Source organism: Thunnus maccoyii, chromosome 10 (assembly GCF_910596095.1).
Source record: "Thunnus maccoyii chromosome 10, fThuMac1.1, whole genome shotgun sequence".
Lineage (NCBI taxonomy): Eukaryota > Metazoa > Chordata > Actinopteri > Scombriformes > Scombridae > Thunnus > Thunnus maccoyii.
The window spans coordinates 12,424,348-12,494,997 of NC_056542.1; the positions used below are offsets into that span (position 1 = coordinate 12,424,348).

At 41.2% G+C, this 70,650-nt stretch overlaps 1 protein-coding gene across 1 annotated transcript; it reads left to right on the plus strand.

Annotated features, from left to right (window-relative positions):
- The first annotated feature begins 6,995 nt into the window (after positions 1 to 6,995).
- Positions 6,996 to 59,206, plus strand: bcam (basal cell adhesion molecule (Lutheran blood group)). The gene is made up of 16 exons (XM_042424427.1): positions 6,996 to 7,238; positions 42,488 to 42,615; positions 42,774 to 42,990; positions 44,835 to 44,908; positions 45,034 to 45,130; positions 45,341 to 45,523; positions 46,648 to 46,769; positions 46,920 to 47,061; positions 47,552 to 47,667; positions 49,078 to 49,219; positions 49,752 to 49,876; positions 50,655 to 50,796; positions 51,140 to 51,163; positions 54,297 to 54,438; positions 55,638 to 55,737; positions 57,054 to 59,206. Exons 1-16 carry the CDS (start codon positions 7,175 to 7,177, stop codon positions 57,054 to 57,056), a joined length of 1,821 nt encoding a protein of 606 aa, XP_042280361.1. The 5' UTR covers positions 6,996 to 7,174; the 3' UTR covers positions 57,057 to 59,206.
- Positions 59,207 to 70,650: the final 11,444 nt, after the last annotated feature.

Sequence of the window (70,650 nt, forward strand, 5' to 3'; positions counted from 1 at the left end):
CAGGGGAGGCTTGGGAGCATCTCTATGACATTGCATTAGTGACTGATATGAGGGAATCAATTTCTGTTTGAGATATTACATGAGTTGTATTTGAATGCACGGCTTACAGCTGTGAATCAAAAAATATCCCCATATCCCAGTATAATCACTGTGACTTTTGTCATAATATTGTAGGTGTTGTTTCATTATGTCTATGAAGCAGCTTCAGGATTTGCCTGTAGATTACATTATCACTACAATCCACCTCTCTTTGCTGTTCAGTTATGGAGAGACTAGTTCAAACTGAGCTGTAGACTACTATAGAAAGACTCTGTGTATATTTGCTGGATTCCCCCTTTAAAACCATGAAAACTGAAGTGAATGAATGACATTTCCTTCCTGTTGTGTTTGATTCAGATCCTGTAAACTTTGCTGCCAGCAGTTGACCACACAGATGACCTTTATGACGCAGTGACCCGCTCTATAGGCACAGAGGCGAGTATATGACTCTCATATTGTTCGGCACCATTTCCTGTAGCTTGGCCCTGTCCATAGCGAGCATGACAGACTTCCCTCCCACGGAGCTACTGTCCGAGTGGGTGGTATTGTGCCTGGCATCCAGTGAGGCAGAATCCACTGTGATAGACACACATACAACATTTCAGAAACACTTGAGGGGCTATAAACAAAGAGCTGCAGCTCATTTGATTCTGTTATATCTAACTTTGCAAATACATAGCTCCTGGAGAACACAAATCTTTATGCCAACTACTATCTTGTGTGATACTGCATCATAAATCTCTAAAACAAGTCAAAATCGATAGAAAAACAGAAAGTTAAAGGATAGGTTCACAATTTTTCAAATATGACTTAAAACAATAGTCAGGTGCCCAGATAAACATTGGAACAGGTTTTGCTGGCTGTAATCATTCCTCCTGTTCATACTGGTCATTAGAAGATTCCCTCTAAATGCGCTAACAATGTAAGCAATGGGAGACTAAATCCACAGTCCTTGTGTTGTGCAAAAATGTATTTAAAAGTTTATCTGAAGCTAGCATGAGGCTTCTGCAGTCTGAGTTAGTCAAATAAAGTGGATAGCTTCCAGGGTTACAGTCTTTTTGGTGAGAATTTCCTTCTTTGTGTCTCAATAGACAGTGTTTTCCTGTACAGCTGCAGTGGAAGGATAGTAACAATAAAAGGGAATCTGGCACAAAAATGACTAACTGAAAGATATTTAGTTGATTTGACTAATTTGGTCAGCTGAAGCCTCATATTAGCTTCAAATTAACTTTTAAATAAATTTTGGCACAGAAGGAGGACTGTAGATTCACTTACATTGAAAGTGCATTATGAATATTAATGGTCAGTATGAGCAGGAGGAATGATTATAGCGAGAAAAATGTGTCAGTGTTCATTTAGGCACCTGTCTAATGTTTTAGGACAGACTTGAAAAATTGTGAAGCTGCCCTTTAAAATGAATCATGGTGACTTATTCATTCTCGTGACACAATTGTTGGGTCTATTGATCATCACGGCCAATTGGCAGAAACTGCAAGTGATCTACATTACATACAGCTGTGTTGAATTACCGGATAATTGCTACATCACTGCACAAATTCTGCACTGTGACTCAGAATCCACTCTGTATCACTGCCTGGAAAACAGCTGTGTGATTGTCTGTCTAGCCTGGCCAAAAAGATAGAGGCAAAGTAAGAGAAGGAGACAGAATGAGAGCTGGAGGGGAGAGGAAAGAGGGGGGTAATAAAGATATATGGAGAGATTAGAGTGGACAGAGATGGAGGGTGCACATAGAAAGAAAGACTAAAAGAGTGGAACAAAGGGATGGATCAAAGAATCATGGGCGGAAGTGAAGGATGAAGCCTCAGCACATCTTTCATTCATTCTTCCTTGCAATGCTGAGACGAGACATGTGAATTCATACCAGATTACAGCTACCTTCACTCTCTACCTCTCCCCCCCCCACCTCTTTTTTCTTTTGCCTATACTTTGCTATTATTCCCTGGGGCTATATGTTACCCATCCCCTGACTTTGGAATTAAAGTTCTCCCCTCCTCCTCCACTTCTAATCTGTTCTCTTCATTATTCTTTCATTACACATCTCTGTTGCCTTTGTAGTGCCTCTGTGTCTCTGTTTCTCTTTATCCCCATGCTTTAGGCTGACGTGTCAAATATTCTCCTTGTCACGTAGCCTTATTTTTGATATGGAGTGGGGGCTGTGAAACACATAAAACAAGGGACTATAAAATAAATCCGGATGATTCATATTTTGCAAGGTGTGACAATTTGCCTGTATGGACCTTAACAAGTGTCATGTAGCTGCATGATCTTATTTCCCTTGATCTAAAAATGCTGACAAGTCTCTACAGAAGCGATTAGCTTTGTTCACATCTTGTGACATTTATATTGTTTTAGCATCATGTTTTTGTGTAGAAAGTGAATAGACATGCTCCTATGACACACATAGCCCAATCTACACATCCCAGCATTCATTTCTGTTGCAAATTGAGATATCCACCAATTGAAGCTATCATGAAAACCTTACATAATTCATATCAGCACCTGGCTAATGAACACTTACCTTTGCTTCTATATATATCAGGCTTGGTTGTCTCAGAGGATTCTTGAATCAGCAGACATGTTTTGGTAGGCAGAAGAGAAAGCAGCTTCTGTGGTTGTAGAATAGAAAAGAAGCTGAAGGACTTTTGGTTGGTCTTAAAGATGTTCTGGCAAACTATTGAAGAGGTAGTCAAAAATGTAGAAAAGGCAGATAGTGTCTATGTACTGACAGATGGGGGTTATTGCTCTTATTAACAACAGGGGGGGCAGAGAGTGGGCACCAATTGGTGCTTATTCCAGGGTGCTGGAAAGGTGTATCTGGCTGACTGTCAAACCTCAGAGAGAGGAGAAATAATAGAGATTCTATCTTGGTCATGGAACAGTGGACCTGTCTAATACTCTGACAAGGATACTCTGGGTTCATAGGAGTTCAACCATTCAGTCTTCATGTGTTTTGTGGACTAGGAGAAGGCTTATGACTGTCCCCCCCAGAGTTACTTGTGTGTGTGTGTGTGTTTGGGGGGGGGGGGGGGGGGGGGGGGGGGGGGGGTACTGCAGGGATGTGGGTTGCTTATAAAACTGGCATGAAGTTGTATCCATAAGCGTGTTCTTGGCAGGCTTTGATCTCTTTTTTTGAACAGAAAAATGAAGCAGGTGAGGAGTTGAGAGTGTATGAATCTTTAGATTGCCTGTCTGCTATTTTGTTGAAGATATATTGTTCTCTGGGTATCTGTGGGTCTTAATCCACAATGCAAACAGGTGCAGCATCTGCACTGATGAATTGTACCTGACTGTTGTGTTGAAGAAGCTTTACGTGGAACCTCTTAATATATCACTTGATCTCTGATCGACATGTGGAGTTCGAACATCTGGAGGAAGTTCATAGCACAACTGCTGAATTGCCATGTTAAAAGGAGACAGTTCAATTGGTTTGGGCATTAGACTCAAGATGACTTCCTGTGCAGGTATTCCAGGCACATCCATTTATGAGAGCCTGAGGCACACCTAGAACACATGAGAGAGGTTAAATATCCCACCTTAGCAAGGAATTCACTGGAGGATGAAATGAAATACAATTCAGGAAGGCCATTTTGAGTAACAGATCAATGAGTTAGAAGGGTTTTCATACACCAGAACACTTCACTCTGAGGCAGGATTTCAAAACCCTTAAAGGTTATTATGGGGACCATCATTTTTTCCTTTTAATTGTGAGCAAAACAGTAGAATTACACTGTTCACATTACAAAGTAATATACCAGGGATGTGCACTTAAACATTTGATTGACTAAAACAGTGGGTTGCTGGATGACTTTGCATTGTATTGCAGCCAAAGTTGAACCGAGTTCAACTGTTTAGCAGGATGACCCTGCGTCAGCACCTCTGCTATGCAGTGCTAATGTTGGTCGGAACATGACTTCAGCCAACTGTCACAGTGGCCAGGATATATGGCAGAAAATAGAATAGAAACCATACAATACATAGACAAAATAATAATCTCATGTTCATAAAATACTGGAATGGAATGAAGCTATGGCTTGTTTATGTTCTTGTTCATGGCGTATGACAATTTGCATAATATGCACCATGTGATCATAACAGTATGATTACTGTTTTTGTTTATACAAAGTGAGTACACAATTGAACACATAATCTTTACAGCAAGTATGGGGAACATGGTTTGAAAATAACAACGTTTGAACAATGATCCGCACAGGGTGGATTATGTCAAAGTACATAAAATACAGTCTGTCTAAAGAGGGGTGACTACCCTGTAATTTTGTCAAACACAACTTTTACAAAACGGTTGCAGGGCTATTCTCTCTTCATGATGTTCAAGCGTTTGCTCACCTGTGCTGACTAAACAAGCTGAACTCTGATAGGAAATACTTGTGAGTCTTCACTCTTTCTTGCTCTTTATTCTTCGCCCCTTACTGCTACGCTTCCCTTACTCCTTCCCTTTCTTTATATTTTCCCTTCACATCTCCTCTCCCATAACGCTTACTATTCTCCTCTGTTTTCTTCTTTGTCCTCTTCCAACCTCTTCTCTTCCGCAGCTCCATTAGATAATGAGCCAATACAGTAAAACACAGCCACTACTACTGTAAGTATGACTAAAGGCCTTACGTAAGACTGCCCCATGCTCAGCTAAATCAGCAACAGCCACAGCTATGCGGCATGATATAGGCCTTATGTAAGGCAGTGAGAAGGTTATATCGAGCTAAGTCCTTCCCCACAGGACAGAGGACTCGTTAGTGGATCTCATGTCACTACAGCATGGAGAGATGATTATGACTGGGTCGATATCAGGGATGAGTGGCTGTATTGATGTTAGATAGTCAGTGGGAAGGCTCTTTCCCCTCCTGCTGTCATAGCCGGGAATAGAAAGAGATATTCGGAGAGTGAGAGGGCGTGAGGGTAAACTAGCTGCCTCAGTGCCATCAAACTGTCAGTAGCCTATACAAACTCCTGCCACTGTTCTCTGTATGTATAGAACAGCTGTGTGTGTTTGTACTCCAGGCAGCTCAACTATCAGCTCACATCCATAGGGGCGACTCCTCTGTATGTATGCTGCAGCGGAGCAGGTTGCGAGTATCACTCTTCTCCTCTTCTCTTCGAACAGGGCTGAAAAAATATCAACCAGCTGTTTTGGACCAACTATGTTTGGAATTTGTGTCTTTGAATGCAACTGCTCTGCAAGGGACTATTATTACCTGCAGGGTGTGTTCGCCAACCAGCCTCCAGTAGAGAAAAAAAGCTACAAGGAGATAGATGTTCATATTGTGCACTTAAATGGACAACAGGCTACCATTAAGCCACCTTATACAGGACTGACATCTGTTTATGCTTTCCAACTCCTAGCTTATGGGATTTGGCCTAAATCAACTCTATAGGTCACACAATACCCACTCAGACTGGTATTATAGTATTGTGAATAAGCCACTTAGCCTCTCATGATAACTGTATATCTGAACCATAAATACTCAAATAGTCTGCACCATACCCTGCTAATACCCAAACAGATTCTGAAAAGATTGTATGTCTAGGAATGAATGGTATGTCTGTCAGTGACAGACAGCTTAGCCCACTCCCAAGAAATGGCCTCCAGTTGCTTTGAAAATGAAAATCATTATTTCAGACATATGTAAGTTGGGGAGAGTCCATGTTAAATGTCTACATAGGATAGGGACAGGTCTATGGAACAAAGTGACTTGGGTGAGATGAAGACCTGGTGATTAGAAACCTTCCAATTTAAAGGTTCACAATTTTTCAAGTCTGTCCTTAAACAATAGTCAGGTGCCCAATTGAACATTTAAACATGTTTTTCTTAATCATTAAGAGATCCCTTCATAATGCACTTTCAATGTAAGTGATGGGGGACAAAATCCACAGTCCTCCTTCTGTGCAAAAATGTATTTAAAAGTTAATTTGAAACTAATATGAAGTTTCAGCCATCCAAATTAGTCAAATCAAGTCAATATCTTTCAAAGTTATCCAGACACAGAGGGATTTTTTTTTATTAAAAAGACAATAACACTGGAAGATATCCACTTGCTTATTTGATTAACACAGATGGCTGAAGCCTCATATTGTCTTCAGATAAATCTTTAAATACGTTTTTGCTCAAAATGAAGACTGTGGATTTTGTCCCCCATCACTTACATTGTAAGCAAGTATGTAGGGGATCTTCTAACGGTCAGTATGGACAGGAGGAATGATTGACCTTCATTTGGGCATCTGGCTATTGTTTTAAGACTGACTTGAAAAATTGTGGGCCTATCCTTTAATTTACCAGCCTTTAGCTATAGAGGATGATGTTAATTTCCCATGTCTACACACATTGCTAAATTGTGTCTTTTCCTATTTCCAGTTTATTTATTATGAATTTTTACACCATACCATTACCCACCTAATTTTCAAATAATAACAAAAATGATTTAAAGCTGCTGGGGCGCTATGTTTATGATACTTTAATACTTTAAACTTAATTAAATAAGTAAAAAAAACAACTTAAATTCGAAACCAATAGTAGCTACTTAGGAACCACTGTTGGCATATGGACTTTAATGTAAGTTTATGCATTTCTGTACTTGTTTTGCTGTGAATTTTATAAATCATCCTGATAAATTTTTAGTTATTTTGACTAAAGGGTACGGGTTTGGAGTTACTGCGAGTCAGACAGCCTCATGATAAAATCACTTTTAAGTTCCTTTAAAGAAACTATCCTGCGGGCCCCAGTAGATACACGATTAGTCAAGCAGGTCTTTTCTCTGCAAGTGGAGTGGAGAGAGAGAGAGAGAGAGAGAGAGAGAGAGCGAGAGAGAGAGAGAGGGGAGGGGGTTGTATTGGGAGGAGGGAGGGGGGGGTCACCTTTTGTGCAAATATATCAACCAAGAAGACTGCCACCAGCATCAGATTTCTGTGTATGTGTGTGAGGGAGAGAGGCACTCCTTTTGCTGAGAGAGAGAGAGAGAGAGAGAGAAAGAAGGAGAGAGAGAGAGAGAGAGAGAGAGCTTTGGAGCATTGAAAGAAGACAGAAGACTTGCTGCTGCCACATTTCCACACTCTACAAGCAAAAACCAAGTGAATACTTTTACTTGAAAAAGTTACAAAAGCGGCAATGGACGGGATAACATTTGGACGCGCGTCGCTCCTGTGCACCCTGCTGCTCTTGGCACTGCAAGGTAGGTTAAGTCTCTTTGATACTTTCCGCTACATTTTTTAAATTATACCCCCTTGTAGTAACTTTATAATGCTTTGGACACGGTGCTAGTTAGTTTTTCATGGCTTCAGGCTGTAGATTTATACTTTCCTCTTCAGCACACTCCGAGTTTCAGAGGTCCGCTGCTTAAAGCGCGGACCTGCCTGAGCATGCCGCAGTCAGAAGCGGCTCATTAAGTTGTCCTACTTAATCAAACATCTTGTAAGTAGGTTATGTTTGCTACATATTGTTGCATTGTGTTCAACCTGTTACCGCCTGTGCACTAAAGCCAGAGGATGCCGACAGCAGGTGGAAAACCGGATTTATCGCGAAACCGACATGTAGCCTACTTATCGAACTAGTCAATTTGTTTTGCCAGTTAAATATCATTAACAAATCTGCAGCAGCTGTCAAGTTAGCCAGCAGTGATGTACAAGATATCTACACTAATCTACACTAATGGTTAATGCTGACTCTTTGTAGTTTTCTTCACTTGAGTGCACTTCTTGGCGCACAGGACTGCGGTGCACTGCGACTTTCCTCTGGACTCCGCTGCCAATCCAGGATAGTCTGATAAGACCATACTTCAACAATACAACCAGCTGCCATAATAAAACCCAAACAAACACAGTGTTCATGTATAGAACAGTATAATTAATTAAAAGAAATCTACAAAAGAGCTTTCCAAAGCCTTGAAACAACCAATTATTTCCTCCCCATCAGTGAGCTTTTATTTGAAGACCATGCTCCATCTCGTTCATGCTGCTGCCTGGCTCCTGTGCTGCAGTTTCTAGTGCTTTGATGTTTCATCTGTGGGATTTGCGTATCCATTGCTGGCAGTGCGCCTCACCCTCAGCACCCCTGGGTGCTGCAGGAGAGACTTAAACCAAATTGAACTTAACATTTGCCTTATGTAATCTAAAAGTTTGTGATTACTGACCAAAACCAAGTAGCTTACGTTGATTTAAGGAGTAGCTGTGGTACTTAACAAGTGGTTTATCATTGACCTTATTGTGCTAGACATTTATTTCCTCTTACTCAGCAATAGACCACAGTACCCACAGCCCATTATGGTTGTACTGTACTCTATATGTTTTTTTAAAATTAAAATTTTTAGTGTCCCTGTAAAATTGTAGTTGTTTAATGTCCTTCTAAAATGTATAATAGATGACTTGATTGAGTGCGTGTTAAAATCAAATTTGCGAGAGTGCTTTGCGGGCATTTTTTGAAAGTTATTTGTAATGGCTTGCTGCTGCAGGCAGGCTGTGGTGGTTTGAGGCTGAGCCGCAGGGCGGGGCTGGAGTACTGGGTGACTCCCCTCTCTCTTGTGTTCTCTATCTCCTCCTTTTCCTCTCACTGTGTTCACTGAGTCATTCTACATTTCTCATCATTTATGTAGCCCATTATTGTGTTCCAATTTCTTTTTTATTTTATGAAAAACTGAGGTTCCTCAACCGTGAGTTTACGTGGTTTAGCTTTTCTTCTTCTCTCGTTCTCCTCCTGCCACATTTCCCAGACTTCTTTTTATGACTGCTCCCTCCCTCCTTTTAGGCCTCAGAGACAGTTGTTGCGCTTTGCTGTCTGTCTGCCCTTCATGGAGCCTTTTAACAGGTGCCTACTAAAAAGTGTCCTGTAATTGATGGATGCTGTGTAGATCACACATCCCTCTGTACAGCTGTGGTGCATTGATTTAGAGGCAGGGCCCCAGGTGCTGAACTCACCCATCCACCCCATGCCTCTCTGAAGTCGGTCTGAGGGAAGGAAAGTGATCTTTTCACTTTGCTACAAACATTGCTTTCATCAAAAAAAACATTTGGCGAATCCCTGTGTTTCCTCTCTCTCTCTCTCTCTCTCTCTCTCTCTCTCTCTCTCTCTCTCTCTCGTTCTGTGTGTGTATGTGTGTGTTTGTGTGTGTGTCTTACATAGTTTTGTCTAATAATAGCAGCTCTTGTAGGATCTCAGTGGGATTCTGTCACACAGACCCACATTCTTACAATTACTGGTCACACACTTTCAACTTCCAAGTATGTCAGTAGTGAGAGCACTAAATAGAACCACGAGACACAGAACACCCAGATGTGTGTGTATTTTTGTGTCCTGCAAGTTTGTCTACATGTTTGTAAGCATGTATGCGTGTATTAATGTATGGAGTTCTGGCACAGGGATATGTGGTGCATGGCAACCCACAGCGCCCCGAGGTGCTCTGCATGCCAGTGCCCAGGATCACGCTGACCCTTTGACCCACTCACCCAGACATGTTGGCAAATGGCTCCTGTCTGACGCTTTTGAGATGCCATTGCCTTTCCCATCGCAGTACAGGCATCAACAGGCTGCAGAAACAGGCTGGGCTTTTACTTCATTTTCTGGTGAAAAACGGTGAAAGACAGCCTGCCTCCATTAAGTAGTTGGAAAGAATATGTCCAACCAATGTGTTCTGGGGGTACTTTTTTTGAAGCAATAACTTCACATAAACTCTTTCCAACATTTTTCCTTGTCTGGGGGATAAAAAGAACAAAGCGACATTAAAGAGGAGAGACAGAGGGAGAGAGAGATGGTCAGATGAGTTTGAGCTAAACTGTAGAGACTCCAAAGTGGTCAGAAACAGGTGGAAAGAATCGCTGTGACAAGCATCAGCTGAGTTCAAGGTGCTAGCCTCTAACATGCAGCGTCAGCCTCTTTGTCTATCGCCGCCTTAATTCCCACAGTCATTTCCTCGCTTTTAATTTCTGTCCCCCCTGCCAGTGCAGCATCAAAAGTGCACCCCTGCAGCCGTGTGTAATTATTATGGTATTAGGCCAGAAAAAGAGCCATTTAGCCATGAGGAGATAAAAGCCAGTGGGACCTCCTCCTGAACTGTCTTGGGGCAGTAGTCTTGGTTTTGTGCAAGCATACAGACTTGTGTGTACTTAAAATGCATGAATACACAATTATTAATAACAGGCCTGCACAGATAGCATATATTCACTGACCAGTAAGTATGCACACCTCATACGTAAGCAACATTTACACACAGATGCTGGCATAATGTATACTGTGCATGTAAGTAGAGCGCCTAACTGCAGGATTATGGCATTACGCAACAGTGAAAACCTTAGCTCATCTAACAGTGAGTGACAGGTTGATAGTGGCTGCTTTGGAAGAGCAAGTCTGTGTTTGCCCCCTTGTCATTTAGACCTTTGGGGGAGAAGGCCTTGGAATGGTGTGGCTGTAATTATTGGGGTGATTCATTCTCATCTGTGGGTTTGTGAATGTGTGCGGGTGTGGAATGAGTGGCATTCCTCTGGACATGTTGGAGCTTGGTCTGTAATGTGTAAGTTTGTTTGTCATCACTTCAAATTCTATGGAAAAAGGCTTCCATTTCTCACTTTAAAATCCCCTCTCACCACAAGTCAGTGAGTAATCCGCGTACAAACAAGCGGCCACAATGTGGCTTCTATCCTACCACCAAGAGGCAGTGTTATTGGTGCGAAGCTGGAGTCTGTTTACAGTCAGGGTGCATTCTTGTGGCTTCCATTGTTTGCTCCATGTTTGTTTGATCTGAACATCCAGGAGACACCAAAACATTAGTCAGTTAAAGAAAGGATGCGCTCCGGTTGATTTGTGTGGGGAAGTAGGGCTGGGTGATAAAATTCTCGATATGGGATCACAATAAATGTTATGTCGATAACAATGATAAACTTCTGACATTTTTTGCTCGATATGGATAGATTTAACAGCCTATCGCACATTATTGTTTGCGCTACCAGTGAAGAAAGTGGATGTTCTCTGGAAAAGAGGAAAAAAATGAGTGGAACCGACAGTCACAAAAGCAGCACAATCAGATTAGCTTCTATGTCAGAATTTGTTCCCGGGCAAGTGAACCCAGGCTGGCGAAGAGGGACAAACATCGGTTTTTGCCGACGAGGCTACGCTAGTGCTAACATTAGTAGAGCTACAGCTGGAGTGCCTGTGACGTCTAACTCACAGACACCTCTCTAGTAGAGACATTCTGTCTGCAACTGCGGAATAGTCATCACTCATCATCGTTTTAATGAGGCTGCTTTGACTGTTGGTTCACAAAGCTAACTGCTAAGCTAGGCTAAGCACAAAGCTAAGTAAAAAGAGTAGCAACGAAAGGCTACCTACTAACACTAGTGTCATTTCATAAAGAAAACTAGCAAAGCTAATGATATGTGAACTAAATACAGAAAATAATGTAGTCAGTAAGAGTAATGACATATATATATATATATTAAGATGTAGTATAATGGCTGGATTACAGTTTTGCACTTTTTACTCAGATTTCTACCTTTAAAACAGAGATGGCTGAAGGAATTTGATGTGACAGTAGTCACAGCTTTTAATTTTATTTACAGGGAAGCTAACTTGTATTGTTTTTTTTTAGCATGTTTTTATTGTTAAATGTTTACAACATGTTATTCTATTTTTTATGTTAAACCATTCTAAAGTTTAACTGATGAACCCTCTGGTTTCTTCAGGCTTCAGTCATTATCAGGATGCTCTTAAAACTGGCAGCATTATCAAATTATATAGAGTGATAAATATCGATATTGATCAATATGGAAAAAATTATCTTGATCATATTTTTAGCCATATCACCCAGCCCTATGGAGAAGTTGATTGAGTCATTACTGAGCTCAGAGATGGTTATCCTTTTACATACCCTCAAATGTTGTTTTGCAGTGAATGACACATGAAACTTAATCGCAGCAGTTTGTTAAAGTGCAACGTGATGTTCGTTGGTGAGTGGGCAGTCAGTACCAGTAGGCATGGCATGCACATGATAAATCCTGGTTTGAAGTCAGTTATCAAGAATTATGTGGTTTAAAGCGAAGACGGGAAAAGTTGATTCCTCACAAGAGCTTCAAAAGAGCTACGGTTAAAGCTGTGATTAAACACACTTCCACAGGTATTCATAAATACACTAGGGGTGTGTTTCTCCTGATTATCCTTGTCTATGTTCCCATCTCACTCACCTCCTGTTTGTCTTTGATTCCTTCCCTCCTTATCTCTGTCTGTCTGCCTGTCTCACTGTCTTGGTCTGTCTCTATTTAACCCTACCTTCTCTCTCTTTTTTGTCCTTTAAAAGACACTTTAGGGTAGGTCATTTGGTGTCCAGGCGTATTTGTGCATGTGTTTGTTTGCTGTGATTTACCATGTTGTCTTTGGCTGTGTTGACCTCTGTGCTTTTATGCATGGTTTACAGTTTATGACCCTGCATAGCATCAGGAAGATTGCCCACTGTGTTTTAGTGGGAGAGGGCTCTTTTTGCTTTTACGCCCATCCCTAGAGCCGTTCCACAGCAGATTTATGGCCACTATTGATGATTTTAAAATAAGAATGAAATCTTCTCCCATTTGAAGAGAAAGGTGAAAAAGAAGCTGGCTAAAAGTTTTTTTTTTCTTGATTTGGTTAAAGGCTGTTGCTTTGAGGCTTCGCTATTTTGTTATTAGTGGGAGTTGAAGGGAGGGAAGGAAGGAAGCAGAGAGGATGGGATGGACAGAGCAAGGTAAGAGATGAGAGATGATTACAGCTGACTATTGTGTTGCCACCGTGCAGTCTTGTTATTCCTGTCTCGAGGGAGGAAGATGATGGTGATGGGTAATTCCAAATGCAGCCTTGAAAAGAGGCTTCATGTGTCTGTATGTGTGTCCTTGTCTCTACATTTGTGTATTTCATAGCGGTGGTGGGGTGGTGGTGGCTGGGCGACGGGGGGTTGGGTGGGTTGCAATTCAGGGTTGTAGCAAAATTGAAAATTCACAAAGCTCTTTCAGGAGACGAGGTTAAGTGCTGCCAATCCATTTAGCAGGAGAGTGCTGTAGCAAGATGTGGATAAGAGAATCTGTTTCTCATTGTGTTTGCCACTGGAATAAACTAAGCACCAGGATTGGCTTGAGCTCTTTGAACCACACAATGTACAAATCTGTATCAGCATGGAAATATGATGACCACAGAAAATGATGGCTACAATACTCGTCTTGTGTCTTGTCCAGTTGTTTTGATCAATCAAATAGCGTGGCATGCAAGGGAGGATGAAACGAACAAAAGTGGTAGATAAAGGCAGAGATAGCAGCAGCGAAGAACAGACAGGCGGTGTATATCAGGATTCAGGAATACCAATTAGGAATGGGGAATCTCACGGAAAAGCCTGGATCTGTGGCCAAGGAGATCATTTTCCTGGCAGCAGAGAAGAAATCCTAACCCCTGCGCCCCTCCAACCCTAAACCCTCCATCTGACTGTTGGCTGGCAGTGGGTCCTCTGGGAGCCCCGCAAGCTGTTGCTTTTCAGACATCAACAGTTGCCTCAGCAGCAGTTGTTGAATGCACCCCTCCAAAAAGCCATCTCGCCCCCCCCTCTTCCTTCACACACACACTTGGGTTCCATTACCACCTCATGTCTTTCCACACCACTGGCTGGGCCCATTGTGGGGGAAGGAGATAGTAAAACTATATGTTTGGTGCTGTGAACACACCCCTAAATTAACTTATTTATTTGACATTTCAGGAAATGATTCTGCAAAATTACAGTACATAGTTTTGATCACTTCCCATGCCACCAAGGAATAATTTTAAGACTCTGGACAGATATTTGAATGCACCTCTGACCCAGTAAATCTTAAGTCTGAAGGAGTGGTTTCTGAAATACGACAGTGGAGCCCCAAGGGATTCTTTTCCTCCCTTATCTCGATCGCATAATGATAACCAGGAGATGAGGGTGACTTAAAGTTCACTGTGCTACAGAATGTTATATGTTTACATATGTGTATATATGTGTGCATGTGAGCAAATTTACCCAAACCACTGCCACAAAGGTAGGCCGAAACCACTGGGATTACTCTCCTCTCTTTTAAACCACTTTTTATGTCCAATCTCCCTTTTCCATCTGTCATAGAACATTCCTTTGCCCCTCCCAACTTTAATCTAGTTAATGGTTAAGCAGCGGTGGTTAACCTCTCCAGTGAGGCTGGTCACTGTTTTACAATGAGATCTTATTGCTTTAACAGGACCGGGGGGACCTGGGAGACAGGAGTGGGAACATTAATCCTCCACGGTGGGAAGGAAGAGGAGGAGCAGAAGGTGGAGGAGGGGAAGGGTGGTTGTGGATTTGTTTGTGTGTGAGATTCAGAGGTGGTGTTCGTATTACAACACCTTCACACACTTTGAGCCTACGTTAGTGTTTGGTTCTGTGTGCTGGTAGTTAGGTATGACTTCATGTCTATATGTGTGACAAAAGGGGGCTCCCCACGTTACCTGAGAGTTAGACCAGAGTAGCATCACTGAGCAGATCGAGTGTCAGTTTTTCATGGCTTCCGAGTCAAGCAACTGCCTTAAGGACATAAGTGGTCTTTGTTTTATTGAGGTTTCACTTACCAGTGCCCCTCTGAAACGACGACCACAGCACTAAATTCCCCTTTGCTCTTCTCTGCCTGTGTGAACTTGACTTTGAAAAGAGAAGAGTAAAGGGGTAAAGTTACCATGCTCTGACTGTTAATGTTCTCCTCAAGTCACGTCCTGTTCTTTAACTTAGTGTGAATCTCTTCTCTGTTCTCTGTCGGTCTCTTTACCACACCCTAGTTTAGGCCCAGCTCTGTAAATCATTACTTTTATCACTGTGTTATCCGAATCTTTACATCTCTCTCAGTTATCTCTCTCCTCCTCTAATTTTGTCTTACCCTCCATCAGCCATCTTTCTCTCATCCCTGCTGGGGCCTGATGGAAAATACATGCATCCTGCTGACCATGTGTTGTGTAATCATCACAATAGCCTGAACAGAAGGAGCCAATAGACGGGGGGGTCTATCAAATCCCTAGTGAATCTTAGCAGTGGGGAAGGTAATTTTTTTGACTGACAGTTCAACTAATGACAATAATCAAGCCAGAAGGGGTTTGACTGTAACAGTATTTGTAAATATGCATCAGTTTGGTGCAGCAGTGGTTGAAAGCACTTGAGTTGCTTTTTCCAGATCAATTAAGGCGAGTGCTTTTTCTAGATTTGTTTTCATTGTCAATTTCAAAGCCTTATGTCCTGTGTTGTTCATCAGCTGTGTCCATATTCCAGTAATGCAATGAGACTCAAGTTTCAAACCTTCGTTCTGATTCAGTCTAGCAGGAAAAAGTACAAGCTTGCCCCTGGTCCATATGAATATTTAATCCAAAATCAATAGCATTCAATTGGGTTATGACTCCATCAGGCTAAATGATTTCCAATTACATGTCTGTATGATCTGCAGAACAACAAACGTGATGGATAGTTATTGTTGGGATAATGTTAGACTTACAGAGTGGATAACTGATTTAGCGTCATGTTATTAAGGGCTAAAGTAATTATAACCCCAATGTTTTGCTTAGAGAGCATCTTGCGTTCTGTCCTAGCAGACATTTTGCAGCAGTTAGTCTGAATTTAGTTAACAATTATTCGTACTGAATGATTATCAAGCAGAAGTCTGCTGATCATATTGAATCTTTATGCTGTAGTACTTGTGAGTGATGAGAACAATAGATATTTGGCCTTTTCATAGCTGCCCTTTGGAGTCTTGAGAGAGGCACAGAGGTCTTGGACAGACAGCTTGGAGGACCCCCTTTGATCCCGTTCGCCACTCACATCACCCTAACATACACACACACACACACACACACACAACAACACACACACACTCACACACACATACTTCAAGATTTGTCTCTGTGGAAAATGATGAAAGATGCACCGACTCCCCATGTCAATTAGCAGTTCGGGAGTGTGCGCTGCGCATTGTGTGTGTGTGTGTGTGTGCCTGTCCATTGAAAGCAGTGTGTGAGGGAGGGGTTGGTTAATGGCAGGGGCAGAAGAGGACACATGTTTAATAATAAGGCCTGACAAAGGAGGACAGGCAGAGGGAGGGATGGGGGAGGATGGGAGGATGATGGAGCAGCTTTTCATTAACTCTCATCTACTCGTATACAGTATATATCACAATATGGCAAAACACATTTAGAATAATAAAATGTATGTTCATAGCAATTAATTGCCGTTCATCAGAAAAAGACTCCAATATACAACCCAAAACCTACAATTTATAGATAGATAGAATGGCAGTGTTGGAGGCAGTATGACTGTGTGTTCAGACAAAGCAAAGCAAAATTTAGACACAGTGCGATTACATACAAAGTCAATGGAAAGATGTGATTAGATGCAAATTCATCAGGGTTGGTGTGAATTGAGGCATAAACATGCCCGCACAAGTTGAAAATGTTTCAACTCAAATGAAAAATTTTCACATATCTCTCATATGCCTCATGAAATGTACAGAGAAAATAGGGAAAGGAGAGCTACTGGAGGGAAATAACAGAAATAACTGGAGTCTCTCTGGTGAGTCCTGAGTTCAGAACACAGTCAGCGCGTCTGTTACTAGCTAGTTTACAGCGAATGTACAGCTGGTATTTTGGCTGTTTGGGGTGAATAAACACAAACAGCCCAGCAGTCAAATACGCCAGGCAAAAATTGACTTTGCTTTCTGTCTGAACACACCTTGAGAGTCAAGTGTATCCCACTCAACTGTCTTCATCTCAAAAATGTAAAGCGCCCCACTTCATACATGCTGTGGCCCTGGGACTCGTCACCGCAGCACTTTTTTATGTATTTGTCAGTGAGGTCTTTGTCTCTCACCACCTGAACAAGGCTACATTGTTAAGACATTCCTGTAGGCTGTTGGAATGCAGGTATTAATACTGGGCTGATTACACACACCGCAGAGAGAGAGAGAGAGAGAGAGACAAGGAGAGGAAGGAGAGAGGACTGGAAAGGAGAGGAGGTGTAGAGTGAAGGGAGTGGAGGAGGGTGGAACATTGAGGCACAGTTACAGGGAGAGCCTGACCTATGGTGGTTCTTGTTGATGTTTAAACGGTGTGTGTGTGCATACATGCATGTGTTTAAGTATGTGAATGTGTCCTTGCATCTACACACTCACAGGTGTGTGAGAAAGTCCAAGTGTGTCTGGGTGTTTTAATATGTGTCCAGACTGTGTGCCTGGAATGCACTCCCCATTAACTGAACTAACATGGCAGTATGTGTGTGTGCGTGTGACAAAAGGGAGAGTTAGCACTGGGTGGGGGACCGGACTTTGCTGTGTGTGTGGGCATCCGTCACTTGGAGCAATCAGGGCTGCTGGGAGCATGTGAACATTACTGCAACCTCAACGTGAACTGGAATCCGGACTTAACGGAGGTTATAAATAGGGGTGTGTGTGCAATCCCACATTGATTGCAGTACCAGCTGGTGATGGGACAGCGATGGACTTGCGGGAGAGCTCACCAGTACACTGAAGGGGCCTCACATGGCTATAACCATTTTTCTTCTCTCTCTTATTCACTTATGTCTGTCTTTCTTTCTTTTCTTTTTTTTTGGTTTGTCATTTTTTTGAGATTAGAGCGTCTTTATGTTAAAACGATGTCTCACAGCCAGTGCCTGAAATTAACTTTTGACTTTTGACCGATGGGACTGGTTAATGAAAAAATCCACTGGCCAAAATAATAAATAATATGTGTCACATATACTTACTCCTTGTAAATGTCACTACATAATATCTATTTAATTAACAGTAGCTAGCAGCAGCAGCTGCAAGTGACAGTTTAGTGGAGAGCTGCGATGTCGACTAGGTGATGTTGCATACTGTACTGTAAACGCCTCAGACCGTCTCGAGCACTACAGTTTTGTGGCACTGTTTAGACGTGCGTAAAAGTGTCTACACTGTATAGGGACAAACATGAGTAATGTCCTGTGAGTCATTGTGCCAGATATTTTATTACATAACTGTTTTGGTATAAACATTTACCCGCCAATGCGGTGGATAGCCCTCTGAGATTTACTCGACAAATGGAAAATCTACCCACATTTGGTGCTTTGCGGGTGTTAATTCCTGACCCTGCTCAAAGCTAATATCTTTAAGCCTAAAACAGGCAAGTCAAGCTTCGATTTTCTGTATTTTCATGTGATGACACCTTAACTGTCTCCTTTAAGTCTCTAATTGTTCTCATTTCTCAATTTGATGGTTGTTTCTTGCCCTGTTTGCATCGTGTCATATTGTGCCGCCATGCTTGTGGCTCCTGGCGGCCGGCTGGTGGTGTATGATCCAGGCTGTCAGAGTTAGACCCTGCTCTCCTTGGCAAGGAAGTTGGCACGATAAGGCTAGCCAAAAAATCTACCTCCTACGCCCTTTTCTCTTGCCCCTCACCCACACACACACACCCTACTTCGGCCCATCTGTTTGAGGGTGTGTGATTATGTATGTATGTATGTGTGTTTGTTTGGCGCTGGTTTAGGGGCAGTTGGTTGCAACGGTTCAGGAGAGCATCAAAGCCGGGCCCACCATCGGCACGACAGGGCAAACAAAGTCAAAGCGCAGTATGAAGCAGTAACCCCTTGCTAATGCTAACTTCAGCTCCACATTCACTGGCAGATGCTATGCGCTAGGAGCAGTTTGAGGAGATGTGGACCTTATGGTTACATTGGTACAAGCCAAACAATGACATACTTGTCTTCCTGTGGCTCCCCACCTGTTCTCTTCTCTCCCTCGCCTCGGCCATTTTCAAGTATCAGAACAGGATCTCCTGTCCTTCACCGGACACATTCTCCATCCCCCACCTTTCTTTTAGTCTTTTTCTCTTTCTTTGCCATCTCCCATGGGCATGGCCAACATATTTAACAGGACAAAGGAAATGGTGGCAGGGAGTGAGAAACTGGAGAGACAGCTGGACGGTTATGGACCCGAGATCAAGTTGCATGTGTTCACTTTCAACACCGTCTGCACCTCTTTCTCTCTCTGTCCTCATTTCTTTCTTTCACTATCTCCTCACCCTTCCCTGTCTTTTGACACTTTGCAGTTGTTTGCTACTAGTTGTCTTTAGTTACTGTCTCCCAGTTCCTCTAGTTTTCTTGCTTTCTCTTCTCACTACTGTTCTCAGTACAGTCATTTGATTTTTTTGTACCATATGTCTCTCTCTCTGCTGTTTCTTTTCTCTTGTTTGTCTCTCTTGGTTCCCACTCGACTATGTGGTCAGAGCCCCTGCAGTGGATTATCAGTCAGTTGACTCACAGAGGGCAGCCAAAGCCTCCAGTACAAACATGAGACAATATCCAAATGATTGGCTGGTTGGCTCTAGACCGTGAAAACAAGCCTCCATATCAGCCTGAGCCAGGCTCGGTCCACAGGTCTGCCTATAAACCATATTAGCCAGTAACACTGACACACTGCAGTGCTTCTGTTTGCTTGCAGCTGCTGACTTTGGTGTAGTACAAACCAAAATGGAATGAATTATCAGATAAATGTAGAAGCTGCTATCAGTTGTTTTCACATAAGGCTGTACTGGCTGTGGGAGGCAAGACGAGTTTCAATAGATTGTGTGGGTAACCATCTGAGAGAGCGGCAAGTTTTGTTTTTGAGTTCTCACTTCCTGTGAAAGTAACTACAAACAACTTGGGCAAACGGTGCAAACAGGGAGCTCAGTCAAGGCCATTCTCTGCTGTAGCTCCATAGTGTGTGTACATAATGTGTGTTTTTATATATAAAATCTTACTTGGTTCACCTTTAGTGGCATAGAACATAATGCGGCCACCAGAGCTGCAATGAGTAATTCGATTAGTAGATTGACAGAAAATGAATTGGAATCTGTTTTGATAATCAAATAATTGTTTGTCATTTTCTAAGAAAGAATGACCATCGTTCTCTAATTCCAGCTTTTCCTTTATGAGGATTTGCTGTTTTTTCTTTGCTGTAAGTCATTGTAAACGGAATATCTTTGGATTTTGGACTGTTGGTTTGACAAAATGAGAGATTTTAAGATGCCATCTTGGACTCTTTAACAGTGAAAACATTTTTTACCGTTTTCTTTTTTTATATACCAATCAATTAATTGAGAAAATAATTGACAGATTAATCGATAATGAAAATAATCCTTTGTTGCATCTCTAGTGGCCACGTATTTGCAAAATGTTATGAATGAAGCAACCAGTTGGTGTGATTTATGACAGCAGAGGGAGGTGAGCATCTGGGTACCAGTATGCTAAATGTATATAATGCCTCTTTAATCTGGGGAACACATTGTCCCACATCTACTGGGTCTTTCGAGCCCATCTGCCTTTACTTGTGCACAGCTGAAACCTAAACTGGAGTGTTACCTCCATGTGTCTCCTCCATGTGTCTCCCTGCCTCCCCTGCCACCTCAGTCTGTAGTTCGCAGCTCATTATGGAGATACAGAACTGGCTCCTCTGCCCCCAAGCTACCTTTCTGCTTCTCCAGAAGTTGATGTCATGGAAAATTCTGGAGCTCTGCTGGTGATAGACAGCTTCCACATCTCCTGTCCGTCAACTTGGCTTACTTCTCTCCTACATTCCTCAGCTCACAGTCCTTGAGCACTTCTCACCTCTTCCCAGATTTGACAGGCTCCCCTCCTCCCTGTCCTTTTCCATCTTCCTTCACTCAGCCCCTTCCTGCCATATACCTGTATGGACAAGCTTTTGCCTGCCTCTGCAAACCCCTCTCAAACCCACCATCCCCACCATAAATTCGCCCTAGGGCCCCCAACCCAACTGCAGAATGTATGTAATTCAAACCTCGGCATTACAAAAGCACACTGTTCTCCAATGACATTCAGTGACTCATACAGACTCAGAGGACATTCTCTGAGAAAAACTCACTCTGGTGACTCACATCATAACAACTAGAATAATTCTGGAAATGTAAATTGAATACCGTAATCGCACGCTAAGTCATCTGTGCCTTCGGTTTAAAAAAAAAAAAAAAGCAAGCATGTTTTATGAACACGCCTGTGATTTTGGACACAGTGTTATGAATAATAAATGAATGATGCTGATGGGAGGTCCAGCTACGCAGCGCCGGTGCCTTTGAGTTCATCTAATTGAAACAAGTTCAAAAGTGTCATGTCTGCTTTTATCTCCATCTTGTTTCTCTTTCAGTCTCCATCCCCCACTCTTATAATGAAAAGCACAGGCTATGAATGTAGTCATAAGATCACAGATGTTCTGTAATATATGGGATGCATTTCATTTTTTTATTTCATCTTCTCTCTTTTCATGTTTCTTCATTTCATTTTCTTTTTCTCCCGCCACATTGGTTAAAATTGAAGTTTTAATACTTTCCCCTTCTTATGCCATTTTGAAAAGTGGCAAAAAAATTGTGAAGAACACTGGCAGTTTTATCTTTTCCACCATTATCATGCTCAAAATGGTCTCCAGCCCACTAAACTCTATCTAACCCCACCTTTCTTTCCTCACCTCCATACCATTCCCCCTTCTCCTCCTTTCTCTCTAACCACCCATCCATGCTCTCTCCCCCTGCTCTCCCTCCCGTCCTCCCTCTCCCTTCGTATGCTCAAACATCTCTACATTATTACCAGATGCTTGGAAATGGAGGAGTAGGAGATGGTGCTTGGTTGGTAGAGGTGCTGATAGTGAAGCTTCAACACTACTACGACCTTCCAAAAGCCTCCTCCTCACACACATACACACACACAAAAACCATCCGGCTTGGCTCTGCACCATATGATGTTTTATTTCTGCCATCATCCTAAACAACCAACACTTGCAACGCCTACCTGGACCATCTGCTCCTGTAAACACCAACAACAAGATTCATCTACTTGGACAGAAAACCAGGGTTTTCTCTCAGGCTAAAGCTCAGTGAGCTGTCCTCAACTAAATTCAGTAACAACACGTAAATGCATGAACATGTATACAAAGATTCTAACACAGACTAGCATTCAGAATTAGATTAGAGCAGATGTCGGATCTTACAGAGACTGACACTAAGTGGACATTGATGTTACTGGTTCTCTATTAAGGTACTGTTTCTCAAGGATGCACTCTATTTATTAAAAGAGGGGAACAAATCACTCTCTGTACTGTCTGACTCTGTGGTATGCAATGATTAAAGTGACACAAGGCTACCCTGACACGCTCCTGTCTTATGCTTCATTTCCTCCTTTGAACTTGGTATGCTGGCGATTAGCGTTGCATCTTCATGCCAGTTTTGCCACATCTACTCTTTTTTCTCTTTCTCTTCCTATCAGTGTCTGTCTTGTAATCTCATGCTATCTCTCTGTCAGGTTCAGTCTTCCTGTCAACACTTATTTTCTTCTCTGTGTTAGTCTGACGTCATAAATCTATAGTTTTCCATGATGTGGTATCTTTACCGGACACATCATGGTCTGTGTGTTTGTTTAAGAATGGAGACGCAGAGGCTGAGTTTTCATCAAAGACTCGGTACACGTGAATGTGATAAAAAGGAAGGAGATCCGTTGTCTTGATATGTTTATGTCAAAGTAGCTTGAATATCCAGAGCTCAAGGTGACGTCTTTATGTTGCTTGTTTTGTTTTCAATTTAAAATGATTTAAAACAGAAAAAGCAAATCCTCAGATTGGAAAAAGTTTGAAAACTGTTTGACAGTTTTGTTTGTCAAATGACTTAATCATTATCAAAACTGTTGTTGATTAATTTTCTTAATTGCCTTTATTAATAATTTTCAACCTTTTCTTAGTTTTCAGTTACCCTTCCTTAAACAGCAACTCTCTATCTCTATCTCTAACCACCTTGCCTCGTTAACCATGCATGCCCTTTGTTTTCAGTGGGCGGAGTCAGTAACCTATAATGGAGAGGCCACAATATTGATGAAATGTCAGTGGGAAACACAGACCTTGGAGAAGTGCAAATTTGTTGTATTTGAATTAGGGCGAGTGTGTATCTGTGAATGTGTGGGCGCAATAGGCAGCATGACCTGTAGGGTCACAGGCCCATCTGGTGTGAGATCTCTTGGGAGACCAACAACATCACACGTCAGTGTGTGACCTTGGGCATGTACAGTTTAAAGGCGAAGAAGAGCTGGCGGTATTTTTGTCTTGTGTTTTTTCCTGAACAGCAGGATGTGGGCACTGTGAGTGCAGATGAAGTGGCATCAAATGAGTCAATCTGCTTTTGTGGAGGGAGATTTATAGAGAGAGACTGTTAGTGTTTGGTGGTCTAAAGGCTTCATCAGGGAGTAGAATGTGGCTGGGACATTTTTCAATCATATTACTCTGTCTAACCTTTTCTCCTCTCTCCCTCCACGCTCTTCCTCTCGCCCCTCCACCACTTGTTTTGTCTCTTTCTCCATCCATGACGACGTCCCGCTGTTTTTGTCTGTTTGTTTTTGACTTCTCTGAAAACCCTCCAGCCCTCACCTGCACCCCCTCCTCTCTCTCCTTCCACACCAGCCCCACAGTATCTATATCTTCCATCTCCTTGAGGTGCAGGTCTGTGCAGGTTGAGACGCGTATTGTTTTGTCTCTCGCAGCTTTTACACATTCCTGATTTTATCACCATGCTCCAGTTAGCTTAGCTGATAGTTATCTAGACAGGGCAGTCAATTACTTAGCAGACAATGACGGATGGTGCCCTCTATGTCAGGCCTGATGCCCATAGATGAAAGGCCTGCACCAGGAGTGGCCTTAACAGGATAATACGTATGTCATGTTGGACAGTCCTGCAGTTATCCTCTCTAACAACTTTGTTCTCCTGTGTCGTTACAGTTGAAATATCGGCTTGTCTAGCTAGGTGAGAAAGGCAACTAAATACCAGAGACACAGTATTCTTTTGCAATACACTTGCCTTTGATGAATCACTGAAGTGTTAGTATACGGGCTTCCCGGGCTCTGCAGCAAGAGAGGCACACTGAACAGCTCACACAAACACTTTATACTTTCAGCCTCCACCCAACACTACTGTTAACACAAGTACCATGACACAAGTCTCACTAAACTGTCTAGAGACACGTTTCCTGTAAGATAATCAATAGCAGTAACATATATGGCCACTCTGCCATTGCAACCCACATTGTGGTCAGAGATGGGATTACATCCATAGTGATGAGAACTACCATAGAGAATGAATTGAAAAAGTTTAGATAGTTAAGCTCTTTTCTCATTAATCATGCACAGGAACTTTGTATTTATGTACAAAACATAGTGCAGGATGTCTCAGGGATGTTTTGAATGGGGACTACAGATCATTTGATCAATTTTAGCTCAACTCAAAATTGTAGTATCCAGATATTCTGCGTATGAGGCGCTTAGGGATTAATGATCATCACAGTATTAATACAATAATAATACTATTATACTATTATACTATTATTAATACAATAATATAGCAATTTCTCCAAAAGTACACTTCTAATATAATTTTCTCCCTCCACACCTGTCAATTATTTTCATCTGTTTTGCTCTGACCCTGAATCAGTCAAAATGAGAATGTTGAATATTTAAATCATAGCTTCATTGCCCTAATTATTTCGTCTGTTTTCTCCAATTTCATATCTAATCACATCATCATCCAAGCTATGAATAATAATTTAATGAAGTATTAATGAATATGGAAAATGTACTAGGAAGCAGATTGGAATTTTATGAGCACTGGAATAATGCACCTTCTGGAAGCCTCTGGTGAGCCTTGATGTGTAAATGAGTGAGACATTTTTGGTGTGTTAGTTTGAAAAATGTCCAATTTATGAGAAGGGGCTACAAAAAAAAAAAAAAAAAACTGAGCTTGGAATTGAAATTATTCACGGTTGATATTTCCCTCCTGTTTCATTCTGTCATTTTCATGTTCAAGCTCTCTCTTTACAGCTCTCATTTCATCAGGTAACTCGTGGACAATGTTCTCCTTTTCTGTTTATTTCTGCATCTGTGTGTGCCTATGTGCATCTATCCAGCTCTAATCCAGCCTTGGGCAGCTTTTGTCCCCTGCAGGCTCAATGTCAGCAGCCTGACTTTGATGTCAAGCCACAATTTATTCGTCTGTCTCTGTGGACTCCCCTGCTGTCCACATAATGTCAGGCAATCAATAATAATGTGACCTACCTATCTACCCCGCCTGCCCACTGCTTTAGCTATTCCCCCCCTGGCCTGCACTGTTCCAATCTCTGACCTGCCCCTGCCCCTGAAAAAACCCCTCTTGTGCCCCCCGTCCTTCTCACTTTTACCAATAATGCATGTCTAGCTATGACAATAACCTCTATGTCTGTTACCGTGGTAACATAGAACCCCCCCTAAAGCATACACAAACCTCTTGTTTAAAAAGTAGGCAGTTATGAAAACAGATGAAGAAAGGGAGGGTTGATGTGAGAGGGATGCATAAAGAAAGAGAGAATTAAAAGATAGGGTTGATCAGCTGTTTGTTCATGAATATGTTTAGTGAACCCCTGTGCCCCCCTTGTCACCACTACCCCCACACACCCCCACTGTATTTCTGTGGAGGTAATAGAGAATGGGAGAAGACAGGTGTGCCATTATGGTGCAGATTAACAAAGAATGCTGGAAGGTTAACACAGACGGGAGTTGGCTTATTTGAGTGCGCCTGCTAGCTCATATTCCCTCCGGTTTACGTTAAAATATGTGTGCATAATACGTGAGCTGCATGCCACTTATGATATGTCTGCTTGCTCCTGTCCATATGCTGAATGATATTTGAAATATGCTCACTGGGTGTGTGAATATGTGTGTGTGTGTGTGCATACCACGGCTTTCTTCCGTCTCCTTGCCCTACCCATGTATGGGCGAGAGCAGCCCCTCACTATCTTCTTGTCTCCGGCTTATCTACTGGCCTGTCTTGAAGTGTTGGTGCAGAAAATAGAACTCTACTCTGTAGGAATATGTTCTCTTACTTTTTCTTTCCCCTGTGTGAAATATGCACTTCAAAATACCACAAGACACAAAAGATAATTCGGTGTGATGTGAGCAATGATGTTGGACGCTTTTAACTGTATTTCACAAGGGCATCTGATCTTTTTTTTTTATAATGAGTTATCTGCATGAGAACACTGTTGGCATCAGTTTGAGACATAAGGATAGAGAAAGATATGGGATCTGTCTGCATACAAATGAAAGTGCAGCTACTGTATTTACAACTATAAATATATTGCAGTGAGCTATGCATGCACACTGGTGTGTGTATAGTATTTCTGAGTGGATTTTCCCCACATCTTGCCTTGTACAGTGTGGCTGTTAGTGAGTCTCTCCAGTACCCAGCCTCTCAGCCAGCCTTACACCAGCAAATCAGCCAGCCATGTGGTCTCCCTCTCCACTCTAATTAAACTCGCTGTGGTTCCAAACTCCAACCAGAAAGAAACAACCTCAATGCCAGACTGTCAGCTGCTGCCAATTCCTGTATGTTTGTGTGTGTGTGTGTCAGAGAGAGAAAAAGTGAGAGGGAGAGAGGCATAACCATATTTACCTCTCAGTTAACTCTGTCAAGACATAGTGTAGAAGAGAGTCTGCCAAGGCAGAAGAAGAGCGGTGGGGGAAGAGCAGACAAAGGAGGATCTACAGTTAGGCAACGGTAGACAATCTATTGCAAGAGAGGGAAAGAGGGAGTTTAGTGGATTTAGTAATCTAAGAGAAGAAAGAGAGGAATGCAGGAGAATAGTAATTAACTCTGAATTATTCTATCTCTGAGGGATCAGGCGGATTAATAGGGGCTTTGGTTTGGATTCTGCACCTTTCACTCAGTTTCAGCATGGGATTCCGGTTCCTGTATGTAAACGTGTGTTTGTGTGTGTGCGCATGTATGTGTGCGCATACAGTGTCCGCATGTGTCTCGTTGTGCTCCAGAAGGCTCCGTGTGTCTGTGCCAGTGGGCTTGTGACCATATCTGCCATCCAGCCAGCCAGCCAGCGATTGTGTGTGTATTGATGTGTGACTTTGTACCCCCCACTTACTGAAGTTCATCCAAGCATTATAAGTTAATCCGCCATAATAGGCAAAAAGACAGAAAATAGATGGGGGTGGGAGGTAGGGGAGAAGGAACAGGGGTGGGAGGTGGGGCATCAAAAAGTAGTGAGTGTGTTTCTGTGTGTGTGTAACAGTCTGCTGTGTGTGAGGTATGCCAGGCAGGAGACTACAGATTTAGGGCTAGACAGACCGTTCTAAATCTCCAGCTTATACTCTGTTTTGGGACAGCGAGTGTTGATAGCCCAGGCAGGCAGACAGCTCATGTCGCTCAGATGAAATCATGGCTTTGGTCGCCTCACTATTGCAACTATAAATCTATCCAAATACGATAAGAAAGCATTGATTTAAGAGCAAGGCATGTTTTTTTTTACAAATAAATCATTGATGGAGTATGAATAGGTGAGTAAGATAAGCGGAAACCTAGCAGTTTAGCTGAGATATGGAGGTCAATGGTGGCAATTAATTAGCATGGGTTATGGAATGAGCAAAAAACACTTTTGTCCAGGATAGTTTGCCAGGCTAGAAGTCATATATTACTAGAACACAATGAATGAGTTCATCCTTTAGCTGGGGTTTCCCGTATCTCTATACCTCCCACTGAGTGTTGCCACTGTCAACACTGTAGAAGACTGTTTGTCCAAGACAGGAGGGGGTAGAAAGGGGGGAAAGAAGGGGGAGGGATGGAAGGGAGGGGAGGAGGGCCAGAGGGCAGGTGCAGGGGTAATTTTGTGATGGCTGAGGAGTGGAGGTAGGCTTTACCCTGCCTGTCTGGAGGCAGTGACCCATACTGTATACACTGTGCTTTGATTACTCCATGTCCTCTCTTTCTCTATCTCTTAAGTGTGCCGTTTTTGTTTTTTTTTCCACTGTGAATTCAACTGAGATTTCCAAGCTCCTGTTAACATACACTTGAATATGTTTTCAGCAACACACACACACACACATGCTCCTTCTGCGAGCTTTTGTTTCCTCACTCCTGTGCCCTTTTCTTTCTCCTTTGCCCTATCTCTCTGCCAGTGTGTTTACCCCTTCCTCTCTATCCCTCTATCTGTCCCACACACACGGGCTTAGCCAGCATACTGAGCACGATGGCCTGTTTAAAAAAAAAATGGAATGAATGGATAAGAAAACAGCAAAGGGATAAGGGATGAAGAGAAAGTGAAAGAAAGGAGGAATGAATCGGCGCATACTCCAGTGGCCTGTTATCTCATTACAGCGGTACCGGCTTGTCACGCCCGGCTGACTGGCCCCCTAAGGAGTGCCCTTGCCCCCTTATAAGACCCCCTTTATTCAGCAAGTGCTCTCGTATTTCAGCTTGGGCACAAAGAAGGGCAATTCTCTCTGGTTTCTGAGCTGTCCACACCAGATTTGTGTATCCTGGCTCTGTCAAGGCACACATTCAAACATACAGCAGGGGCACAGGCACACACACAGAAGCCTTGTTAGTCGCTAGTTATGAAATGATGCTTGCAGATAATGGAGACTAATAGGGAGAGTGGATATCCATTTGTTCCACCATTTTCTCCCTATTCCAACCCTCTTGTATAGTCCCATGTGGGTATTAGAAGAGGGCTTCAAGAGGGAACTGCTGTCAGCTGAAGTGGTGGAAATGGTGTTCCTCTCGCTAGCTTTTCTCTCCCCTCTGCCAAAATGAAGGCTCATTAGAAGTGAAGGGAGAGCTGTCTCTAAATGAGATGGGCAGAGTGCTACTCAGCACTCCTACAGAGCGAGAATGAGAGACAAGAGAGAGGAGGAGAAAGACAGTGATAGAGCACATATCAGAGAGACAGAGGGGGGATGGAGAAAGAGGGATTTTGATTAAGTGGAGCAACAAAAGAAGGCACATGAAAAATATACACAACCAAGGCCAGTGGCACCATTTTAATTAATGTATCAGATAAAGGCAAAATTGGAAAATGCACACGACCAACGCACTTCACAGGCTAAATCTGAAAACGGAGATTTCATGTTAAAATAAAAGCATTCATGCTAACAATTTCTTTTTGTAAAGATCGTCGTCTACGCTAAATCTCCAAATCAATAGGAAAACTGCTGAATCTCTTCTTCAATCTTTTGCAATGGGCAAACAGCAAAACTGTCATCACAGCCAACATCTGGTAAAGAATGGGACAGTTAGTCTAAACCTTTAAACCTCCTCTCTGTCCCCTCCTGCTCTCCCTGAGAGCTTATTCTGTGTTTTAATACAGTCAAACTCACAATTCAGTTGTTCTCATTGACATATTTGTTGTCAGACAACTGAATGAGCACAAAATAGTGATTTGATTGTGGTTCATACAGTAAATAATACCTAAAAAGTCATACGTAACTCCTGCATTGCTATACCGAGAAGTCATGCAATCACCATTTTAATGATCATAGTCGTCTAACAAAAAAACCCCAAAAAACAACAAAAAACAAACATTAATACAGCTTTTAACCTGTATTGTGTGAGCAGCTATATTGGCACTAAATACGTGTGATCACAGAGAAGTCTGCTGGCCTCTTGGCTTGCATCATCAGCATTCCAAAAGCTGTGTTTTCCTTGCTCACGCTAAAATGCGAGACATGCATTTTCAGATTTATCCACTTTTAAGAGTCTTTTAAAAGCTTAGTTTTGCTGTGGAAAACATTAGCTCACTGTGGATGGAAAACCAAATACGGGAGATGAAATGTGTCCAGATAAAGCAGGTTTCAGGTTGAAGTGGTCTTAGGCTAGAATTCCCAAACTGACTTCATCTTCACAAGGCGCAAGATCAGTACAGTAGCATCTTGGTGTTATTTACCCATAGGCCCTCTGTTCATTCTCATTGTTTATCTCAGCTTGTGGAGTATGTGTATGTAACCCGTCCACACAGGAACCAGAGCCTTTGTCAGGCCAACAAAACACGTAGGTGCTACAATTCAGCAAGCGATGACTGTTGGGGGGAAAAAGGGTGACAAGAGGGAGGCAGCATGTTTGAGCTGTTGAGATATGAAGGTCAGTCAGGTGTGTTTGTGCGTGTGTTTCACTCTGTAAATACTGTAAATAGGTTACTATAAATAGAACTTGAGACATTCATCCCTAGACTCATCAGTATTAAAATATACATGGCTTGGCAGGACAGCCTGTTTCAGCCTTACAGTGTGTGTGTGAGAGAGAGAGAGAGAGAGAGAGAGAGAGAGAGAGAGAGAGAGAGTGCATTTGGTTGTAAGGTCCAGGGCAGAAATTTGACACACACAGAGAAACATGTTGGCCTGCTTTCACCTCTTCCTCACCTTACAGCTTATCTCAAATCTTATTTCCCCTCTGGAACAAAAGTGTGTGGGTCTGTTTTTTTATCTTGATCAAACACACTGCAAGCTAGTGTATTCTTGAAGACACACACATATACAAACACTGGATGTAATGGACACACTCCAGTGGGGTTTTTATTACAGTAAATGGGCATGAGAGCTACCTTACGCTGGGTATTTATCCTCACAGTGTGCTAGGAAATGACTTGCAGAATGATTTGATTCAAGAATAGAGGGAGAGGGGAAGCGAGAGAGACAGCAGAGGTGGCAGCACTTTGTCCTAACCCTTTTAGCGAGATTAGTTGTAGTCTTAATGTCTTTCCTTTTATTTATACTCTGCGTCAGCCTTTCTCCTCGCTCTCTCTCTCTCTCTCTCCTCTCTCACAAACTGTCCTGGCTGTAAAAGAGAGACGTGTCAATAAGGTTTAATTTTGAAATTATGAAACCGGAACAAGACAGACTTTTTTGAGTCAAGTATTGAGTCCAATCTAAGTCAAGTGGCAAGTATTTCTGATTTTCCAAAGTCATAAAAAATACTACAGTAGATAACTCATGTTTTTGTCCTAGGTACTGTAACCTCTGTTAAATGATATCCATTGACATAACAGCAGTGACCCTGTTCTGCTCCGCTAATCTAAAACAACCTGGAGCCTTTGATAAAAACAGAATGGAAGGGCAGTGAATCCTGAGGACAGTCTTTCTTGTAGACTTTTTTTTCTTTCTTTATTTCTTTGCACCATTGGTATCCTGACACGGACTATAAGGCGATATACCACAAGGATTTTGAAAAAATCCTTGGCACCTGTGTCCACATACATTCCTTTGATAAACCTGTGTAAATGTTTAGAGCTTTATTTGCTTGTAATGTGGTCAGTTACACCAACAATCACTAATATGTTGCCTTACCAACAAATAATGTGGTCTAACAACAAACGCTGTTAGTAGCATTATAAAAAAATGTAGAATCCAGTGTGTTTGGTGCTTAAACCATGCTAGGAAGTCAGAATATCTCAGAAACTCTTAATTTAATTTCTCCTCTCGATCTCTTATGAGTCACCCAACTTTATGGAAATGCAATACTAAATCACCGGGAGTGCTGCTTTAAGAACATTCAGCGCATCAGTGAGATACATCGCTCCCCTTTTGTCAAAATCTAGTCAGTCATGTAAAACCATTTACATGAACACAGTGTTTAGAATATTTGTGCCTTAGTTGTCAATCCCTTGTCATCCATCCATCCATTATCTTTCCAGGGCAGCCCCTTCCCTTATGGGTCCTAAGAGGAATTTATAATATTTATAGCCTCTCTCATCATGAATGCACCTCATTAGGATACCCCATTATCGATGCCAGCGACATTAGCGGCGACATATGCAAGCAGATTGCTTCTGCCAAACACTGCATATCATTCTGGCCCATTAAAGCAAGTCATTTACCTTGATAAATAGGTAGAGGCATGGGGGAATGGAAAAGATGCACAAGGGACCCTCTTCTTCCCTCACTTCATCTCACTTCTTCTCCTTTGCTCTAATTTTAACTCCTCCATGTATCAGGCTTTCTGTGCACACTTTCCTTTCTCTAGATTTATGCTCATGCCTGCATTTGCATCAGTCTTCTCCTCTTTTCAACCCTCTAGCCTTCTGAACTTCTAGACCAAACTTTGCATCGCACTTCCTAACATCATCCAAGTCAAACCCTTGTTCTTCTCCCCTTTTCTGCCTATCCCTCCATTCCTGCCTGCTCTCTCCTCCTGTATCTAAATTTTATTTTTTGCCAGGGGCTGTGTTTCAAGGAAAGAGGGAATAGCGAGAAAGACTGGGAGAGAGGGGGAAGAAAAGGACAGGGTGTGTTAATTGGAGTGCCTGAGGCGAGAGAAATGGAAGGAAGAGGGAGAAGAGGAAAGGAGGCCTGTATTCGGGGGCCCCGAAACATTAAATATTAACACCTTTTCTCATCTCTGCCCCTTCAGTGACATCCACTGATTGGGTTTTCTCTCAGTCGATCAGGACACACAGACTCTCTCTCCTCTCTCTCCCTTTCACTAAATTGAGACCCCTGAAAATGAAAGGCAGCCAGGAGGAGACATAGTGCGGTAATTGGTGGGACCTCTCTGTTTTGTGCCCTTTGATTTGAAAAGTAATGAAATTCTACTTGATATTTCTATCCTGTCTTGCATGTCATTCACTGCTCAGGCCTTTTTTTTTTTTTTTTGGTACCACCATGGTATTAAGATCCAAATGTGAGCTCTAATAGGAGCAAGACACTGGCTATTGTCATGCTAACTCATTTTTAATGGAGTCACATATAATGGTACCAGACTGTGTCAGCTAAAAGATATTAGCTTTATAAATGGTCCAGATATTCTGTGTGAGAGATGAGTTCAATTTTACTCAGTTAACTCTAATGGGGAAGGACACTCACTGAATCCTTTGGTTTATCAGTGAGACAATATATCAAAGCTACTTTTTGCAGAAGCACTTGCACAGCAATAAAACAAAAAAAGTCACAAGACTCATGTATTCATGGCTCTATTTATAATCTCTTTATAAGATGTCTTGGCTTTATTTTTTCAACCATCACATTCTGCAGAATGGAGCGGAAGACTGCAACGTCAGCGATGTGAATTCATATTCTGCTTGTGCGCTCGTGTCTTGTTTTTCTTTTCCTTTTTTCTTGTCCTTGTTCCTATCATCTATTCCTGTCCTCATTTTCTTCTCCTGACTCACCAGCTGATGTTCGAAGAGGGCAAACACACCAACTCTCATCGAAGCACCCACACTCCATGCTCAAACACACAAACACACTCATTGACCACGCAGCTCTAAACTCTCATGTTTGAATGGGGTTGACTTCTCACCCCGTTGCCAGGACAACAGGACCGGAGAGGGGGAATCTCCCGCTAGACAAAAGAGTTTGTGAGAGACCGACCTTGTAGCCCACTTCACACTGTTTTTCTTGAGCCCTTAAACTGCTGTGAGATGACACAAAACACACACACACACACACACGCACACACCAGTAAAGCTGTGATTTATCTGTCGCAACTGCACACACTGTGATGTTACCTCTCTGCCCTCCACTCTGTCTGTCTGGCACAACAGACACTGTCATACACAAAGAAATGCACACACGCAGCTTGGCGGGCAGACATCATTTGCCGAGTCATTGAACTGCTATGACTTGGGGTTCTGCCTTTTATTGCATTGAGTAGGATACACAGATGCTAATATTGTTGGGTTTATGGCTGTGGAGAAGACAGATGCGTACCCGGGCTAATTGCTAATAGCCTTATGTTTGACTCAGCTGCATTACGTCAATGTCGAGTCCCTGTGAACATCAAATCTCTTCTAAACTAATGTTCTTGTCTCCTTCCAATCAGTCAACTTCAGTCAAGTCGTGCTTTACATACTGTATCAGACAGAAAAGAAGAAACAGAATGCAAGGAAGAAGGTTGATATAAAAGCCATAAAAAACATAAAACTGCAGCCTGACGGAGGTGACAAATGGAACTAATATAAAAACTCTAAAGGTCAGAAACAGAACAATAAATGTTACAAGATTCTTATCTAACAAATAATAACAGTTTTTTCCCCTTACAGTCTCTCCTTTGCCCCATCTCCTCTCTTCCCTCTTTTCTCTTCCCACACAGTAGCTGGTAGGTGGTTTTAGTGCTGATAAATAAGCAAAGTGGTAAAACACATTCTCCTCTGCTAGACTCAGATGACCTCTACAACCAGCTGCAACCTGAGTGTGTGTGTGTGTGTGTGTTGCCGCAGGGTCCCAGGTGTGGATTTTACTACAACTCAGGTGGTACCTCAGTACAAGCCCAGACAGAAAGACAGACAGGCCCATCCATATCCTGTAATTGCAGTACAAAGGCTCAGCATGTGGCATCTGCACATCCGGGATCAGTCTATCTCACCTTTAATCAAGACCCCCCTGCCTGCCAAACTCATACAGATATCACACGTAACCCTCATAAAACACACAGCAAATCTCTTAAAAACAGGGGCACCAAGCCTTGAAAGATTTTATTGCATTCGACTCCAATTAGAGGCCCAGATACCATCTTTGAAGCACAACAGACCCCTGCTATCGACTTGGAGTTATGGCTGAAGCTTTTGACTGGCCTGTGAACGGTCAGAGTAGATTTATGAGACTGAGTCTGATACCCTGATTGCTGTAATTGGTTCTTTAGAGGGCTGCTGTTCATGTGTTACTGGGCAAAAAAAAGAACCTCTAAAAAGTTTTTTTCTGTGGATTCTTGTGACGTTAATAACAGTTAAACACTGGTTGTTTGACTGATGCATTAATATCTGTGCACACAAGCACCACATGCACTGTACAGGATCACAATTTCAGTGCAACAGGATAGTGAATATTCTGCGCAACTGTTAGTGATGTTTGCAGTGGCACATGATGTTGTGAGACTGGGGCGTGGGTAGTGAGATTTAGGGTGGTGGCCTTTGCAATGTTAGGGATGTGGTTATGTTTCAGTATTAAAGGTGTGTTCAGAAATCAAGCGCAAGTTGAAAAAAAGCAGTATTTAGGTTGTTTTTTTTGCATATAATATCCCACTATCCCTCTACACTTGCATTGTCTTTCTTTCCTGAATTTCTTTCTGTTATCCTCCCCAATTAATACGGTATTTTAATTATCATCAGAGGAAGCACAAGTCAGTGGTTCCGCCTCAAAAGTCAACACTTAGCAGGACACCAAAGACACCAGTAGTATGGAGACACTTGCCATTAGACGTATCCAGGCAGACAGACAGTGAGTGTATACTGTTTCTATTTCTGTCTGGTTTTCACAGCATGTATATGTTTTTTATTTTTTGTCTCCCTGGTTGCCAAATAGTTTTACTTCTACAAACTGCTTGATTCTGCAAGTTCTTGCCAATTGGGAAACTTCCTCTCTCTCTCTCTCTGTATTCGTCACCCTCTCAGTAGTGTCTCACTGGGCCTGTCTTTCACACTTGCCCTCTCTATGTGGCATTCATTGTTGGTGAGCGTGTGTGTGTGTGTGTGTTAGTGTGTGAGTGTGTGTGTTTTGCAGCAGCTGCTGGTCCTGCGCTGCACCTGTTCTTGTCTCATCAGTCAGGCGTTGACGGACTCCAGGCCTTACATGGACCCACCCTGACACTGGCAGTCTGACCCAGCCTGCTCCCCACCACACACACACACACACACAGATACACAGGCACACACACATATATCATACAGTATATATATATATAACCTCAGGTCACTATTCAACTCAAACTGTTAGCTATTTAAACTATGTAAGGGATTTTTTTTTTCATTTTTTCTCCTGTTTCAACAGAACTGCACTGTAATATTTACAAATCTGAACAACATGAGGTAGTTTTAACCACATTAGCAGAGTAAACACTTAACTGTAAGCACCTACTGACGAGGCTTTTTTTCTGTTTAGTTTTTTGCCTCATAGCAGGTCCTCTTGGGTAAATTTGTGAGATGGATGGAGTTTGTCTTGCAAAATGAAACTCACTGAGCAAACTAAATTTCCTGAGTAATGCAAAACTCTTCCCATCTAGCACGGCAGGCAGACTAATGTGAGCGTTGAGCGAATGTGAAATGCCCATAAACACAAAGTTTGAACCAGATCCAGTCTGGAACATTAACGTGCCATTATCAGTGCGAGGGAGCTGAGGGCATGCTGCCACACCCTGCTGCCTCATAAACAGACCCTCTGGCCCATGATGATGATGATGATGATGATGATGATGATGACGACTCCTATGAGTTGGTCACATTGTGTCTGTGGTGACAGAAGCCATCACCACATTTTGTGTGTCATGTTGAGCAGCGGTCCTGCCACAGACGTCTCTGATGTAGGAATTAATTTAAGTCTCAGTTGAAAGACTTGATGAATGTGTTGCGCATTATGAGGCTCTGTTGTGTTTTTATGTACCCTAGAGTAACTATGCTTACATTCTTTCGCTTTGTGATAGGGAGCAAGAATCATGGCGAGCAGAATGTTCTGTGGAGATGCTGGTTCACAAAATATGTCTAGTTTTGAAAATTTTCTTTTTTTTTTTTAACTTGCTTCCTGTTGTTTTTAATGTTAGTAATCTCCACTGGGATTGGAAACTTGCAGCAGTAAACACAAGTAACCCAAGCTGACCGATCACAGTTTTTTGTTGTCTCCACGTGGTATATTTATAGACACTGTAACCCTGAGGAGTAGTAGGTTTTTCGAGGAGGTGCATAGGCGTAACTGCAGAGCCTATCATCAGTAGCTACACTGTTAATTCTTAACAAATACATATAAATTGAGATATCAGCAGTGTTGATTAAAACAGAAAGGGCAACGTGAAGAAGACTGAGAAGTAATTCCAAATATATTGGCAAAGGTGCTGATCAGTGGAAAGTGATGAATAAAAAAGTGAAAATAAATGTCACATCATGACCTTGTGCAGTAGGTGATTCAGTCCGCGTGACATTGAGGCTTTGTCTTCTACAGCAGGACACTGTTTGCTTTGCCAACAGCCAAACACACTAATCCTGTTAGTGGCCAGGATGTTTTGGACCACACACACATTATAACACACACACACCCAAACACACACACATGCACCAACACAGGTACATGCACTTACTGACATTCCTCATCCATCAGTTCCCACGTTCCCCTCTTTTCCTTTACAGCTTCATACTCACCGCATAGATCAAATCTGCTGTACACTCCTCGTCACAGCGTTGGCACTGGTGCACATCTTTATGCTCTGTCTCTGTGACACATGTTGACTGAAATCTAACACACTTCTCATACAACCCCTAGCACCACCATCCAGGTGTATACAGTAGATTTAAATAAAGCTGCGTTACCCGGAATATCCATCACTCCACAGCCGGGTGCTGTTTGGGTTAGCGAGGAGACAAGCAAGTACTATCAATGAAAGGAGGTTCATGGTGGCTTCATAAAGAAGCTTTAATTGACAAATATGGGTGACACTTATGTAGGTGAGGCTGGGTTTACACACATACACAACAGCTTTTTATTCCCTTTCTTTCTCTCACTCTACCTTTTCTTATTTTTTTCTTTGTGCCTTTCTTTTCCTATCTTGCATTCTAATTCTTTCTCCTGTTTCTCTTCCTTTCTTTCAAACACACACACATGCGCAGACACACGAGCGAGTTTGTGCACTGGGTATTAAAAAATGCTCTTTGAGAATAGGGGATAAAAAGAGGAGAGTCGGAGAGAGAAAGAGGCTCCTGGTTTGATGTCCAGAATACGACAGTAGGTGAGGGGAGAACAAGAGAGGAAAAGAGGACAGGAGAGAGGATCCAGCTGGTTCTTTTCATAATGAGGGGGCACCCGCTTGTGTATGTGTGTGTGTGTGTGTGTGTGTGTGTGTGTGAGAGAGAGAGAGAGAGAAAGAGTGAAAGGGAAATGAAAAAGGCAGAGAGAAGAGTAAATGAAAAAGGCGCAAGGAGACAGACACAGAGAGAGTATTGAAGATGGTTTCACATTAACTTTTCAGTAGATGTGGGACTGACACAACTCTCTGGGTCTCCTCCACTCTGCCATGCTGCTTTTGACTGCAGACTTCGATCTTTTTTTTTTTTTTTTTTTTTTACACACACTGTACTTAACCATAGCTTTTTGGGGTGGTTCATTTGCTCATAAATATCACATGCATAATAGATATACTGGAAGAGTGTATGTGTGTGTGTGCGTGCGTGCGAGTGCATACAGGTCACAGCCTGACCGTCTCGTTCCCATCTGTCTTTCTACCCAGTCACACACCCCATCACACACCACCTCACACACACTTTCTCTCTCTTTGGCTAAATCCGATTATCTGGCCTGCGTCAGCTAACGAGACCCCCATGCAGCTAGTCGCCCACTCCAACACCCCCCGCCCCCTCTCTCTTTTTCTTTCTTTCTCTCTCTCACTCACTCAAACACGCACACACACACACATACACACACACATACACATACACAGTGACAGCCAACAGCCTGTGTCTCTAAATACACAAGCGCTGCTCCAGGCTCAGACTGGACAGAGGACTCCCTAATTATGCTTTAATTGCCCTGCTCTGTCTGTCCAGCTGCCTCATGTGTGAAACACAGAACAGCGGCCTGATTGATCACTTTGGACCAAAAACATATTGTGGATGACACCAATAGATGTGTGTGAGAGAGAGAAAAGAGTGGGAGTGAGACAAAAAATAAATAAAAATGAGAGATAGAGAGGGACTCTGTTGACATACTTTACATTTACAGCCTGTAACATTGCTTAACCAGCATCTCATTAGCCACCCAGCTACTGGGTCTGTCATACGGTCAGATACCATTTAACTGATAAGAACACAGATACCAAAACATCCAAACATCCTCAGATCATCATCCTGTGCTTTAGACAGTCTTGACTGATAGTATGTGACTATTATTATCTCATAAAAGATAAAATAGAAACTTGTAGCAGCATTAAAAGCTAGGGTTAAGCAATTGTTATTATTTTCCGTTATGTCTGGCAAATTTCTGAAAAACGTGCACAAAATAAGACACAAGAATAACTCATAGCTGCGTCTGTGGAAAGTGAATGTCATCAGTATTGTGTCACTTGCACAACTAAGAATCAGAAGGCAACAGATGAAATCACGATTACACATTTGAAACACAATCAGCTGTGCTAAGCTAATATTTCTTTTGTTAGTCATCTTTTGAAATATAAAAATCTGCAGGCCTTGGAATAAAAAGCAAAAAACTTTGTTATTCAACATTTTGTCTTTTATTTTCATATTGTTTGTTACCTAGTTTTGTCTTTTTATTAGATTTTTTTTCATACGCCATTGATACCATGTTATTCATTCATTTTGCTAAGTAACAGAATATTCCTCTAATGTTATAGATACAGTAATTTACCAGAGAGTATGAAAAGGTGCAGACACTAGCCACCGCTCCCCTTATCGATTGTTTTTTTTTCTTATACTTGCATTATGTTTACATAAATATGTAGCCATTCACAGGTTTGCACAGACAGTAAAAACCTACAGACTCAGATGCTGACATTGCTATGGTAACCAGTAATGTTGGAGTAACTTCTCCAGTGTGCTCAAATGAATTTCTCACAGAGTTTAAAAGCTTACCTTGGAGTTAACGTGTGTTTTTCAAAAACCAAATTAGTTGAGTAACCGAGTTAAGACTCTGGCTCTCTATGCATGTGCCAGTAAGTCACTTGATTTAATGTGGTATGTGTAAGAGTGTGTATTTTTCCCATGCACCACTTAACAGGACTCTTAAATCCTGAGTGCTGCCTAAAAGCACAGCTCATCGTTTACTCACACATTCTTGGACATTTGCTTGTCTGGCTTGCTGTTTGTGTTGGCGCAGAAACAGAGGAGGATTTTCGTTCAGGCTACATCCCTCTTACAAATTTAGAACATGAGACTCAGTTTGTAAAACTAATGTTGGTTCACTTGAGAGCTACTGAACAAAATATTCAGAGAGTGAGAGGAAGGGATGTTGCATAGGGATGAAGTGAGCAAGAAAAAAAGGACATGACGAAAAGAAAAAGCAGCATAAAAAAGAGCCATGGGAAGTGAAAAAGTAAAGTAAGAGGAAGTGAAAGAATACAGCGGGGGAAAGAGACATGAGATCTTTTCATCAAATGTCAACGCTTGAATGAACTTTGACCCTGTGTGCTTCCTGGGTCGTGGTGAATCATAACGTCTGACTCTGCCTGTTGGAATGTCACACATACAAGCTCTTTTTTCCAATATACATGCACGCACACATCGATGAGCGACCTCAGTGTGTATTTTTGACAGCTCTCCCTATTATTTCCTCTATAAGTGCCCTCTGCCTTCTTATTTTCACCTTCCTTCCTTCCTTCCTTCTTTCCCTCCTTTTCATCCTCGCAGTGGAGCGATAACAAGGAGGCCATGCCTCAGCTCCTCTCATCTCATCTTTAAGACATTTTGAGCAAACACTCTTTCATCATCCCCTGTCTGCATTTCTCTGCCCTGTTATTAAAACTAGCCTGTCAAACAACTATGATTCCCAGAAGTCCATCCTCCCCACTCTCACAACAAAATAAATTATTCAAGTGTAGATTTTGTAGTCCAGTAATGGATGATATCATTCATTTATGTTATTATACAGAATACAGGGCTGGGTTGTTCATTAGTAACATGTATGTTCAGAATGTGAATATTAAGTTGAGTCTAGATTTCTTGCTTTTAATGATACTCAACTCTGTGTTTAGGTTTTTGGGGAATGTTGTTGAGTGGTTGTTTACTGTAGCAATTCACTGATGCATATATTATTTACAATGCATACACATTTTTCTATTTGTAGTTTTTATATGAAAGTATTTTATCATACAGTAAATATGGCTCCATTCCCATAATCAGCTAAGTATGCTTGGCAAGCACTATCTTTCATGTAGGCACATGCATACTAAATTGCATGATTACTAATTTACTAATTTACTATGAAATATGCAGTCCATATGTTGATTACTTACTTTATTTATTTGATAGTCAAAGATTGGAAAATGCATTTGGCAGTTTAACCCCAGCTCCTTAAAACAACATTGTCCTTTTCTTTGCAGTTGTCATGTGTTTCTACACACTCACAACACACACTCCCTCTCCTATACGATTTATGATGATTTATGACACTGTATGCACTGCACTGCAGTTCATTAGCAGAAATGGAGCTCCATCACTTCATCCAATTCTCCATCCTTTCCCTCCATCTCTGTAATGCAATCTGCTTGTGACATAGTTTCTGTATTGTTAGATGTAGAGAGAGCTATGGTGTTCCCTATCCCCACAGGAACCAGTTCAGGTCCAGCCCATGCCCTAGCTGGGTACTCTCCCATTGAGATCTGGGACACTGTGCGCATCCTAATGTTTCTACTGAATGGAGAACACTGACAGCGCCGGTCACAAGGACCTTCCAGCTCCCCTCGGTGTCCCTTAACAGATTTTAACACTTTTCATTCACCTTTAAGGGAAAACTCCAGTAGACTTAAGAGGTGGCTTTGAAAAGTTGGTAGCTTGCTCCTTTGTGGAGAATGGTTGAATGTAGTTTGTTTGGATTAAAGAAGCTACAAAATACTCTAACAGACACCCAGAGTCATGACAGAAAAAATATCAAAATATATACACATAAACCTCCAAAACAAACCTTTTGCTAACAAATCACTAACTTAACTGCTGATTTATAATTCTGAACAGAAATTTGAAGATATGCATCTAATCCCATATATTTTTGGTGGAGTATTCCTTTGATATGTCAGGACTCCACCTGTTTTTCTGCTCTGAAAAAAAGAATTCTTTGCTGTAGAGAATTTGCGGTATTCTGTGTCAAGGGTGAGATACAGTATAAGCCTGTGTGTATGTATACATGTGTGGTCCATGCATTTACCCTCTGGCATCACTCCGGTGTCAGTTGTCATCTCTGGAACTTTACAACTGTGCATCCGTTTGCTGTATTGTGTGGGTGTACATTGCATGCATGAATGTGTGTCTGTGTACACTACATGTGTTTCCAGTGAGGGAGGCGCTGTCCTTAAAAACGTGGGGTAATCACAAACCAAGGCCTCTCGTTGCCACTTGTGTATGTGATGTGTGTGTGAGGAGTGATGAGTGCGAACAGCTCAAGGCATTGCAGGAAAAGGCGTGCTCCAGTGCTGATAAAGTCCCACATGGATGCCATAAGACTGTCCCTGGTTCTCATAACGCGGTGTTTGAAGTTCTGAGGGTATTAAACAAACCCACAGGCTTTCAATCTAATACCAAAGAGACAAGTTGTAGTTTTATTATTTGTCTTTCCTTCTGTCTTCGCGGTCTCCTCATTTCCTCCTGTCCTTCTTTGAGAGGCAAAGTACAGTATTTAACTTTATAAAATCCAGTGTTGAACATCACCATTACTATCATGCAATACCAGCCTTTCACGTCATAATGCAGTGTTGTCAATTAGACCATTAGATCTTACTTTAAGTTGTACATATTTACCTTAGTTGTCTAACTTGCGCAGGTAGCCACTACATATATAAGACATGTCCAATTATTTAATATTATGTTTTTGAGTTATTTTTATTTCTAGCAGTTTTTCCTCATGATACACACTGGTACACACAAGTCTTTTAAATTGCTTCCTATTGCTTGTGTCTTTAATTACATTCTTCTTTCTAACGTTGTTTGTGTGTTTTTCTCTACAGTATGCAGTGGGGCTGTGACTGTGAATGTGAACCCTAAAGTGGAGGTGTTGAAAGATGGCACTGCCAAACTGCCCTGCACATATACTGTCTCGCCTCCATCAAGCAACACTATTGTTGAGTGGTACATTGTAAGTAATATCCAGATATTGATATTCTTTCATATTCAAATATGGCACTGTCAAAATTTTTATTTTTAGATTTGATTTGAGATCGTGGCTTCTTCGATTATTCCTCATGTTTCTCTTGCCCTCTTCCCTTATCTTCTTTTTTCCATCTGTCCATGCAGGAGGAGCAGGGAACCAGGAGGCGCGTGGCTTTCCGCTCCGAGGGTGGCGAGGGAAAAAGCGATGAGGGCACCCTTCTGTCTGGCCGGGTCACCTTTGGAGAGGACTTCACCTTGACCATCACCTCTGTTCAACCCTCCGATGAGCTCGTCTTCTTCTGCCAGGTCACTGCTGGCCCCGCTGGTGTCAAAGATGCTGCCACTATGCTCAAAGTCTTCTGTGAGTCAGCCAGTGGCCTTTGGCCTTTTGTAGGACCTCAACATGACCTTTTTAAAGCAACCACTCTGCCCTCTCACCCCCTACTCACTTTCCCAGTTGTTGATGTCTGGAATTTATGACTTGGTTTGTTGCTATCAGTGCTGCTAAAGGTTTGCGGCATTAATGAGATCTGCATGTGTGTTCACGCATACTACTTTCATTTAGAAGAGGCTTAATTGCACTTAATGCATGTAATGCATTTTGCTGATTGCATTTTGCACAAAACACCATGCAAAACCTTATTTTATAAAAATATAGTATCATGAGGTTTTATCTGTCACAATTGTCTACATTTGTCAAGAATAGAGCAGACTTCTGCTAATATTTTTTCATCATGTGCAGGACTTTGGAGCTTTTTTCAATGCCTGGGGTTACTAGTTTCCTTTGATTCCCCAGAGGTCAATTAACCACAATCTAATCACTCTTGACACAATTGATGAATAGTTCAATCACACCTGTCATGTCTCATATATCTCATCTTAATAACGGTCCGAATTTATCACCAAGGCGCCAAGGGCTGACCAGGGTACAGGCCGCTGTGTCCTTGCCCCTCCCACAGCAACCCCTGAGCAGACATCAATCATACTTTTAACGTTTAGTGGCCTCACCGAAATGAATAGGATTCATTTGCATTTTGGATTGTGCGGATCAATCACTCTTAATAGGGAGAATTTAAAGTTGGGAGAATAGTCACACAGAACTTTCTTTACTTAATATGAAGTTATCCATTAACATTTATGTTCTCTGATGCACCGAGGTTTAAAGCAGTCTCATAAAATAAGCTATTAATTGTGAATGGGCTAGGCTGTTGTGAAGAGCACAGTGTTTCACAAATCCTCAATGAAGTGCTATTTGACAATGGTCTTTTTAAATGCACTTAGTGCCCACAGCCATAAGAAAACACCCTGTCTCACAAATCAGCAATTATTCTTCGTCCATGTTTGACCACTTGACTCAATGGGGGATGAGTTATATTGTGTCTGTCCTGCCTTAACTTAGTAGGAGTGAGTTATGAGGTCTCCCGAGGGTTGAGCTGTACCAGTGATAGCCTGGTTTCTCTCTCTAGTGAGGCCTACAGTAGAAAGTAAACCGTGTGTCTGCTAAGCAAAACACGCTATTACAGAGTGAAAACAATCCTGCCACCATTTCTCTGTATTTTTTTCTGCTGTCTTACATCTAATAATAGGCAGTAAAGGAGAGTTCAGAGGGAAAGAAACCTACTTATGACTTATGAACAATTTCTCAAACTGTGCTTACATAAAGTATGGCCACCTGCATTACACAGTATGTGGAAAGGGAATGCCTATAAAAAAAAAAACGTGCTTCAGCAGTTTTGTGAGCAGCGTAACAAAAACTACTGAAAACTAAAGTCAAACAACTGAGTGAGCGAGATGGTGAGAGAAATACCCATTTACTGTTTATTTTCATAAGCAGTCGGCAGCTGCAGGGACTGATAGCATGACCTTGCATGTGAACAGGTGGAGCTGGGGAATAAAGCAGAGAAACAAGAGGGAACACTCACACCCGTGGTTGTGTGTGTTAGCCAGAGAGAGGCGGAGTGTGGAGGGTTTTTTTTTTGTGATTTGACCCTTATCAGCTCATGTGAACCAGGCCTCAGTGGAATCATGCGAAGCAGGATATTTACTGCTCAACTTAATTAACAAGGTCAGCAGGCATGTGGGTGGGACTGCTTATAGTTAGTTTGTGTGTGTTTGTATCTCAGGGTTAAAGTTAAAGGTTTTCCTTCCAGTGAATCATAATGATTTAATAATGTATCCTCCCCCTCCCATATTTTTCTGTCTCAGTTGCTCCGGAGAAGCCAGAACTCAAAAAGCCATCAAGCCAGGCTATTTCTGTGGGAGAGACTTCCAGCTCTGAGGTGTGTGTGCAGTTTTCTACGTGTGTGTGTGTGTGTGTATCCTGTGTGCGAGTGCATTTTTCCTAACACTGCATTTTCTGACACTTATCCTTCCTTTTGTGCATGTATTTGAACATGTGTATCAGATCGGCAGCTGTGTGACAATGAACGGGCATCCTCAACCAAGAATAATCTGGTTCAAAGATGACCAGCCCCTACCCGAGGTCAAGGACAGGAAAGAGAGTACGTGTCCTCTGATTGTTAGAATGATGAGAAAGTATAAACAATGTCCTGATTGAAAACATAGTCTTATTTAACATACCGTATAAAGCAGAGGATAATCTGCACACTCTCTGCAGTCATTCCATCAATTGATCTGGTTAGTAAATCAATCGAATGCACTCAGCTTAACAAATGTCTCTCCTTCCTTTTTCCGTCCCTCCTCTCTGTCAGAGACCTACATGATTCCCTCGGTAGTGAAGGAGGCCTCAGGTCTCTACACCATCAAGAGCACCCTGTACATGCAGCCCACCAAAGCAGACAAGGACTCTGTCTTCCAGTGCACCGTGGAGTACAGCATGCCAGAAGGCCAGATCAAACAGAAGAAGTCTGACAGCACCACCATCAACCTCAACTGTGAGTGAACTGTGAGGGAAGGGGGTGGGGTGACTCTATCCAATTACCTTATTAATGAAGGTCTTCAACCAGTTGTCCTTCAGTTCCCCTTAGATGTTCTGGAGGAATTGCAGGAGGTACATTTGAATTAGTAATAGTATTTTGAATGAAACATTTTAATCATATGTCAGTTTTCTCAATATCGCATTAAAATGGCAGCGATTACACTTTATGATTTCTGAACTTTGCTTTAGCTCTGCAAGCTAACTGCTTCATTATCAGAGAATAATTTCTTATCAGACCAGTGTGCCAAACCCCTGCTGCACTAAGTGAAAATGATCAAGACCGGACTAATGTAGGATTGAAGAAAAAAAGGAGTCAAGATTTATGCCATTGTGTGTTAGTTGTTCTGTTTTTTTACTTTACTGGTCAATGAGCTGTGATCATACAAGAATGTAAAACACATATACCAGTTGTATAACATGACATGTTATTTAATGTAGGGCTGCAACTATAATTGTTTTCATTGTCAATTAATCTGCCGATTATTTTCTCAATTAATTGTTTCATCTATAAAATGTCAGACAATAGTGAACAAATCCTTATTATAATTCCCCCCGACCCATGGTGCCATCTTCCTTTGTCTTGTTTTGTGACCCACAGTCATAAATACAAAGACATTCAGTTTACCATCGTGTATGACAAAGAAAAGCATCAAATCCTCACATGTGAGAAACCAGAAGTAGCAAATGCTTAAAAATTGAGTAAAATAGCAAATAGTTGCAGCTCAAATTTAATGCCACGAATATGTGTTGTGGCTTCTCAGTTTTGACATTTGTTCCACAAATAGTTTGAAGATCTCTTTGTTTTTAAAATCTATTTATTTATTTATGTACAAAGCATTGTCAACAAACAGCTCATAGTGTTATGTCTTCACCTCCTGGGCCCATTTTAAAATCTGTAGGCACAAACACCATGTAATGTAATTTTCAGCTAAAGAGATATGATGAGGAAAGGAAAGAGGAGGCACTGGGAAAGTAAAACATCCTCTCTGGAATGCATTGCAATGATATACCATATAACAATGTAAATGTATCCAAAAGGAGGAATTTTCACCTGTTCCATGTCTGTTCTTGTCCATCTAGATCCTTCAGAGACCGCAACATTTACCCTACTCAACACTGATCCAGTCAAAGAGGGCGATGTTGTCACTATGAAGTGCGAAACTGATGGAAACCCTCAGCCTGAGTTTGACTTCACGAAAGATGTGCGTTTGAATTTCACGTGCATGTTTGTTTGAGAGAGAATTGTTATTCTTTTACTCTATGTACCCCACTTCTTTAAAAAAAATAGTTACTCTCACTAAATCTTGATTCTCTCTCTCTCTCTCTGCCCATACCTCTTCTTCCACCTCCAGGGCAAACTCCTCAGTGGTCAGGGTGGTCTCCTGACGCTGAAATCTATCAAACGCACAGATGCTGGCGTGTACATGTGCAACGCTCTAGATTTCGATAACATCGATGCTGATCTGAGTGGAAAGATCAACCTGAGTGTCCACTGTGAGTAACCCAAAGACACGCTCACAGGAACAATTTATCTTCTGTTTGTGTAGTTTCGCCCTTGCAGTAAGCCATTCTTTTCATCAGTAAATCATAGAATTAAAAGGGTTAGAAAGGAATGAGCTTTAATGGAATCCTTTCAGCCGGGCGATACCCAATTCAATTTTTCACAGTTCATCTGTTACTTTAATGTTATCCCAACCACACTCCTTAATTTGATCTTATCACACACATTAAGTGGAGATAGCCTAGAAATAGCATGGAATACATTTAACTTGGGCTTCGAAATGGGCTTAACTTCAGAGTAAGTGCATTAGCTTTGTACTTAAAAAAAATTAAATATTCTGCCTAGTACGGCCGCCTTAAGAGCCTTATTACATGGTTGTTTAAGCGATCAGGAACTGTTTGATTTTAAGTGGCACTTCTTTAGGTTTCGTGTGTCGTCCTCTCCTCTGAATTGCCTTCTCTTCTTCGCCTCTCTCTCTGTCAGACATTGACCCAGTGAGCGTGACCCCGATCAAACCTCAAGTTGTCATGCTTGGAGACAAGGTGGAGTGGCAGTGTAAGACCAAGGCGTCTGCTCAGCATACAGTTCACTGGAAAAAGGTGTGCTCCATCACTCTCTCAACTTGCCTTCCATTCTCCTTGCATGTTAATGGAAAATGGATGTCTGTCTTTGGTCTTTTACTCATCTGTCCACAGAATTCTTTCAGAGCATTCCTAGATAAGAGTAAGTAAGAGTAAGTTTGTAAAAATACAAACCTGACATTATTATGTATTAACAACACTGGCTAGGGGATTTTGAACTTTACTCCAAGAATTCAGTCTCGCCTGGGTCTCCATATTTGGATATTTTGTGATTCTGGTTGAGCTTTGATGCAGTCTTTTTTTCAGGACAACAGTTTTTTAATTTTTTTATTGCATAAGACAACATTTTCATAATGTGATACAGAACTTACTTAGTTTGCAGCTGCCATACAACACTGTAGCTGTTGGATCTGCTCCCTTTAAAGACAGTTGTGATTCTGCTATACTGGCTGCATTGTGTTGTGTCCAATGGCAGCAACTGGAGAGCAGAAGCTGCTTCTAGTTTGTGAATGAGAAAAAACAGCAACAAGACACATTTTGTCTATCTAATGACTCATTTAATAATTAAGCATATAACTGCAAATCCTTTGATTTTTTTAGTTAGTCTAAGATAAGTTAGACATCCACCTGTGCAGGAGACAGCCAAATGCAGTACATTTTGTTTTGTACTGCATATTTTTAGTTTTATAGTAATTATGTGAGTTAAACTTTTAAAACTTTCTGAGTTAAAATGTAGACAAGCTAGAGTAGCAACAGCTGAGGGTCATTGATAATTAAACAATTCATAATTTGTGTGTAGCCAGGAGAAGCACTACTTCTGGCGTCTCTTTTCTGTTACAAACAATGTACATCATGCCATATTTTGACTTTGTTTTCTACAGTAAACATACCAAAGAAAAGAGGATTTGCTTACTCTTATAGTCTATTTGAAGCAGTTCAGCACACACTGATACTGTAAAACCACAAATCAGTGTGTTGCCATTTTTTTTTGGTTTTGGTATTTTGGTTTTCAGCCCTGGCCCTCCACTTGTCATGTGCACAGTGTTTCTCCGATGTCTGGCCTGTTGTCGAGCTTGTGTATCTATTGTTGTGTCTCCCTGGTGTGATAGAAACTCACCGACTGCTGGTTTTGTGGGTAGAAAACGTGTTTGATCTTAGAAAGAAGGATTGCTATGAGAAGAGGCTGAGAAGAATTGCGAGAGACAGTTTCATCGTTGAGGACTGACTTTGATCTCTTATCACTGTGCTTTGGAACAGTGTGTGTGAAGGTCCTTCTTTTGCTTTCCCAGCATAACAGCGTGCATTCAAACTAGATATTCACAATGCTGTCCTACTCTCATATTCACACACAGAGAGTAAAAAGAAAGAATAAAAGGCTGGTAGTGTGAGTCCAATTGTTTTTATTTCTGGGTGTTTGTTTTCCTCCAGGGCTCTAAGGTACTCTCTCAGAACGGCACTCTGTCAATACAAGACGTTTCCTATGATAAAGCTGGGGAGTACATGTGTGTTGGAGCCGTGCCATCTGTGTCAGGACTGACAGCCGAGTTCAGCGTCAACCTCACTGTCAAAGGTAATTCACTTACCTACATACATACCATACATATAAACATAGAAACATGCATTTACAGGGCTGCATGTACTGACTACCTGAGAAAAAGCTGTTTAGATAATCACATCAGCATCTGTATCATCATATTTCAATGTACAAACATATGCAGTTATGTGTTTCCTCTACTAAATTTACTCAACTTCCTCCTCCGACAGCAACTTTTAGACATGAGAAGCCTGCTGCTTAGAAGCTGGACAATATATGAGGCTTTACATACTCTATTCAAAGCATCAAATCTTTTTTTTCACCCACACCACCACCACTGCAAACACACAGGATAATGACAATGGCCAGTGTTAGTGTGGGCTGGGTATTGTTTTAGTTAGAGGAAGGAGGTTTTATAAAAGGTGGAAGCAGCTGAGAGATGGTGTTGCTTCCCACTCCGTTGATTAGTTTCAGTATAAGATGGAACCAGATTAGTCTGTGTACGTGTTGGGGGTTTTTCTACACTGTTAGTAGGAAATGTTAACTCGCTTTCCCATTCCCTCTCCAGGAAAGCCGATGATCGAGACTCCAGCTGCTGGAGAGGTGGAAAAGGAAGGAGACATGGTAACTCTGAAGTGCTCGGCTTACGGCTTCCCTGCCCCTCAGTTCACTTGGAAGCCCTCAGGAAAAGAGGTACAAATTTGAAATCACAGCCATGTATTGAAGTTGATACAAAAATACATCAGACAATTACATCTTCCCTAGTGCACAGGAATCCCTTAGTTAACAAAAGGAAATAGAAGCTATCACTGCTTTCTTAGAAGTGATTGCACGAGTAAAACTATAAAAACAGAGTTGAATATGTATGCCAAACAAACAGAGCTATCACTATTAGTGATTTCATTTGGGTCAATATGTGAAGTTTGAGACACCCTTTTTCAAAACATCTGAAGATCTTCTCCTTGGTAGACTGGTAGTTAAACTTCAAAAGCAATAGAAAAAGGAGGGAAAGAAACAGCTCATGGGGCTATGGAAAGTAATATTTTATTCTAATATTTCATATTGATGTGATATAGTTGAAAAGAAAATCCCACAAGAAACAGTTTTAAAGAAACTTTTTTAAAGGGGGAATACTGCTTCATAATTGAAATATTACATAAAGTTGATTGAATAAGATAAAACTTTAATGATGCTTCTAAAAAACTGGGTCATTCCAGAAGAAAACAGTGATGTATGCAAGATAAAAGATGAGAGATATTTCAACCTGTGCAACTGGCCATGTTTTAAGAGCTGATTGAGGTGTATGATTGAAAATCAAGGCATGACTAATGGATTATAACATCATTATAGTGCAAAAGTATTTGCTTTCACAATATAAATATGTAACAATGCATTCAAAATATAGACAAGAAACAATGAGGTCTTTTTTTTTGTCCTCCTCACTCTTCCCCTCACCCTTCACTCCTGCCAGTCGGTATCAGTGGAAGGCAACAAGGTGGTGAGCACCGTTACCCTTCAATCCACGGCCGAGGTCATGAAGAACGGGGTGACCTGTGAGGTCTCCAATGAGCACGGAAAAGATAGCAAGACCTTCCTAGTATCCCTCAAAAGAGGTTAGTGTCAGGAGATGACGGCAGCGATGATACTGCTTTCTCCCTCCCTCGATTATCTTCATGTTTTCCTCAGCATTTGATGATTAGTTACGATACAAAAACATGTTTTTTTGTAGTGAAAAGGTTTGACTTGATTTTTTGAAATTTGAATTGATCTACTTGTGTTGAAGGAATGATGAAGTGATCTCATTCATTGGCTGGTTTCTACAGTCTTTTTTGAAGTCTTTTTTTTTTTTAGAGTTCAATAATAGACTTAAATGACTGTTTTCTTTTGCTCTTTTACCAGCACCAAAAACTGCAACCTGAATGCCTTTTTCTCTTTTTTTGTTCTCCTCTCTTGCAGCAATTGACAACTCCGCTAACAGAGGTAGAGCCTTCTCCCTCCTCCTCCTCTTCTCCTCCCTCCTTCTCACAGGACTCTTTGTTGTACAGACCCTGTAATTTAGAAATCCCCCCCTCTACCCATCTCCTCCTGCCCCGGCCCCTCCATCACACACACACATACACACACACACACACATAGACACACACCTCCCTCCGCTGTACTGTAATCTTGTATATTTGCCCTCTTACTACCGAACACTGTGGATATTGTATATTGTTCTTCTTCTTCTCTTGTCACCTTTGTATGATGTCTGTCCTATATTTTGTGGATGCTACTACAACTTTTTGTGGCCCCTAGGGGACAATAAAGGATTCTATTCTATTCTATTCCTTCCTTTCCTCTCTGTATTTCCTCACTCAGTGTCTCTTTTTTGGTCTTTGCTCTTCTTTCCGACTGCCTTCTTGTTTCTCGCTTTTCCTGTTCGTTGTTTCCTCTCGCCGGGGTGCTGTGTGTAAGTTTGCATTAGCTTAGTTTTTGTGTGTGTATGATCTCACTGGTGTGCGCGTTGTAGTTGTTGCTTTGCTATGCTACGGGACTGAGCAACTCTCTTTCTCTCAAAGTGCTGCTCTCTGGAAACCCTGTGCTTAAGTCAGGTCTGTATCACTAACCCTATTGACATGTGTATGGTGTTCGTCTAGAACTGTAAGTTCTGTACACTGTGTGTGTATTGATGTCTGTGTGCACACACAGGTTTGTGTATTTGTGTTTACAAAAGCTAATGTGTTTGTGTATTCATACTTGTATTACTGTAGTTGTGAGGACAGACTTTAAAATAGGACGTGTAGAGACGAAAGGTTTTGCTTTTTAGACATTTACGTCTTATTATTTCAGAATTTTTTCATACGTACTTACCCCTTACAACTTGAAATTTAGAATTACAGAACAAAAACAGCTCATATAGGCAAGTCGTCCACTGCTAATACAATAGACATTACTAACTGACCACAGCTATAGTTTAAAATGGTTCACAAGAACTATGTCTGAGGTGTCCTATTCTACAGTTTTAATCAATCAGACGCAAGTATTCCTCAAGGAATAGTTCGACATGGGAAATATACTTATTCCCTTTCTTGCTGAGAGTTAGATAAGTTAATACCACTCTCTTGTTTGTACGGTAAATATGATTCTACAGCCAGCATTTGATTAGCTTAGCATTGCATAAAAACTGGAAAAGGGGGAAACAGTTAGCCTGGCTATGTCCAGAGGTAACAAAATTTGCAGACCAACACCTCTGAAGTTCACTTATTAACAAGTTATTTGTTGTTTAATTTTTACAAAAACTGAAGTGTAAAAACCATACTAAACAAAAAACGATTGTGGTTTTATAGAGGGGTTATGTGTTGGACACTTTGTTGGCTGTGAAGTTACTGCATCCAGACATGAAATAGTTTGGCACATAACCCACAGCTGTTTTGTGTACAAATTAAACAAACAAGATGTAATTTGTTGGTTAATGAGCCTTAGAGGAGCTGTCAGGTATTTTTTAACCTTTGGACAGAACCAGGTTCACTCTGTTTTCAGTCTTTATGCTAACCTAAGTTAACCATTTCTGTCTCTCTGAGAATGGTATCAATTTTCTCATCTACCTCAAAGCAAGAAAGCAAAGATGCATATTTCCCAAAGTGTCAAACTATTCCTTATAGGACACCTGGCCACCAATCAGAAACAAGTATTCTTAATGGCTATAGTATAAATAGCTATTATATTGGTATCAATATTGGACATTTAAAACTCTGTTAAATCTATGATAATGTTATATTTTATGTAGAACAGTATCAGATTTTAGAAATGTGTTGACCATAGACAGTAAAAAAAATAGTGGACGTAGCCACCTTGATATCACCTGTTGGTTTGTGGACTCCCGTTTTGAAGCCTTGAGTTCGGCATTTTCACCGTCACCATTTAGAATTCTTGGAGCAAGAAGTGAGCATATTTGGACGAGAGGGTGGAGCTGACCCTAACATTAGCTGCTAGCTTCTCGCTCCTAGCTTGGTTAGCATGGCGCATTTACAGTTTATGGTTAATTGTGGTAATGCTAATCTTAATGCTAATTTTGGCCAGTGAAAAACAGGCTTAAAACAAAATGTACTTACCGGAAAAACCGAACATCCAACTCCTTAGACGGTCTTTAAGTATAACCAAACACTGAAAAAGACTTTCTTGGCAACCAAAACGTTATAATTATCTTTCATGAACTGAAAACACACTAAAATAGCGACAGCTACGCCTATACACCTATTCTAATCTGGGGTTATGATACGCAATGTACGTAACCAAAGTTGTCGCCATGGTAGCGATTCGTAAAGCATACCCTGACTTATCATCTATTTTATTTTAAATTGAACCATAATTTACTAAATGAACATCATACTGTATTGAAAAAGACTTGAAACTAGCAATTGAGATCATAAACACATCAGGAAAATGTTTGCTGAGGTCATAAATCAAGTGAGAAGTAGGGTCATTTTCTCATAGTCTCAATCGGGAATCTTTTTGTAGCCAGTGGAGTCGCCGGCTGCTGGCTATTAGAGAGGCTTCACTTTTCAGATCCGGAGCTTGCTGCTTGATATTGACATGTCATGTCCCCACAAATATAGTAATACAAGTGTAGGTGGACGGGTGAGTATGTTCAGTGTTGTTTTCTGGCTGGTCAGCTGTCTAGTATTGTTTGAATATACAGGCCCCGTTTTTGGGTCTCATCACATTTCAGTCATTGCATTCAAAAGTTTAGACTAACCCCACATCCCGCTCCCTGCTCCTTCTCCTCTCCACCTGCCCATCCATCCATTGTCTTCATCTGGACCCCACCCGTCCCCACCCTTTCCCTCTCTCCACCCTCCGCTCCTCATCCCCTCCCATGGTATCCACAATGAAATCATTTTCCTCCCCCCACTTCCTCCTCCTCTACCTCCACGAATCAAACACCCACAAATCATGCCCCTCTCTCCACCACTGCCCTTTCCAAAATCAAATTCCCTGCACCTTCCTCCTCCACTGTGATCAATCCCTCATCCACGCCTCCCTCACACCTCTGTCCTTCCTTCAAATCTCCCTCCACCCCACCATCTGTCCCTCCACCCCTCCCTCCATGTATCCCTCCATTGCGGCACTATAGCTGACCAGCAGCAGGGAGGCTCCAGTGGGGTGGTGATAGCTGTAGTGGTGTGCGTTCTGCTGCTCCTGCTGCTGGTGGCCCTCATCTACTTCCTGAACAAGAAGAGCAAGCTGCCCTGCGGCAAGAAGGACAAGAAGGAAGTGTAAGTCGAAACAAGGGGAGGGAAAGAGGGACGGAAAGGATTCATTTTGGCAGTGATTTTTCTAATATGACTCAACCATTATACTGTAAGTAAAACGTCACTATGGTTTCCAATAGTGTCTTTTGTGAAAAAAAGGGAAAAATAAACTCTTCAGAGGTAGATGGTGATAAAACACATTCCAGCATGTATATGTATTTTTACAAAATAGATAAATGTAATGAAAAGAGGAAAATATTTCAAATTTAAAAATCATCAATAATTCAATAAATCAATAAAAATATAAAAATGTAAATAAAACTTATATGTTAGAGTTCTGTGCTTTTTGAGCATTTAAGGATTAAGGATCTTAGATTAGAATCACAGTGAAATTAGATGCAACAGATCTGCTGTATTTAACATTCTGACAATAGTTAAAATTGAAGAATAGTAACAAGGTTTCCACTCTTGAATCCTTGCTTTTCAAATCAACAATCCCACCTTATAAAAAAGATTGACTGCACACTGACAAAAAAATTAGAAGAGGTTCATAAGATGCAAAAAGAATCAATTTATCTCATGTGCAAAAGGTGACACGGTGAAAAAAAAGTGGAAAAAATGAGAAGTGATTTCAGTGAAGGGACCATCTGCAGCATAACTTTTTATGAAATACTTTCGATTGCCTCAACTGTTCACATTATTCCCAGCAACATGCTGGGCTTCTCTATTTTTCAAAGAAGCAATTTTTCTCTGACAAGCTCAAAGGTTGTGTGCTCAACCCATCCATGACAATAACCTTCTGTCTGATTTTGTCAGGATTTCCATTTTTATCATTTTTAGTGTCTATTAAGAAATATCCTCAACACCATATCACCTCAGAACGAGTTGTTGTCTTTGTATATCTTAATAAGCTGGGATTGCAGTATTATCTTTCCCTAGATTTGAAACAGGGAAGTTTGTATTTTTAAAAAAATGAGTAAAAAGCATGAGTAAATAGGAAAAAAAATTACAGTATGTACTCTATTTTTTGCAGAAAAATATAGTTGAACTGTACACAAAATTTTAGACGTAAAGCAGCCCAATTGTCTTTAAGAACATTGTGTTGAAGTCAAAGCAATGATTAACATGCTTTTGTCAAATCTAGATCCATTAGCTATACAAGGCAGTCACGACACACTTTCTGTCCTGATTCGGTTTGTTTTTGTCTCTTGCTCTCTCTACAGGGCCACTGGAGAGGTGAACAATGACATTGTGGTGGAGATGAAGACAGAAAAGGCCAATGAAGAAGCCGGTCTCCTCAACAAGAGACCGTCCACAGAACAGGTCAGTCAATAGACACAATAGACAATAGAGTTTTGGTGGTTTAACAATGAGTTCCAGCTGTTGATTACGATAGGGCAAACCAACCAGGTCTGTATACGACTGAACAAATTAGCGTTAAGTGTTTGAATTTTTTGCCAAAAAGTTGAGAATGGCTACATAGACATAAACTTGCCTAAAATGATCCCTTATACCAATTGGGATCAGTTTGACGTGAACATGAATAATGCAGTCAGCAGAAATATCTTCAGAGACATCATTCATGCTGAGTGTCTAAAGTCAGTTTTAATTCAAATAGAGAAGAAATGACGGAGGGTGACAGCTGCACGGAGACATCCGAAAATGTCATCACAAATGTAAAACATTTCATCATGAAAATTATGGTAGTGGCATATTTGACGTGAATGTGAAAGCCAGTTTAAGCAAGCCTTGTTTTATGAGATTTTTAAGACTACTGACAGCAAACTGTGTGACATTTCAGAATTGCAGCGAGATTGCACACACACTTTGCTTTGCTTTGAAGTGGATATAATGAGAAGATGTAAAAGTCTGTCTCTCCATATGCTATCAAGTGATGTTTCTTGAGACGTCATTAAAAAAATATCAACACGTAAGCCTTCTAAAAGACTGCATCCAAGCTACAGACTTCTCAGAAAACTCGGCTTGTATTTTATACATTTGTTGACAGATTTATTTAGGAGAATGTCTCACCACAACAAGTGTACAAATAAAGTAACATATGCTTATAATGCTTACAGCTTGTAATGCCAGCTGCAGAACACATGACTCTGCTCTGAAATATAATACTCTGAGTATTAAATGCTCTATACATATATGTTTGTTATCTCCTCTTGTTCCCTGTCAGCAGTCCACAGTCACTCTTTAATAAAGATGTAAAATGATAATGGTAAATTTTAATGGTAATTTTCTGATGCTGGTATTGTACAGCTAATTTGTCCAGATGTGTGTGTTAATTGACAAACATATAAGCAGCAGGAGACCATGACCATTTCATAGTGTTGCATTTGAAAATTGTTTGTTTTAATGTTATAAAACAAACAATTAATGCAACTGTTATCTAAATACAAGAACATATATACATTTATCGGCACTTAATAAACGTACATTTTCTTAAGATAATTATTTAGTTTAAGAATACTCAGAATTTCTGGGTGATGGATATCTAATTCTTTTTTACTGGAAAACCATAAGTACAGTAGTTTCTTATCATCATAAGCATATATTCATCTATCATGATGGCACATATGTGATATTTATATTTTTCTCTGTGTGTTTTTGTCTCTCTTTCTTTCCAATAGTGATGACATGAGACAATGAACATTACCGACTGAGGGATGAAGGGAAGGAGGTCAACGGTTATGAAGACAACAGGGCTAATTTTTATTTAGATATGGGACTGTGGGGAACATCAAAAGGTGGAAATGGGTTTGATTTGGGGACCTCACCATGCTTGGTATTGGGTATACTTGTTTTATAACCAGTGGACCTGTTGAGTGGAGCTTCTCCTTTTTTTTTAAAAGATAGATTTGCTCTTAAAGATTAAACTCCACCCATCTGTGTTACCACAAGTTTAAAACTGTACATGTGCAAAATCATAATGTGACATCACTGTATGGCATTATTATCATGGCTTCATTTGATTGTAACTCCTTATTCACCAATCACATCTTCGGTCGACTCCTCTGCAGAGTAGAGCTACACACACTGAGGCGTGGATTGACACAAGCCAAACACAGGGGCAAAATCTTTCTTATCTACCCCAAATGCAACACAAAATGCCATTATGCTTCTGTGTTTTTTGGAGTGTGTGTCTGCATCTAAGTGTGACACTGTAGTGACTACTCTGTCTTGGAGTCTGCACTTAAATTCTCTGCTTTCTGCTGGGTATGTTGGGATAAATTATCACAGGCTGCCATTCTGTTTTATTCACTTCAGTAATACGTGATGATTTACGGCAGCTCACAACATTTAATCCCCAAGCACGCTATTTGGCACACATGGCTGTAACATTTCAGCTCAAAGAAGCTCTGTGTTCGCTTTAGTGATGTTTCTTTAATTGCATTTTTACCACCTGTGAATGTTTATATATTTTTTTTTCAATATCCCTAATTAGCTTTTGCTAGAAACAGCCCAGGCATTTAGTAATGCCAATCTTTTCTCTACAATTGCTTGCCTTTTTAAATCCTGTTAAAAGCCACCAAACAAGCAAGCTATTAGGTTGTACAAATTTGTTTTTGCCATTTCCAGCATACTTGTATATTATGTTAGTACATCAATCATTCGCTTGTTTTCCTTTGCGCTCTTGTTTTCTTTGTAAATTCAAATACTGATTAACCTGTCTATCGAGCAGGAGGTGTACTGTGCCTGATGTGTGGAGCTCAAAGTGTCTGTGGTTACTAAGCTGCTGGCCTGGGATTGTAATTGCTACCGTTTCTTACCAAGTCTCTCACAGCCTTTCAGTCCTCTTCTCCGGGATGAAACAGTTCTCACAAGCACAGCACGCAGTGGTTCCGCTCAAAAAGCCCAATTATCATCAGCTTTCACTGTAAAATTGGTGGAATTTGGTGAAATGGTCGACAATCTCAAACTGTGGCCTGCTATGTTGTTGTTTTCTCATGACAACAAAATGGGACTTGTAGGGGCTACGGCGCAGTAGTCACAGATTCACCTATTAGGAGAAATCACTGGCACAGATTCACCCTAGTTTGATACAAGCAGGGAAGGGAAGGGAACATGGGGGAGGGATCAGGGGATTTGCTGGTGTATGTGAGTTATTTGTGATTTTTACCAAATGAAAGAGTTTTTGAGTGTCACAGCAGGAGTGTTTTTTTGTTTAGGTACGCGATACAGACATTTATGTTCCTCCCTTACACTGTCGGCAGGCCAGAGAGAGATGATAGCAGGTTGACAGGCCCTTTATCTTTGTTGTACACTGGAACCTACGGCCTTGATTTTTTTTTAAAAAAAGGTCAATTCAAACCACTATCTACGCCCAGAAGGCTCATTTTATTTTTCAATGTCAGTCTACTGATCTTGCCATAAACTTATTGACTGTTAGCAAACCTGTGATGGCAGGTGAAGACTTAAACTTGGAGCATCTTTTTTATTTTTATTTTAATGTTTTATATAAAAAAAATATTGTGGTATTAAAGTTGCTTTGTTTTTTTTTAGAAAGGGGATTCTTCATTTTGGAACTACTGAGTTTTCATTTTTCCCATGCCTTTCCACTAGCTGAGAAAAGAGAGAAATGTTTTTTTTTTTAAAAAGGTTTCTTTTTTTATGAGATATTCTCAGTGCTTTACTTCTCTCTCTCTCTCTGTACTGTATACTGTATATTTTGTGGTACGCTGTTGTGACCTCTGTGGTGTGTTGATGTATCTTTTTATTTTGTTCCAGCTGTGTAGAATTTATAATGAAAAAAAAACTCAAGAAAACCAATCACACCCCTTTATTCTCCGTGTTTTTATTCCTGTCTCTGCAGTTAAGAAAAATACTATTTTGGAATTCATTGGGCAACATCACCGTTATTTTTCATCGTTATCACAAATGGGATTAAATGTGTGAAATTCTCTGTGCATGCTCATCAAGATGCACAAAGTTGTGTGAAGGTGAATTCCTTGGAGGCAAGGAAGTGTGTCTTGCAACATAAACCCTTACTCACCACTGAACTTCATCTCAAAAATCTTACACCACACCAAAAGACTTGTCGGATGTCAAATTGCTTTTGAATTCATCCGTGTATGTTTTTCCTTACACTTCCTCGAAGATGACATCTAAATTGATTTCTAGCTTGCACCAAAGTTTAATCTCTTTGATATAACCAGCATTATGTAAATTTCCCCTCACATTGATTGATCCCATGATTTGTTGTGACAGAACAGAAAAATGGAGGAAGCTCATGTTTTACATCGATAAGTACTTGAAGGATGGGCTCATTGCTGACTTCATGATGCAGTGTTCTCTCTACTCGCTTTCATGTTTAAAAATGAGTCGAAATGAAGCCATCAATCATCAGCAAATTGATATGCGCCTTTGTGCGTAGATCAGTAACCGTTAGTAGGATGATTCTTATCAATAGCGGCTATAATGATAATCTGCTATTTTAAAATTCATATATCAAAGCAACAGTTGATCAAGAGAGATCAGGAGGGATGAAAAATCTAAACTAGGCTGATTTGTTTTCCACATTAAGAAATCGCTCTTCCTTTAACATTAAGCTTATGTAATAGTGAACTCTAACCTTGTACCACTGGCAATTTTACCCAACACCATGCATCTATATATCTACACAGGCTCACTGCTTACAGGTCTGTCAGCACAATTCTCCTGACACACACACACACACACCACCCCCCCTGCTCTGCTGGCTCTCCATTAGGAAATTAAAAAATCTCCCATCAGTGTGACCTGGAGAAATCGATCTGTGCTCCTAATACAAAGCAGCAAAGCCAGAAGCAAGCAGTAAGAGGGTTTGGACATCTAGAGGGAATTTATGGAAAATGTAAATAACTGTGTCAGATGTGATGGAGGTGAAGATATATGTCAGCATCTTCATGGGCTTCAGACTGCTGCTTCAGATGTTTTTCTTTGCGGAAACACATCTGAAAAAGCAAATCTTTTAATGTTTAATTCCAGGCTTCAGTCTGAAGCCCCTGAAGATGCTCCAGACTCTGCAAAGAAAAACATCTCTTGGATGCACTGAATAAATAATAAGTAATGTGGAATGACCCCAGCATTGAAATGATAAGACATACTGATGATAATATAAAAAAATGTAGTCTTTGATTGACTCGCTTCTTTAAAAGTAATGCTATATTTTTGACTGAGCAGCGGCCACTGTGTCCACATGGAGAATAACAGGACAGTGCTTATCAAATTTAGGCCTACATTAATTTCCCAAGATGTTCATGTCAGTTGCTATGAAGATAAAACCATTAAAATGTTTCAATCTGTGACCAGTGTCGGGCAAGTTGCTCAAAAAATGCTATTAATTACTCATTACATATCATTTAAAAAGATTTATTTTAAGTAAGTGTATTATTACTCAACAGCAAAAGTATTTACATTACTTCTTACTTAACTTTCATCGCTCATTTAAACACATGCAGAAATGGAAAACAAGACACACTTACAGCCGTTTGGACCATCAACAGCTAGTTCAAGCTGTCAACTCTGTGACTGCACACTACAGAAGGTTCAATCTCACAATCAAGCTTCACACATCTCCAACAAAACCAGGTGATTCCTGAATGTAGGCTTACCAGTGGATAATGTAAGCAAGCCAACTAATGAGAACACATAATATAATGACCAGAGTCAACACGTAAAGGTGCAGTGTGTAGGATTTAGGGGCATCTAGCAGTGAGGTTGCAGATTATAATGTAATATAATAATAATAATAATAATAATAATAATAATAATAATAATAATAATAATATGTAATAGAACCTATGGTGGTTGCGAAACTTGTGAAAAACGTGAAAGATCTTTGATTCGTCCATTCTGGACTACTGTAGAAACATGATGGTGCAACATGGCAGCCTCCATGGAAGATGACCCTCTCCTCATGTAGATATAAAGGCTCATTCTAAGCTAATGAAAACACAACAACTCTTAGTTTCAGGTGATTATACACTGATTAAAACATACTTATCAAACTAATCAACCCTCCATCAAACTCCCAGTAAGAAAGCAAATAAGCCAACCCCCAAATTGTCAAAAGTAACGGAGCATTACTGGGATCAGTAACTGTTTATTAGTAAATTTGAAATTGTAATCCATCACACCACTCATTACCAAAAAAAGTACTTGCATTATTGTACTGCCCAACAATGTCTGTGACATGCTAAAATGTAGTGTAAGTCAGTGAACTGAAATATTAGTTACTGAAATATTAAATACACAGCAATGTGTGAGTTTACTTCAGCCACTAAGGTATTAGTAGTTACTGATCATACCACCACACAAGGCTGTAATAACTAAACCACTCAGTGTAGTGAATCTGAGAAAGAGTGTGTTTTATTGCTTGGGAATTCACAATTCACCTTATCATTTGTTAGAGGAAGAATGTGTTATTTTTTTCCATCAAAAGTTACAAAGTCTCGCTTTAAACATATACCCCCTGTGATGCTGGTAATAGTCATGAATAAATGAATGTGATGTCATCATAAGCGTGGTAAAAATAGGCTTTAAGGGTGTGGTGTGGATCAAGAGGATATTGAGTGTGTATCTTAGCATGTGTGTGTGTATGTGTGTGTGTGTGTGAGAGAGAGAGAGAGAGAGAGAGATCCTCTTCTTTTTTTCTTTTTTTTTGTTTTACAAAGAATGAGAGGATCAGAGCTTTTCAGTCTTTCTAACAATGAGGGGGATTACTCCCCTTCCTTCCAATGTCCTTCCCTTTCTCCCACCTCCTTCCTTCTGCCCACTGTGAGTTTTCCTGCTGCCTCCACTGGGTTTAGTTACAGTAGCTTTAAACTGATTTAGCCATTTAGTGTCAGCCTATTGAGGGATGACAGCCACCGTTTGTCCCCTTTGCCTGCTCGACCCGGATCTGATGGCTACTCAGTAGTATTTGGCTTGGGTTCAGCCCAGCATACACACACACACACACACAGAAATAGACTCTTTATGCGACGTTGTTGAGATGGATCCAGGATGTACAAGGCTCTGGTGACAGCCCTGCTGACAATATGTGCTCCATCATCCTGCGTAATCAGCACACACATGCAGTTTGTACGCACAACCCCGAGAGCAATGAGGCATGAAAAAGGTCAGCATGGATGGAGTGATTAATAGAGGACAAGGTGTGTCAAGGGAGGAAGAGCAGGAAGAGGATAATTCATAGAGAGTCTTAAAAATGGCAGAAAGTAGATTTAAAACGGCAGAGAGGAAAAGGAAAAGGAGGGAACTGAAAATGGATTTAAAGGCAAAGTGAAGGAGGACACGGTGTAGTTGGAGGGTTTACTGTCAGGATAAGAGGAAATGAAAGTGGTGATTGGTGACGAAGGAAGAAACAGAAGAAGCCTTGTTAAGATGTCATAAATCTGCATTGGCGCTCGGATTTCAGACAAATATTGGCTATAAAGAAATAAAACAGGAGATAGAGGGAGGGAAGAAAGGAGGAAGGGAGGGAGGGAGTGAAGGTGTATGGCTGAGAGGTGGAAGAGATAAAGAATGAAAAAGCGCTTGTGTGATAAATGTGTTTATCTCCCTCAGTCCTACGGTTTAATATCCTGTGTGGCTTGAATGTGTTTACTGTTCGGGTGCGATTATGAGAGACAGAACAGAGAGACGGTACCTTTGTACTCACTGTGTATGTGAGTTTGCGCTTACCTGTGTGAGCTTGCATTTATTTGCTGTATTTCTGATATCTATCTTGCAGCATGGACGATTTGTTTCATGGATTGTATCTGCGGGTGTGCTATTAAGCTGAGTAGCAGCCGATCCCCCGCCACCCGAGTTTCAGCAAGTGTGTGAGTGTGTGTCACTCAGGAGAGCCAGACTACCTGTGGGGAGTTTGGTTATGAAGGCAAAGCTGGATGTGTTTTAATTTTAATTAGTTAGGCTACTTTGTGTTGTCTCTGAGGGAATGGGGGATTGAGAGCTGTATCAGAGTTCATTCAAGTTAATGCAAGGATGAATGCGTAAATCGAGGTCAAAGGCCTCTTAAATTCTCCATGACAGGCTGAGGTGAACTTTATTTAAAATGAAATAAAGACACAAGATCGGGAGTATTTGTAACCAGAACCAACAATCACACAGGAAAAGGAAAATATTTCTGTTTCTCATAATGCTTGGGTGACCACAAACATACTTGTGTCTGTTGATTTTTGTTAAAGTTAGTTGGACATAACTATTAAAAATGACACCTTCATTTACAAAAGAGTTAATAGTATTAAACTGAAAACTGATTATGCTACTTTTCATAGAGCAAAAATCACTGAAGCTTTTGGCCATAGAATGGATTTGTTTCAGAGATATTAAATAATGAATTTCTATGGTGAGGTATTGAATTTTAAGTACATATTTAGCATTTTGTAATGGAACTCTTCAGCAGAATCATGTCAAATGGACTCATTAAAGTGAAAAGCTGGATGAACTGAAAGACTAGTGGGACCAAGTCTGTTTAACATCATAAAAGGCAGACAGACCATATTGCTGATAAACTGCCATCAGGAGGTGTTCATCGGTATACCGCATGTGTTTAGAATACTCATGCATTTGTGTTCACACACAGTCACACACCATGAAACACTGGATTTTAAGTACTGCCAAAAGCAAAAAAAATCCCCTGATGCCCAGTAGAGAGAAGGAGAGAGAGAGAGAGGGGGGGGGAGTTGATGTTAAAAGAAGAGGAGAGAGGGAGAAGGGCCCGGAGGAGCTGAAAAGCAGCTGTTGAGTGCTGCTCCTCCGAGAACTTCTGTACATGCTACAGGCCCCTCCCACCAGCTAACATTACAGCACAGCAGCTGTCTGGAGGATAAAACACACACACACACACACACACACACACACACATACACACACACTTACCCAGTTAATAATATCTATGTTTTTGAAGATGATTTGCTAGCATGTTTGTGTGTATGTATGTGTGTTAAACCAAGGTTCCTGAAATGGCATACATACCTAGAAGCATGTTGAGTTGTGTAGCATGATGAAAGGGTAGCACATTTTTCACACTTGACCTTGTTGCCCAACTCTTACTGTAGAAAATACACCTTAAAACACTCGTCACACACACACACACCTGCCTGCAGCCAAACACACACACCCAAAGAGCCAAGAAAAACAGCGGTTGCATTTACATCATCCAACAATATGCCAGCTGATATCGCTCCTTGGTTTCCTCTTTTTTCTAGTTTGCCTCACATCTCACATATTGCATATGCACACATACACGCTGTGGAGAATGTTTGTTTCCCTTGTGTGTTGTAACAGTAATAGCAGTGACAGCTAGAGCGACTTAGGGCATCCCAAGAGTACACCTGATAATTACTATCATATGCTCCACTGACTTACTAATGGAGCTTTGCCATTATATCCCATCCTGTCCTCCTTTTTTTCTTTCACTCACGTATTCACTCTCATCTCTCCTGCTGTCGGAATAAACAGGATCTCATGTGTGTATCACTTGTTTTTATTAAACGAGGGCGAGGGCGTTTGGAGCAACCTTGATAGCACTTCTTTTTTTTTCTTAATTTATATCCTCTTTTCCATTTTCAATCTCCCCTTTTCACCTTAACTTCCATTTTATACTGCTCATTTAGTTGTGTGACCTTCCCTACTTCCTTTACCTTAATGGGAAAAAAACTACCACCTATCAAGTGATGAGAGAGCTCTGTTTATTACAGAGCCAGAGGGGTCTTATCAAGCTGCCGTGCGCAGTAATAGAAAACACGACACACCGTTTAGTCACTGACAGCTGCTGTGCCGGTGTGTCTACCTGTGTCAAGGTTTTCCTTCGTCTGCATTGCCTGTTTGGTAAGTAAGGAGCCCTGGTGTGTCTCTCAGCTGCAGCCTTATCAGCTTATCAGACCTGCCCACTTTATTTGATGGTGGATCAAAGGACATAGCTCTGCAACGCCACACACATGCACAAAGGGGGGAAAAAAGTGTGCATGAGAGGGAGAAAGTGTTTTTGTGTGAGATGTTTTGCAGATGCTGACCCACTATTAGTGTATATGTTAGTGTAAATTATTTACTCCCTAAATCCCCAGACTTGTCTGCTCTTGCTTGCACTGCCTGGCTGTGTCTGTGTTGTACCACCCTGCAACATCCATATACACACATTGTATTTATGTATACTCATTGGTCAAAACTTTGACCTCAGTGCCTCTGCATGAAGCTCCCCTAACTAAAATAGTTTTGGAGAATCTTGAGAGAGATTTCTGGTGCTCTGGTCATGACCTGTACTGTATGAATAACTGTGTGAGGGCATGCTTCTTTTCTGAGTAGGGTGAGGGGCAGCAAAGAGGGGCTAACATTCCTTACTAATTGTATGTGTTCCCCACCCCTCCTTCCTCTCAGACTATGTATGTGTGTGATGTCTGTGTTTGTGCTATGTGGCACAGAATGGTTTGGAAAATTGCCACCAAGACTTATGTTTGTGAAGTTGTCCTTCGCCACGCAGGGTCAGAGCCGGGGTTAGGTTTTATGTTTCAAAGGTTAGCTGTTACGCTACAGTAAGAACGAGAAGAGGGTCATAGCAGGGGACACTGATCCAACTGTGATTCTAGTTCAGGGTGCTTTCTGTGTCTTGAAATGTAAAAACCTATATTTGAAGTTAATAATCCGTGACATTGTCCTTATGAATCAGTATTAGTTTAAATTTGCTGCTCTGATCCGTCAGGGGAACTGGTCTTTCCAAGTGGAAATCTTTTGCTGCACAGGAAATGATGCATTTTACTCTTGTGGCAGCAGCAACAGCAATTTGTTTAAAATAAACAGATGAGAAAGAAGTTGATGTTAGCAGTGACTGCCATCATGGCCACTATTCTAGAGTTGTAACTGCGGACTAATCCACAAAAAAGGCATCTTACCCAGTGTTAATGCTCTACTGGATATGTTTAAGACTCATTGTCTGTATGTAATGTTTTGTGAAGACCATTCAAGCTCACATGATGATATCTGACAGGACATTTTGCAGGATAAGTTCAAGTCTCACACCGAAAATCCCCACTGTACCATTAGAATACAGATTTTAGTCAAGGTAAAATTATAACAAATGCATTTTTTTCAATGTATTTTTGACAAGAGGCAGCCAAATCAATTATGTTTCTTTTAAGAAATAAAACAAAACATAAAATCTCAATCTAAATCTAAAATCAGATACCTCACCAGTGTAAATTATTTACTCCCAATGCCTTGAGATTCTAATCCCTATTACTTGACTGGTTGGTTAGTCTGGTATTGAATTTGAATTACAATTCTCACAAATAAAAACTTTTTAAACGTGTCAGTGGGTTTTTGTAGAAATCAATTCCTTAGGTTATACAGTTAAAGCATTTTATGTAACAATCAGGTAATTTTATTTTCTTTCAAATGACATGCTTACATGGTCTGCCAGGTGTGAAAAGAGAATCTTACAAAATGATTTATCATTTATGTTTCTCAGGCGTGAAGCAGGAAAACTCACCTACAAAGGGGACCGCTGAGAAGAAACAAAGCATGAGCTCACCCAACATATCTTTTGGTAACTCTCAGAAAAGTAACACTGTCTGTGGCATTTTCAGTATTCTGTGGATGACATTTTTCTGCAGGCAGGGAGTTTCCAGGTTTGCAGTGATATACGAGTCGACTCCTCTCCCCTGTGTGACAGACCTATCGATGAGAACAGGATTAGCTCTGGGGAGTTTGTCAGGCTTACCTGGTGTTAGCAACGGGGCATCTCTCTCAGCTTGGGGATGTGTGTGTTTGTGTTACAGAGTTTGTGTCTGTGTGTGTAAGAGGTAATATACATTCCATATTGCCTATTCACCGCAGTGAGCAGCTGTTAACAGCATTACGCACTGTGTATCTGTTTGTGTAGGATCATCGGGTGTTATTTTTCTGTCTCCTTGAAGTTAAGTGTGCCCTCAGGTGAAGCTTTCTTACTGCATTCTTCACACAAACACACACACACACACACACACACACACACACACACACACACACAGACACACACACACACACACACACACGCACACACACACACACACACACACACACACACATGCACACACACAAGAACATCTTCTCAGACACTTTGAGACATGCTTGAACGCAGGAAACAGCATGTTCTGGTATGTAGCCAGCGCGTTAACCAATCCATAGGGATTACAGGCCTTCCAGAGAAGGAAAGATACATTGGAAAAATTACAGAGTATGAGGGGGGGTGAAGCGCTATGTATCCATGGCAACAGTGCCAGTCCACAGTGTTTTTAGAGAGGTGTATGATGATTGCAAGGGAAGGCAAATGGATTCCCTGTGGGGTTTACCTCTTTGTAGCTGTGGCCCCTTTTTGAGAAAACCATTACTGCAAATGCGTGTGTGTGTGTGTGTGTGTGTGTGTGTGTGTCAGAGAGAGAGAGTGGGAGACATTCTGAGTATGTGTTTGTTTGATCTTCCTCAACCCAGCACCATCAATACTAATGCATTATCAGAGTGCACGTGTGTGTGCTCCCCTCCTTCCACATCTGATACACCCAAACATTTCAAGTTGATGCAGTTCCCTTACTGTATACGTGTAACTGTAGCCACATGCATGCACAAACACATCAATATGGCTAATTATTACTTACTTTGTTCTCTCCACCCCCTTTGGGTTTAAAGTTAATGTATTTGTGATACGCAAAAGCACCTTCATTTCCAGGGTCCAAAGTGACAGGGCTATAGTGCAACAAGAACCTGTGACAATGACCACATTAAGGTTGCCTCAGTTTTTTTGTTTTCAGCCTTATAACAGAGGAGAAAATTGGAAAACATAAAAGACCTTCAGTACAGCATTGACTAAATGGTTTGCTCGTTCCCCTGCAAGAATCGTATTTGCTTTCTGGAAGAAATCCAGAGAGGCCAGGTTATGCTATAAACGAATTAGTTATTATGATGTGTTGTATGAAATCAAAGTGTTTATAGCTGTACTGAGCAACCACATTCAAATGTAGGGATATGGGGATAAAAGCACTAATTTTCAGACAGTATGTCCTGGAAGGCATTCATTGTTTTGCACTCAGTTCACATGAACAGTGGCCAAAATAGTAATTTATCACACAAAAAAGAGCTAGCAAGAGACGTTCAAACACTGTCTCCTTTCTCACCTCTGCACAGGTGGCCAATCACTGTGTGAAGTAGGTGTGGATGTTGGACTGTCAAATTTGGGAAGTGACTGAAATGGTCACACACAGCCACTCTCTATCAGACAGCTCTTAAAGGAACAGTTCAAAGAAGCTCTCTGGGCATGGTTGTGCTTTTTTGTTTTGCTGTTTGTCTGTTTGTTACCCTTCACCATGTTTTGCATTCAGTTGGTTCATAGAAAATTGTTATCCAAGTGTACTAAGTTAGTGAACACTAACAGATCTCCAATAACAAATAGATATTAAACAAAAAACAGGGTGTGGATACAATATCACAAGCATGTGCACAATTGGTCCTAATACAGTAAAAACTATTCATAATGTTCATTTCGTTCATCGGATAATGAAGCTATAGTGTACAGCATACAGTGTTCCCATATGTGTCCACACCCTGTATGTATGCACTCCTGGCACCACAATGCACTTTGTAGCAGCATTTACTAAACAGCTTGTGTCCACCAAAAAGCACATGCTCATTTAAATTCACAGCGATTTCCCAATATGAATGCATAATGCCTCCCCCACCTCTATCTCTTTCTGTCTTTCACTGTCTCTCAACCACATACACACATACACACACACACACACACACACACGCACAGACTGAGGTTGTGTGCGTCGGGGTTGCATTGTGCAGCCGGCATGAGAAAACTCACTGCTCCACTGTAACGGTAACAATGACGGAGAGAGTGGGAGAAAAGCAAAGTAAAACCGAGAGATGGTGTATGTCTGTGTGTGTGTTTGTGTGTGGGTTGGAGGCCACAATATTCATTATCCCATCAGCTACCACATTATCATCATCCACACACACACACACTCACTCTTATAAACACATGTTTTAACAAAACACGATTTTAATCACTTATTCTCTTGCTCACCACTTCTCATAGACACATCATACACCACATCCCACACATACACACACACGTACACACACACACTGCATCCTCTCAGTGTGCTCTTGTAGCTATTAGGCTAGTATCATTAAAGCTCTTCAGACTAATTATCTCCCCTGATGAGCCACAGGTCTCAATGGGACGACGGGGAGTGATCCGGCATGATTGACTTGGTCTGTGCTATTCTCAATTAGCCATTAGCCTAGCAAACAGAAACACACACACGCACACACGCACACACACACACACACACACACACACACACACACACACACACACTAAGTATAATACCCTTATACACATACGCACAAGTGTGTGTTAATATAAGTCAGCTTCCCATATTCATTTGCATCTCTGTGAAAAGACTTGTCAGTTATTAGGAAGAAAAGGTGCATTTGAGTGTGTGTTAGCCACTTTTCCTCTCTCACAAGCCAGGTGCCACAGGGGAATGCTGGGAATGTAAGCCGGTGATGAGTGATGGTGACAGTTTGCCAGAGAAAGAGAGCGATGGAGGGAGATGGAAGGAGGGAGGGAGATGCCTCACATTTACTCCACAGATATTGTACCAACCACTGATAAGCACTGTCACACCCCAGGAAAAAGATTTCTGCCTATGGATCATCGTTCATTTTAATTCCCTCATTAATCAGTGTGTGCCACGGTGTTTGGGCAATTGAGGATGATATTTGCTCTCAATGTGGACTGTGCATGCATGCCTGAGTTATGAAAGCCAGAACAGAGAGAAGGAGGAAGGGAGGACAAATAATTTACAGTATGTTGGAAGCAGGGAGTGAGGTAGGCGGAAAGCACCGATGGTTAACCATTAATAACCGTAAGCATATTATAGCCAACTGGGCTGAGAGAGAAGATGCCACAGTCTATCCACAATCTGCAAGTATGTGTATTTGTCTGAAGGTCAGAAATAACAGAAATGGAGAGAGAAGCAGAAATAGAGAAAAAGGAAAGTGCTCAGTGTGAGTCAGACTTGACTCTAGAATTTTTATCAGGGCATAAAAATTCCTCTGGCCACCAAGGTCATCTTGTCTCTATAACTTCTGATTGTGTTGGTCCATTAAATTTTGAGTGGGAGCTTAGGAGGATGCATCAGCTGCAGGCCAAGAGACAAGGTGTCATTCTGATCATTATTTTTATGGAAATTATATATA

Coding starts and splice junctions, on each gene's coding strand:
- bcam (XM_042424427.1), top strand. CDS start 7,175: ATGGACGGGATAACATTTGGACGCGCGTCGCTCCTGTGCACCCTGCTG. Junction 47,062..47,551: donor GATCAACCTGAGTGTCCACT/GTGAGTAACCCA, acceptor TCTCTCTGTCAG/ACATTGACCCAGTGAGCGTG. Junction 49,220..49,751: donor CGTCAACCTCACTGTCAAAG/GTAATTCACTTA, acceptor TTCCCTCTCCAG/GAAAGCCGATGATCGAGACT.